Here is a 71659-nt window from a genome sequence, read left to right as displayed (position 1 = left end):
TCGTAATTTACCACAGGTACCGGCGGTGTGTGGAGGATCGCCGCCATCAACGAGGCTGGTGGTTGGAAGGATCGGACCACCGTCGAGGACATGGATCTTGCAGTCCGAGCCGGTCTCAAGGGGTGGAAATTCCTCTATCTCGGTGACCTTCAGGTAGTTTTAAAGTTCATCGTATAAACAAATTTTATATTTGAACAGATATCTATATCAAAGCTTGTTACTATTTTAGTGTTCCATATTGGTTGATATATTAACTTTTTGAATAATGTTACAGGTCAATAGTGAACTTCCTAGTACGTTTAAAGCGTTTCGTTTCCAACAACATAGGTGGTCTTGTGGTCCAGCCAATTTGTTCAGAAAAATGGTGCTTGAGATCATTAGGAACAAGGTACGTGCAAGAAGTGCAAGAAGGGAATGTTGTGTTTGTTACATAGGACATGAAATGTACAAAATAAGTTTTTTATGGCTATTTTTGATAAGGATGATGAGGCCATTAACATTTTTTGCAAATATGAGAGATTGATAGCTAGACCACATCCACCTTCTTTGAACTTTTTGTGTTGGACAAAAATTGTAATTTTTGTCCTATTCACATTATATATTTACATGTCACTATTGACATTATATGTCAGTCGTAAAGCATCCACGATATAAGGTTTAAAGGAACACTTAGATGAGTGGAATGTCTAGTTGATATTATCATACTTAGGATACCATTTTACGATTCGATTAATATTAAGTTCAATGATCATTAAATTTTTCAACAAATTAAAAGAAACTTTTTTAATATAAATGATTAAAAAAAATGGTTTACTTTTAAAATTATGTTTCATTGAACTTTTGTAAAGTTCAATTCATTATACCAAGAGAAAAAAAGTTAAAATTGTATGAAAAATGAAATGATTATGTGACAAACCATTAAACTCTATATAAATCAATACATTGTGGATGTCTTTAGTCTAATCCCATGTCAAATGCAATTCAACCTTTTGTGTGTTGTCCGGTATATTGTGTATGCATACCAAACGGTGTCTAATGATCATATATGTTTTCTTTATTTTGCAGAAAGTGACATTATGGAAGAAGGTGTATGTAATCTATAGTTTTTTCTTCGTGCGAAAAATCATCGCTCACATGGTCACATTTTTCTTCTTTTGCATTGTTCTCCCCGTCACCATTTTAGTCCCGGAAGTCAAAGTCCCCACATGGGGAGCCATCTACATTCCTTGCATAATTACCACATTGAATTCGGTGGGGACACCAAGGTACAAAAACACTTATATATATTAGGGTTTTTATATAGTTTTGTACTATTATATATATGGTTCTAGGTGAATTTAATTTGTAATTTTTCTTTAGATCGATCCATTTATTATTCTACTGGATTCTTTTTGAGAACGTGATGTCATTGCATCGGACTAAGGCAACCTTCATTGGTCTACTTGATGCAAAGAGATCTAACGAATGGGTTGTCACTGAAAAGCTCGGAGATTCTGTCAAGAACAAAAAATCAAATCTTAAACAAATCAAACCCGATCCCATATCCAAACCATTCAAATTTAACCTTAGTACCAGGTAAAGTTGATGCTTTTTAATGCTTTTCACGAGTTTTATTATACCAAAACTTACAAAATTAAGTGCATGTACTTATATAATCTTAATACTTATTCTTTGATGTTTTGAGTGATTCAGGATTCATCTTACAGAATTGGGATTCGCAGTGTTCTTGTTCTTCATTGGATGCTATGATTTTATGTATGGAAATCATCGATATTTCGTATACATTTTCCTCCAAGTGGTGACTTTCTTGATCGTTGGATTTGGTTATGTGGGCACTGTCGTCCCTTCTTAGAGTCTTTTCAACTTAAATTGTATCCCTTTTTTCTCCATCCCAATCTCTACCAATTCAAAGTACATACAACTTCCCTAATGGATATAGTGGGAAGAGAGAAATATGCCAAAACTTTTGAATTTAGTGTAGTTTAATCTGTTTGTGAAAGACAAACACTGGTAGCAGTTATCGAAGTATGTAGTTGAAGAAGAAGTATAACAGTGACAAGATCGTCTTGATGTCGATCTTTTCTTTGATCCGAGTTGCTTGTAATTTTTCTTTTTTGAATTTTGTATCATATATTTCTTTTTGTAGAGGGAAATATTTAGATGGCACTAGGATCATCAAATATGTTTAGCCATCTTTTGTGACTTTTTATTATTTGTTTGTGTGATGTATTTTGTTAGAACTGTATCCCATCAAATGAGTGAAAATTATGTCCCTTTCTAATCTAATCATCTCTTGCAAATTGGGGTTATGTGATAAAAAATTAAATTTACTAAATTACTTTTATTAGATTCATGTTAGCTGTCGGATACTGTATGGGAGAGTCACTGTCAACTTCCTTCCATTTTTCCATTCCAACCATCTCATTTTGAGAGTTACTGTCACTTTTATCTCAACTTTAATTTAAACTTGTATTTCTTATGAACCTCTCTAGCTTGGAAAAAATGAATTTTCATCGGCTTTGAAAACGTATAAATTTGAATATTTCTTATCCGTTTGTGTAATATTTACTTGGGTTACTTTTTTTTAGAATAAAAAAAAACATTTTTTCCACCAAAACAAATGTAATATATTATCATCCCAACTTGGGAAGTTTAATTAATTCTCGGTATCTAATGATAACATGTTGAATTTGTAGTACTGCAAATTATTTTGAGAAAATATGAATGTTGGTTATAAGGTATGATATTTAAACCGGATGGATAGCTGGGTAGGATATAGTTGGATAGATTTAATGGAGAGTTGGTCACGATCTTTTGAATATAGATAGCAAGATAGAAAGGGTTGGATAAGAGAGCTTGATAGCTTTCCTGAGTAAAATAATGCCCAACCTTTATTGTCAAAATCTTTAATACCCCTTCATGTTTTTCGGAGATTTGTATACGTTTTGTATTTAAATAATGATATTATGCTTAGCCGCTTAGGTGTAGAGTCACTTAGCATTTTAATAATAGCAAAGTTGGGCTATAATATATGAGTAGTTTTCAAGCTTTGTAATGTATCCAAATTGTAATCGGTTTTTTCATTTAGTAGAGTAAATACTTTAGTGAATTGTCTCAAGTTTTACCTAAATTTCCTTCCAGTATATATTTAAATCTTTATTGTTTATTTATATAGCTTTTAAACACAAGTTATGAGAAATTATTTCATTCTTCATTTTAGCATACAATATTTGCACCATTAAATTCCAACACGTGGGTTTAGAACTTGGTAATTTGTATGTCTTAAGTGTATGCCAAGAATGGCCGCTATTTCAAATGTTGGTGCTCAAAGAATCGGGAAGGATGGAAGTGTTACATTGCACTGTTCAATGCTTACAAAGATTACTCACCTACGTTCGTGTCAATAGGTGAGACAACATGGGCCATGGCTCATGGCTTCAAATTTCTAGGGGACCTATATATATATTATATTAATATATAAGAAAAACCAATATATCATATATACTTATATAGACGAACAGAAAAAATAAAGAAAATTGAGTCAAAACAAAATCAACAGTACATATCACTTAGGAACATACAATTCTTCTGGAATAATCATCACATTGAGCTTCTCACCACAATTGATCGAGGGACTCTATAAATTAATTCAAATTTTTACCAATGCCAACAAAAAAATGGATTCATAATAAATCGATTCCAGTTTTTTACTTTTGATTTCAATTTCGGTTTTATATTTTTTGATTTCAATCTTTTTTAATACATCGATTATGATAATCTGATTCCATGCATCATTCATAAAAATCGATTTTCTATTTGTGTTAATCTGATTTCAAGCAGCTCACTGATTTTGATTTCTGATTTTCTGATTCGTGTTAATATGATTTCTGATTCATGTAAATTATAAGACTTCGTTATTGTTTTTGTGACATTCCCATTTTTTCGCGGTCAGAAAAGACCTTTTATTTATTTATACTTATTAAAAAAAGTAAGTATTCTTTATTTTGCAGAATTGGTCCCGTAAAAGTATTTTCGAAGAGATATTTTCATCGATTATTAAAAACTTTGGATGTGATAACTGATACAAGAACCATAACCCTTACAACATCTAATGGCCTATATTTTCCTGAATCTCTCATCATTTCCAAACATCAATTGTCTTCATATTGATACATGTGATACAAAGAAACTGAATAGGTCAGGTTAGAAAACCTGGTGAGTACATAGAGTTTTCAGTTCACAATAATATAAATAATATGTTTAATTATCAAATCGTTAACCGGAATACCCATTCTTATTATATTTTTTATTCATCTATAGAGATCTACCTTAAGGACCATCGTTGTAATTATCGTAGTTGTCATCTATATACATTTAGATGACTACATCGTTAGTACAGTAATATTAGTTCCTACATCGTTAGTACAATAGTACTAGTTCCTACATCGTTAATACAATAGTACTAGTTCCTACATCATTAGTACAATATTACTAGTTCTTACATTGTTAGTACGATAGTACTATTAAAATCGTGATATCCTATCATCATTTTCATCTTTCATCGTACTGTGGCATCTTATCATATTTACCTTTAATTACCCAATGTATTATATTCATAAAAATACATATACGGTATAAATCATATAATTTTATCTTTATATCATTTCATCTAACACAGAACATCTTTGCACATAAGCACATATAGCATTCAATTATGTAAATACTTCATATCTATGTGTAAGATGAAAGTAACTATGCACTCACTTGTCTTAGGTGGATTGACTAGTGATTTGGGCAGAGCTTTGCCTAACACCTTAGCTTTCCTTTTGACGTGACCTAAGTATAATTAATATTGAGTTTTAGTCTAATATTCCTGGTAACTAATAATAGTCTAGATTCCTCACTAATCTCAATGTCTACATCAAGATCTATCAAGTAAGGAATAACCAGGTAGGATTATATCGGAGGTAGGGACCATTTGGTATATAGAGTATACTGTTTGAAAATCCCACTTTAAACACATCACTAAATCCAACCTAGACTTCACTCCCATAAGTAGATCAATCAGTATAACAACTTGGAATCACTGATAAATCTTATTTATAGATTGATAATAATAACTATGACTATAAATATAAGTAACACTTGAAATAAAATAAGTGTAGCTTAACTAACAGAGATTTCTAGCGAAAAGTCAGAAATTGCACTGGCAAAACTCCGACTTGAGAGCTTCTATTTGTCGGGCTCTTATTTCAGAGCCTAGCTGGAATACCCTAAATCCTAAGGAAATATCGAGATTTTGTAAAAGAAATCCATAGGAATTGCACTGGTGGTATGAGAGAACTAAATGGGGATTGCCTGTTATTTATAAGAAGATATTTCAATTTGTGCGTCGTGCAACAACTAGGTGTGTGTTGCGCACTTGATCTAGTCGGCCTCTCTCCTTACAACACGTGGCATGCTCATACTGGTTTGACGTGGACCCCTTCTAGAAGCACACACCGTGCAAAATGTAGATTTTTAAATTCCATAATTTCTTCATATGATATCCATTTTCGACGTTCTTTATATCCACAAGTAGTTATCGGTGATATCTACAACTTTTATTTAGACTCCGTCAAATAATTCCCACTTTGTTTTTAAAGTTATATTTTTAACAAGCTTAGGGGTTGTTTGATAATGAGTTGACCAGGTCTGGTCAGCAAGTTTCGGCTGACTCGGTCCGGTCAGGTTGTTTGGTAGAGCCCCAAATTTGCTGACTCAGTCAATAATAGCTGACTAATCTCCTGACTTGGTCCAAATGAAAATTGTTTCTGACCCAAAAATAAAAGTCATCGTTCCCTTTGTGCCCTTGCGTCCTAAAAGAAAACACACAAAAACGTACGCCTCTACTTAACAGCCGACATCGCTTCTTCCTTTCCACCACTCCTTATCCACACAACCTGAAATCATCAGCTTCCTCAGGCGACTTCAACGCCTTCTCGGCCTCTGGCAGTGTCAACCTCCACAACAATAGGTACGCATTTGGTTTTTTTTGTTTTTTGTTTTGTTTTTTTGTTTTGTTTTTTTTTTCTAAACTCGGTTGATGATATGATTTGTATCTATATGAAATCAGACCATGCATTTATATCAGATTATATGTATGAAATTAAGAATGGAGTTGAGATGAGATTTGATTATGATGTATTTACATAGTGTGTGGAGTATGCAAGTCCAGATAGCTATACAAGAGGATTTCAACAAAATTTCTCATCTGGTTATTCTTTTGGTTTAGATTTTTCCTTTCAAATGTATTTATATGTTTTGAGGGTTTCATTTATGTAATTTTGTTGTATGGATAGCAAGGATATCAAATTACTTGATTGTTAGATATCTTCTAAACCTTTACCATATGATATTTAAGCATGTTTCAAAATGGTTGTTCTTGATTATGTTTCCGAGTTCTTATGGTTGGCTAGCAAGTTGGATTATAGATTATTAAAACTATTAGTATGTTCTTTTAATTGAATTGCATTAAAAGACCATATGTTTGTTCTTTTAATTGAATTGCATTAAAAAACCATTATTAAGTATATGGATGAAGTCAAACAAATAGCGAACAAGCTAAGTGGTGGTTTCTAGAGTTTTCTTTCTTTTAAACGTCTTGATCTATGAATTAAGTTAAAGCCATGAGGTGCAGGTTGAAATCATTTTGGGTTCCACGGTGTCTCTTTTTAGGTAGTTGGGATTAAGATATTGTATGCCTTTTGAAAATATAATTTTGTTGCCTAATTAGACAAGAAACCAAAAAGATTGCATTCCTTTGATCAGTTAGTTTCAATTTCCTCTATTAGACATCTGTTAGTATTTATGTGTTTTTGTCATCTCAATTGGAGTTCTGATATGCCCCCCTAATATTAGAAATCTGTTAGTATTTGTGTGTTTTTGGTTCTTTTGCCATACCACTAAAAAATAGAACATAAGGGTAAAATTGTCATTTTCAACAGTCAGCACAGCCAGTCAGAACCATAATCAAACAACATGGTTTCAGTCAGATGTAGATTCGGTCAGACTTCAGACCCAGTCAGATCTTACTCAGTCAGCAACTATCAAACAACCCCTTAAATTGTTAAAGTTCGTATAAAAATCATGACTCTCTCATATGATATACGTTCTCGACTGTCTTTATATCGACGGATAGGTATTGACAAGATCTCCAACTCTCTTTTAGAGTGTTTTCGCTAACAATCAATCGATTCATATTTCGGTTTCTGTGTCGCACATTGTTGCGCTGAAACTTCGAAAAATCATAACTTCCTCATATGAAGTCAGATTTGGACATTCTCTATATGCATGCTCTCGATTTAACGATTACTACAACTTTTGTTTAGATTATTTATCATAAACAATTTTTTATCAAAAATATCTATTTATCACCGTGACGAATAATTATCTTGTTATTCTTAAATCACCTAGCCCTATCTTGTGAGCGTTACAATTATCTCCCCCTTAGGATGATTACATCCCGGAATCATCAACAATACAGGGCTTATAGAATGATCTCGTATGTCACATTTCCATCCTAGGTAAATGACCATAACTCCTATGTATTTCTATACGAGTATCAACTCTTGGACTTCTTATCTGTTGGTGGTGCTCAACCTCGCACCTGTTCTTCATTCTTTGTCGTACCTTCAGTCCTAACCTTCGAATTACAACTCAATCTTTATCAAATACCCTTGTTCCTTAAACGGAATCGATCCATGAAAAGGTCTTTACTTTGACTATTGTAACAGACCAAATGATCTTATTCTAATAACCTTTTATCGCCTAATGTAATGTTTAGACTCAGGTTTCTTTATGAGTCGTACTCTAGCATGAAAGATACCTTTCTTCATGTTCTAATGTGGTATAACCACATCATTCATACGTAGCATTTCTAGCTACTGGTCACTTAGCCTTAACGGCAACTGCGATACTCCTGTCAATTTCCCTGATTATCTTTTCCTTCGATTTCTTGACTAAATTCGAATACAACATCAAACATGGTTCTCTGAACCAAGTAACTTACTTTGCAGACATTAATCAGACTCAATGACCACTAAGGTCCAAACGAACAATCATCTTCGTAGTCATTACCAAAACAAAGGTAATGACGAAAACGAACAAAACAAACTCAACTACTAGTGTCTTAGTAACCTTATGACTTTCCCTGATCCAATTACAAGTTATGTGCTTCGGGTAGTATAGCCCTATACTACCTTTCACACCTACTCATACTCATCTCAAGAATTATCTCGTAGTTCCTAAGTCACCATCCAAGAAAAATCACATAGCAACTTAACACGTTGGATAACACAACATAATTAGGGATTTTTTATAACTTATAAAAATGATTCCAATCATATTCAAAGTCTATTATACTATATGCCTCTCATATAGGGCTACATAACATAATAATATTTATATGACGACTTCATATCTGGAGCTCTAGATACGCATCTTCATTCTATTGATTTCCTAGAGCGATATTTGCTTCATCTTTTATAACTCCAAGAGTCATTCAAAACGCATGTGCCTTGGTTTTGATGGCACATTTAGTGTTGCAGCTTCCTTCTTTCTTGGGCAGTCGTTATTGAAATGCCCTGGTTCTCCACACTTAAAGCACATATTTTGTTCGGATGTACATTGGTTGGAATAGTGACCGGTCTTGCTACACATGTAGAAGATCTCATCTTCTATTCATTGTTCAAAATGCTTATTTCTGCATTTTTCACACCATTTCGCCTCTTTGTTTCCCTTAGGCTTCTTGATGTTGGGGCTAGGTTTTGAAAACCTACTCTTTTTATTAGTTTTTAGGATCCTTCATTCTTCCTATTCCCTCTGGTTTCACCTTGGTCGACGAGTTTCACCTTGATTATGTCTTTAAGAGATTTGGCAACCAGGATGGATGCTTCCAAAGTAGTTGCTAATTTACCATTGGACCGAAATTTGTTGGTAATCCATTAGCAAATCTTTCTATATTAAAGATTTCAGTAGGAACCATGTAAGGAACTAATTTCATCTTCCTAGTAAAAGTTGCAACGTACTTGCACAAGGAATTCATCCCATTACATCTTCCTTGCTTCTCCTTTTGGCATGGTATTAGCCAACCGTTTCCACTAGCTCAATACTCTAGTCTTTAGTTGAAGATTGTTTTCCATTTGTTGCTACACTCACAACTTTCAAACAACATTTCCAATTCATAGATCCAATCCATAATTGTCATTGTTGTTGGTTCCCCGGAAAGACTTGGTGGTTGGGAAGCCATGAACTCCTCAAACATGCATACATTTATGTTAACATCTTCTTCAATGTTGTTTCTCCGAACCCTTCATGGTTTCGTTTGATTTATTGCTTTACTACAACTACCTTATTCTGGCTAAACTTCATTTAGCACGGGTTCAACAATCGGTGCCATGACTTTTCTCTTATTCTCTTGGAGCAGTTTTCTTGTCTCTTCCATTTTCTCGCTTAGCATTTCCCGTATCATGGCTTGAACTTCTGCCATCGTGATCGGTTCAGGTGCTGGCACAACTTCTAGTGCATTCTCGATCGTATGTTGAGGTTCAGGTTGTTGATCTCCGTTACCATTTCCTAGTCTGCTACATGTTCTCAGCATGATGTTCTGTACCCCCAGAACCATCAATCAGTGTACCGAAATATTGAGTATATTATGATAAGGAAGGTTTTAATTACGTTATAGGGCTATGTGATCCTTACTGATAGAAACCAGTCAGAAACCAATCGTGTACAAAACATTGTTCTCAAAAGTAGAAATCATACAGTATATCAAAGTGTCTCAAATCAGTATCATCAAAACCAAGAGGATGTGCACAATCACGCCTTTGCTTTCCGACGATCATCTAAAATACCTGAAACATAAAATTATAACTGTAAGCCAAAGCTTAGTGAATTTCCCCACAGTACCGCACACAACCAGAACATAAACAATAATGCATGCTAGGTTTAATCAATCATCGGACGGGTATACCATCGGGTCCATAGCCATCGTGTGGGTTTACCCCCGACCCAATAAGTCATCGAATTGGCATACCCTCGGGTCCACATCCAACGGGTTGGATTACCCCCGGTCTGTTGGCTCACACATATAGCAGTAAAGCCTCAGGTTGGATTACCCCCGGTCTGTTGGCTCACACATATAGCAGTAAAGCCTCAACCCAAAATTATATTATGCTAACATATGCAACAGATAAACACATAAATAGTTAACATGCAACAGGCAGATCTACAGATTACTACCATATAGCAATATCCTATATACTAGGATATATATCTAACAGATCACTACAACATAACGATATCCTATAAACCAGAATACATAACCTAGTGGGCCGACATTGGTGCCTACGACCCACAAGTACAGTGAGGAAAACTCACCTCTCAGTCTGAACAGATAGCTGAAAAGGTCAGTGCTCCGAATATCAACTCTACCACTCACCTACGCATCAAAATACCCAAAATACCTTTAGGTCAAATTTGGTCAAAATACTAGTAAGAGTCAAAAGTCAAAAATCCAACCGAGTCAACTCAGGTTAAGTACTCCCAAGGTACTCATCTTGTACGCTTAGCGTACTCTATTCTTGACAAGAAACGGGGTCGTTGACCTCGTACGTGCAGCGTACCTCGGGTACGCCCCGTGTACACATTTGCCTCATTTCCATTCTATTAAGAGCTTAATTCCTTAACCTCGTTTGTCCAAAATCCAGATCCAGTCCTCAAATGATGTCCTTAACCATAAAGTTTCTAATTTTATGGTCTTGCATGGCTATTAAGTGCTCAATACCAAAAACCTTAACTTCTTAACTTATTAAGACATCCTAGTTCATACATGGAAGGAAACTAAGGCCCAAGATTACATTTTTATGATTCTAAACACTCCAAAACATTTGAAAGGACAACTCATATGAATTAGAGTAACCCATACTCATATTCCCAAGCTTATGGGACTAAAACTCCTATGTCTTTCAATACGAGTATCAACTCTTGGACTTCTTATCTATTGGTGGTGCTCAACCTCGCACATGTTCTTCATTCTTTGTCGTACCTTCAGTCCTAACCTTCGAATTACAACTCAATCTTTATCAAAGACTCTTGTTCCTTAAACGGAATCGATCCATGAAAAGGTCTTTAATTTGACTATTGTAGCAGACCAAATGATCTTATTCTAATAACCTTTTATCGCCTGATGTAATGTTTAGACTCAGGTTTCTTTATGAGTCGTACTCTAGCATGAAAGATACCTTTCTTCATGTTCTAATGTGGTATAACCACATCATTCATACGTAGCATTTCTAGCTATTGGCCACTTAGCCTTAATAGCAGCTGCGATACTCCTGTCGATTTCCCTGATTATCTTTTCCTTCGATTTCTTGACTAAATTCGAATACAACATCAAACATGGTTCTCTGAACCAAGTAACTTACTTTGCAGACATTAATCAGACTCAATGACCACTAAGGTCCGAACGAACAATCATCTTCGTAGTCATTACCAAAACAAAGGTAATGACGAAAACGAACAAAACAAACTCAACTACTAGTGTCTTAGTAACCTTATGACTTTCCCTGATCCAATTACGAGTTATGTGCTTCGGGTAATATAGCCTTATACTACCTTTCACACCTACACATACTCATCTCAAGAATTATCTCGTAGTTCCTAAGTCACCATCCAAGAAAAATCACATAGCAACTTAACACGTTGGATAACACAACATAATTAGGGATTTTTTTATAACTTATAAAAATGATTCCAATCATATTCAAAGTCTATTATACTATATGCCTCTCATATAGGGCTACATAACATAATACTATTTATATGACGACCTCATATCTGGAGCTCCAGATACGCAGCTTCATTCTATTGATTTCCTGGAGCGATATTTGCTTCGTCTTTTATAATTCCAAGAGTCATTCAAAACGCATGTGCCTTGGTTTTGATGGCACATTTAGTGTTGCAGCTTCCTTCTTTCTTGGTCAGTCGTTATTGAAATGCCCTGGTTCTCCACACTTGAAGCACATATTTTGTTCGGATGTACATTGGTTGGAATAGTGACCGGTCTTGCTACACATGTAAAAGATCACATTTTCTATTCATTGTTCAAAATGCTTATTTCTGCATTTTTCACACAATTTCGCCTCTTTGTTTCCCTTAGGATTCTTGATGTTGGGGCTAGGTTTTGAAAACCTACTTTTTTTTATTGGTTTTCAGGATCCTTCATTCTTCATATTCCCTCTGGTTTCACCTTGGTCGACGAGTTTCACCTTGATTATGTCTTTAAGAGATTTGGCAGCCTGGATGGATGCTTCCAAAGTAGTTGCTATTTTACCATTGGACCGAAATTTGTTGGTAATCCATTAGAAAATCTTTCTATAGTAGAGATTTCAGTAAGAACCATGTAAGGAACTAATTTCATATTCCCAGTAAAAGTTGCAACGTACTTCCACAAGGAAGTCATCCCATTACATCTTCCTTGCTTCTCCTTTTGGCATGGTATTAGCCAACCGTTTCCACTAGCTCAATACTCTAGTCTTTAGCTGAAGATTGTTTTCCATTTGTTGCTACACTCACAACTTTCAAACAACATTTCCATTTCATAGATCCAATCCATAATTGTCATTGTTGTTGGTTCCCCGGAAAGACTTGGTGGTTGGGAAGCCATGAACTCCTCAAACATGCATACATTTATGTTAACATCTTCTTCAATGTTGTTTCTCCGAACCCTTCATGGTTTCGTTTTGATTTATAGCTTTACTATAACTACCTTATTCGGGCTAAACTTCATTTAGCACTGTTTCAACAATCGTGCCATGACTTTTCTCCTATTCTCTTGGAGCAATTTTCTGGTCTCTTCCATTTTCTCGCCTAGCATTTCCCGTATCATGGCTTGAAATCCTGCCATCGTGATCAATTCAGGTGCTGGCATAACTTCTAGTGCACTCTCGATCGTATGTTGAGGTTCAGGCTGTTAATCTCCGTTACCATTTCCTAGTCTGCTACATGTTCTCACCATGATGTTATGTACCTCAGGACCATCATTCAGTGTACCGAAATATTGAGTATATTATGATAAGGAAGGTTTTAATTACGTTATAGGGCTATGTGATCCTAACCGTCAGAAACCAATTGTGTACAAAACATTGTTCTCAAAAGTAGAAATCATACAGTATATCAAAGTGTCTCAAATAAGTATCATCAAAACCAAGAGGATGTGCACAATCACGCCTTTGCTTTCCAACGATCATCTAAAGTACCTGAAACATAAAATTGTAACTGTAAGCCAAAGCTTAGTGAGTTTCCCCACAGTAGCACACACAACCAAAACATAAACAATCATGCATGCTAGGTCCAATCAATCATCGGACTGGTATACCCCCAGGTTCATAGCCATCGTGCTGGTTTACCCCCAACCCAATAAGTCATCGAACTGGCATACCCTCGTGTCTACAGCCATCGGGTTGGATTACCCTCGTTCTGTTGGCTCACACATATAGCAGTAAAGCCTCAACCCAAAATTATACTATGCTGACATATGCAACAGATAAACACATCAATAGTCAACATGCAACAGCCAGATCTACAGATTACTACCATATAGCAATATCCTATATACTAGGCTATAGATCTAACATATCACTACAACATAACGATATCCTATAAAGCAGAATACATAACCTAGTGGGCTGACATTGGTGCCTTCGACCCACAAGTACAATGAGGAAAACTCACCTCTTAGTTTGAACAGATAGCTGAAAAGGTTAGTGCTCCGAATATCAACTCTACCTGTCACCTATGCATCAAAATACCCAAAATACCTTTAGGTCAAACTTGGTCAAAATACCAGTAAAAGTCAAAAGTCAAAAATTCAACCGAGTCAACTCAGGTTGAGTACTCCCAGGGTACTCATCTTGTACGCTTAGCGTACTCTAGTCTTTACAAGAAATGGGGTTGTTAACCTCGTACGTGCAGCGTACCCCGGGTACGCCCAATGTACGCATTTGCCTCCTTTCCATTCTATTAAGAGCTTAATTCCTTAAGCTCTTTTGTCCAAAATCCAGATCCGGTCCTCAAATGATGTCCTTAACAATAAAGTTTCCAACTTTATGGTCTTGCATGGATATTAAGTGCTCAATACTAAAAACCTTAACTTCTTAACTTATTAAGACATCCTAGTTCATGCATGGAAGGAAACTAATGCCCAAGGTTACATTTTTATGATTCTAAACACTCCAAAACATTTGAAAGGACAACTCATATGAATTAGAGTAACCCATACTCATAATACCAAGCTTATGGGACCAAAAGAACATAAATACATGGCTAATCAAGATCTAAACAAAACTTCATTAAGATCAAAGCTTTTTACCTCCAAGTGGTGTCAAATGATGATGTGATTATGGATCCAAAGTGTTTCACTCTTATAATATGGTCTATTCTTCCTTCTTCCTCCTTCAAGATCACCAAAATACACATTGCAGGCTCAAAGATGCTCTAGAAATGAATTAGGGTTTGCAAGTGTCGAATATGAGGTTGGAGGCTGATGAATGAAGAGGTCTAAGGAGATAAGGATGTTTAAACAGGATCCAAACCCTAAAAATTAGAGTTTGCATCCTAGCCACATACGCCCAACGTACGGATGCAATCTTCAAAAATTACAGAAATGCCACCCGGGTCCAAATTTGCAAACAATACTCTAACCAAGGGTAAAAATGTAAAATACCTGAAAATCGAGATGTTACAAATTAGTGGTAACTTACTATAAGGTATGACCGTATATGATAATATGTTATTAGCAATATCATTCTAAAATGACTCTTGGGCATACTAGATCTTTCAAGAGCAACCAATGTGTTTTTTTATCAACCCGTGACGATCTCAGTTATTTGTGGAATGTAAGATTCGACATGTTAAATTTTATGGCTTGAAATATTTTGGTTGTTTGGCACATTTCAAAAAATTTAGGTTCACACATAAAGAAGTTAGATGATTGAAATGAGCAAATTAATTATCTTAGGTTCGAAGACCCATGCAAAAGGAATATGCGGATAAGCTAAGATGTATCATAAAAGGAGGAAGAAATGTCACTTCAGCAAAAGGTTTTTGCTAAGAAAATTTTGCAGGAGTTTGGTATTAAAGTTTTCATACCAACAGTTTGTCCTATTAATCTAAAACTAAAACTTGAGAAAGATGAAGATAGAGTATTTGCTGTTTGGTCAGATAGTGAGTTAGTCAGGATGTCATGGTGTGTAAAACATTAGTGGAATGTTTTTTTTTTATCTTGGGGAAAACTTTATCACATGGCAAGCACAAAGGACCGTGATGTTGTTATCTTGTGAATTGGAGTTTATGGCGGCAAAGGCGGTAATCCATGGAAGAAAGAAATACATTAGTACGAAGTTCCATTTCAAGGTACCAAGGACCGGTTAAAACCCTTTATTGACGACAATGTGACAATCCTATTTATGAAGCTAGTAGTAATCCACAAAAGAAAGGAGTACATCATTATGGAGTTCCATTTCATGGAATGCATAGACGAGTAGCAAATTACTATAAAGTTTTTTGAAGGAGAAAAAGGCATATATATATATATATATATATATATATATATATATATATATATATATATATATATATATATATATATATATCACAATAGATTTTACGCATGCAAAGAATGGAGATGTGAAATGTACTCGACGTAACGGATACCTACTTTGGTCCGGTTTTAAGATGGAATGTGATATTTAAACTAAATGGATAGTTGGGCAATATATAAGGATAGTTGGATAGCTAGACGGAATATCAGAATAATCGGATAGCTGGAAGATATTGGATAAAAAGAATTAGAGTAGCTTTCTCGAATAAAATAATGTCCAACCCTTGTCAAAATATTTTTGGTTGACAACCAAAATCCATCCATGTTTTTTGGATATTTGTCTAGATATGTTTTGTATTTAAATAATGGTAGTATGCTTTGGTGTAAAGTCCCTTGCCATTTTAGTTAATAGTAAAGTTAGACTATTAATATGAGTACGTCTCAAGATTATAAAATATCCAAATTGTAAACGTTTCTTTCATTTAGTAGAGTAATATTTTAGTAAATTGTCTCCAGTTTTACATTTTCTTTTGGTATATCTTTAAGTCTTTGCAATCCCTTTTCTTTATGACTTTTTATATTTGGTTTTTTTCTAGCTTCTTACTAGTTGTGCTTTATAATATGATTATTCACAAAAAAATATTTAAGTCCTCGTTTATTTATAGCTTCTAAACACAAGTTACGAGCATTTAATTCACTCTTTATTATAGTATACAATATTTGATCCTATAAATTCCAAGATAAGCACATGGATTAGTTATGCACAAATAAGAAAGTTTGAGCTTTGTAGAAAGGAATACAAGAAGTGAAGCTGTAAAGTACCAAAGTTAATCAATGACAGCATCTTTTTCAACCATTTGTTCAAGTACAATGTTTCACATAGAAAAATGTTGGAAATGAATGACCTTTCCTTCCGATATACTATCTTTAAGTTTTTGTTTTTTATTTATAGATAAACACAGTTCATGAGCACGTATTTCACTCTTCATTTTAACATATAACATTCGATCCTATAAATTCCAAAGACAAAGCATATAGATTAGTTGTGTAGAAATAAGAAAGTTAGAGCTTTGTAGAAAGGAGTACACGAAGTGAAGTTGTTAAATACCTAAGTTAATCAATGTCATCATCTTTTTCAACCATTCTAACAAATACAATTTTTTACATACATCTTTTTCAACTATTCAAATACAATTTTTTACATACAGAATGCTAGAATCGAGTTACATTTTGTATAGAAGAAAAAAAAAATCAGACATCAAAATCCAAAGATAAAGCAAATGGATTAGTTATGTAGAAATAAAAATTACTTAAATATCAAAGTTAATCAATATCATCATCTTTTTCGACCATTCAATCATTCATACACATACAATTTTTTACATACGTCATTTTCAGTGTTATTTTATAGAAGAAATAAAAAAAAATCAGGCAAGGCGCCAATAGATTTGGTGGCTGTGGGGTTCGAACCCACGCGCACTTATGTGCAGAAGATCTTAAGTCTTCCCCCTTAACCACTCGGGCAAACCACCTTCTTGTCTATTTTCTTCTTGATAATTTATTAATTCGACAGAAGTTAAAATAGAAGCATCCAGAACTCCAAGTGTCATCTTCTCACGTCTATAAACTCTTTTGCTCCGTTCTCATGGCTCTCCTCTTTCTGCACATAAAACCGAAACCCTAGTGCGAGCTAGGAAAAACGAAGAAGATCCTGTTCCTGATTTGCTCATCCATGGCGGAGCATTTAGCGTCGATCTTCGGGACGGAGAAGGACAGAGTCAATTGTCCATTTTACTTCAAGATTGGAGCCTGTAGGCATGGCGATCGATGTTCCAGGCTCCACACAAAACCTAGCATTAGTCCTACATTGTTACTGTCTAACATGTACCAGCGCCCTGATATGATCACTCCTGGCGTCGATGCTCAAGGACATCCAATCGATCCTCGAAAAATCCAAGATCACTTCGAGGTACTTTAACTTTTCCCGCGTTTTTATCTGTTTCAATCGAAACATTTTGTATTTAATCTGAAATTTGTTACTGGATTCTCACATGTCACATCGTGTTATTATATTACCAATTGCACGGTGTACTATTATTTTATTTCTGGCATTGTTGCTCAATTGATTTCCCAACGATTTTAATCTGATTAGCAAGTTTTGCTACATGCCTTTTAAGATCAATAGTAATTATGAAGGTCGAAAGTAAACCAATAGACATCAAAAGTCGATCTATTGCAGGTTTTGAGTTTGTTGCAGTGCATATGTTCATGTGCAGGATGTTGATCTTCCTATAGTCAAATTAACCTGTTTATTTTAGTTTTCAACATGATTGAGTTATCAATTAAACTTATTTCAGGATTTCTATGAAGATCTCTTCGAGGAGCTGAACAAGTATGGGGAAATCGAAAGCTTGAATGTTTGTGACAACCTTGCTGACCACATGGTAAATCTCTCACCCTACCCAATACACACCTTACATCTCCTTAAACATCTTCTAATAATCCTTTGATTCCTTTCTCTTATCAGGTGGGAAATGTATATGTTCAGTTTAGGGAAGAAGAATACGCTGCAAAAGCCCTCAAGAATCTCACTGGAAGATACTACGCAGGTATGCTCGTCTTTTTCATTTCTCACATCAAAATCTTTCAACCATAACACCTCTTATGTCATACAAACACCTCTAAAAGACTTAAAACCACTCTTCAGGTCGACCCATCATTGTTGACTTCTCACCTGTGACTGATTTCCGGGAAGCAACCTGCAGACAATATGAAGAAAACACCTGCAATCGTGGTGGATACTGCAACTTCATGCATCTAAAAAGAATTGGCAGGTTATTCATATGATCATATGATTCATAATTTCATATCCTCTCTCTCAAACAGTCTTTCATTCTTCTGAGTTCTGACATTTTGCTTTTCTTAGGGAATTGAGGAGAGAACTGTTTGGTAGGTATAGAAGAAGGCATAGTCGGAGTAGAAGTAGGAGTAGAAGCCCATACAGACATCGAAGCTATGAAGAGCGAGGGCATTCTGGTCATTCTCATAGCAGAAGATATGATGACAGGGATAGAGACAGGGATTACTACCATGAGAGAGGGTCAAGAAGGCATAGGAGCACAAGCCCTCTTCATAGGAGACAACTTAGTCCTGTTAGGGAAGGTAGTGAAGAAAGGCGTGCAAAAATTGAGGAATGGAATAGGAAAAGGGAAGAAGCAGCAAAAGTCAACATGGTCAATGATGATGATAACCATGGGTACTATAATCACCAGTTGGAGGATTATGAGCATTGAATTACTTCTGTTTGTTTTTCTGGTTAGTTTTTTTTTTCCTTCCTTTTAACTGTCATTTTTGTATGCATACATGTTTGTGATTTTGCAGTTAGGTTCAGTGTGATAGGAACTCTTCAAAGCTAGGTGATATGTTTTTACATATTCTTGAGATTTGCATCTAAGAAATAAATCTCTTACTATTAAATTTTGTTACAGGGATTTGCATATGAATGGAGTCTACACCCAACATGTAATGAGGTTAGGGATGATTGAGTATTAGTTAAGTTGGTGAAGATTTCTGCCCAATTTGAAAGCAGTGATTTGGTTTTATTTGGTGTTATTGAATCTTGTAGTTTGATGCAAAAATGTATTATGATATTAAGCAGGGTTAATGATTTCTTCTGAAACAAGTGCTTTATGAGTAAAGATTATTTTTAATTACTTGCAAGTTTGTGTTTGTAACAAGGGTGCTTAATGAGTAAAGTCTTTTTTTTTACTTGTTTGAATGAGATTAAGAATAAATTATCATTTTATATTTGTACATAAAAGTGGGTTTTTGACATATAGCATTGAAAATACCTTACGGGTAGTCTTTTATCGGATACGAAATTCAATGGCTTTTTATCTTTATATGAGTGTACGTTTTCCTCTTAAATTGTATCTCAATATTGAGGCAATTAGTTAGGAGGAGGGATTCATTTTTTTTTCTTTCTTTTTTCTTCTATCTTTTTCAACTTAAAACACATGGAAACTCATCTTTTCAGCTCATTCAATTTTTAATTTTAAAATAAACACAAACTAATAAAATCATACAACAAAAATTAAAAACATATAAAACTAATTTACAAACTATTTCAAAAACATATAAAGCTATTTTAATACAAGTCTCAAGGCAAAATGTATAAATGGTCATTGCATCAGAGTCTAGAGAGAGGAAGCAGCCGGCTACGATTCCCTTCTCCCTTACATGTCACCAGCCCTTACCTGCTGATGAGGGATTCGCATCTTGGAGGTATGGACGGTACCTCCCCCAACCCACATACGATTCCCTTCTCCCTTACATGTCAATCTGCAACTGCCAACACTGCAAGCGATTACAAGGGTGAGCATGGATAGCGGGTACCCGCTTTAGAAACCGGAACCGAGGTTACTGTTCCCCTTTCTAAAAGTGAGAACCGCCAAGGACCGGTTCCGGTATCCATTTTTTAGGAACCGTCAACTGTCGAGTAACCGTCAAAACCGGATCCAAAATATTAAAATTTAAAAATAGTTAATACTTAAACGAATTTGCCGTAACAATGTTGATGATTAAGATGAGACTATCTAATTGGATCTTTGAGGTAACATGCTAATAAGTTATATTTGTAAAAAAAGAATTTCAAAACAAATGCTCTAACGTGAATGTGAATGCATGACAGTAAAACAATTATGAACATAGATGATGGTAATATCTTTTGAAAATATATGATGTTAAATAACATTAACAATTTAATGGTAAGAACATGAATTTTGGTTTATGACTTATATTTAGCAACTTGGATTATCTTTTAAAATGATTTTTTTTTTCCGTTTGTAACTTGTATCGTAATGAACTAGTTATAATATTTACTTTTGTTTCAATGGCTAAGAATTATTTTGTACTAACGAAACTAAAAAATGGCATAACCGGGTTTACCTGGTCCTGGAACTAGAACCGGTTTCCGAGACTGGTTCCAAAAATTTAAGAACCACCTACACCGGTTCCGATTCCGATTCTAACTTCACAGGAATCACCGATTCCGGTTCTGGTTCTAGTTCCGGTTCCGTCGAAATGAGGCGGATACAGGGTACCCGCCTATGCTTGGTGGACACCTCTGTCCATCTCCGTTCCTAGTCGGTCATATTAAGACAAAATCATCGAGTAGGAGTAAGTCTAATAAGTCGACAACAATATCATACGTTGGATTAAAGAACCTTTAGGATTTTATGTTTATCTGTTTGCATATTTATTTGACTTTCACAAACTTAACATGAATATGTATCATACTTTAACGATCATACAAAAAATTTTAGTTAAGAAATTATACAGTAAAGTAATACTAGTCGCGCTTAATTAGTAAAGTTTTATTTATGCAAATGCACCATCTGAGATGTTGGGTTAAGTCCCACAATAAGCACAACCCCGTGTTAAGTTGCCATTATTGAGTTTGGAACCATGAACATGTAACCTATATATTTGTCTCGTAGTTCTTGAGCATGGGCACCAAGGTAAATCAGGAAAATTGAAACAATCACAGTAACATGACGACTTATTCCGTACATATATTGATTTTTTCAGATTCCTTGCACTTTAATTGACTTGTATTAAAAAAATCTGCAATAAGTACAAAATCCAAAAGAACATTTCAAGAATAAACCGAATCATTTGTCTTTGTTTTCTTGTTATGAAGTCGAGATCAATGACAACACAAGCCTATTCTTGAACATGTCACACAAACCGTATTCATATTCAAGACATATATCAATGCGGAGTTTTGTTTACAAGTCTAAAGAGGCATTACGTGTTTTATGAATTAATTTCAAGAAATAACTTTAAATCTTTAATCATTTAACCATAAGCAAACTCTCTGGACAATTTTAAACTACAATGGTTTTTTTAAAATTCAAACAAAGCTACTTATATTCCTCATTGTTTAATAACAAAAGCCTCGAAAACAAACCAAACCCATAATAATATAAAAACTATAATCTATGATCTATTCCCATTTTTCTTTCCTTTCTTGAAACTTTGTTTTGATGATGGATATGGGGTTGCTGTATGTCCACTTTTCTTCCCATCTGCAAATATCATTCACCCATTGTATTAAAATAAAAAGGTATTTAATTGACTCAAAGAAATAAAATAAAAATAAAAAAACTAAACCTGTTTTTTGTGGAGTGTTGGATTTTGCTTTCTTTTCAGAAACTGGTGTCTTGGGTGCACTTTCAGCAGGTCTTTTTCCAGCTTGAACAGGTTTCTTCACAGGCTTCACTTCTTCTTCTTCTTCTTCTTCTTCTTCTGAGTCATCTGAGTCATCCATATCATCATCTGAGTCATCACCACCTTCTGATTCCGAGTCATCTTCTTCAGTTACATCCTTCAAAGATGCTTTTGGCTTACCTTGAGCTGCACCTGAAGGTTAAAACACAGACTTCAATTCTTCAATTCTTCATATTCTAAAATGTTACAAATTCTAAAATCATGATGGGAGTTTTACTTACCATTAGCAGTAAGCTTGATTGCTTCTTCTTCATCATCATCAGAAGAAGGACCTAAAGAAATCCAAATTCATTCAGATATTATTAGAATGATCAGAATGTAAAACAATAGACGATATAAAATCAGTTGCAGTGAAGACTTACCAAAATTATAGTCCGTGATACCAAAAGAACACAGAAGGGTTAAGGAAAAAACGATTAGTATAAACTTAAATGATTAAAAAGTAACAAAGATTAAATTAATCATCAACAAAGGATATTCGTCTGGGTTTCTTGCAAAGTATCCACAGAAGTAAACGCTTCCATCCTTCCAGCCATGAGAAAGCTCCACATCTTTCTCAAATAGCAAATCGAACAAAAGTTGTGGTATACGTTCGGAAGATAAAGTTGCTAGAACGAATTTTTGACCATTGAAGTTAACACGAACTTGGACATTCTCGACTTTTTTCCCATTCTTCACCTCTCCCAAAGCAACCTGAATGAGATAATAGTCCGATTAATAAGCATGTTGTGTTTGAGTTAACTAAATCTGAACTTACAAAGAAACATCAACCTTATTGCTAGAAATTTCTGAATTCGTAAATCAAAAAAAAGTTTATGTGAGTTAATCCAGAGATTAATTTATGAAAAAGTAACAATTTGATGAGTCGAATGTTCCTACCTGAGAGATGTGAAGGAGCTTGAAATCCTCGACTGCGACTTTAAGGGTTTCATTAGGTTTAACCTCAACACCTAGCAAAAACAACAAACTTCGAATTGATTATTTTGCACGCAATAAAAACAAGAAACTAAAACAAGGTTTACAGTAATTGCTACAACACATTGATCGAAGAACACCTAAAAAATTACAACGCTTTTGTAATCAAATACAGACATAAGATGCGTAAAACAAAATGTATTACCCCAAAATTCCATTGCTGCTCGGATGCGATTGGGGGAATGAAAGAATGTTTGTTTGAAAGAGTTGAGGGGAAAAGGCGGATGAAGAGGAGACGTTTGAAAGAAGTATAAATAGGTGAAGTTGCCGTTGAAGGTTTAGGGTTTATCAGAGAGTTTTTGGGAACCTTCTATTCTATTGATTCTAAACCGAATCAATGGCAGGGTGTTCTAAAAAATCGAAACCCAATAAAATTATTATTTAATTATTAAAGATTATAAATTTATAATTGTTTATATTTTGTATTAAAAAGCAAAACTAATTACTTAAATACTAAGGAATGATCATTTTTTTTCCTGTTCGTATACTATGTTTTATGTAGGGCTGTATATCATAAGATAAAACCAAATTATCCGATTGGAAAATATAGATTGGACTATTTGATTCGGATATTTGGATTTTTGATTGGTTTTCAACAAAAACCAAATTATTATTTTGGATTTCGGATTGGTTTTGGTTTATAAAATAAGAACGAAATAGTCCAAAAAACCGAATAACATTTTATTATTTATTTACTTTTTATATATTTGTAATTAATTATTAATTTTATAATTTATTTTTCAAAATGGTTCAAAAAGTTTCACCTAATAACAAACATAAATTTGCATTTTCTCTCAAAAGTTTTTTTTCTATAAAATATTAAACTATAATATATTTTCTTAGTAGTTGTTTACAAATTTCAAATCACAACTAAATAATTTGTTTTTGTTTGTAGTGTAAAATTGGGTAATATTATAATTATTTTTCGTTTTAAAATGTTTTGGTTGTTGAAAACTAAATTATTAAAACCGATCCAACCGAATTGTAATTGTATCGGATCCAATCAGATTTGAATTTATTTTAGACTATTCAGATTAATGTTTGGAAAACTGAAATCAATTTGGATTCACTTGATTGGATCGAATCAAACCGATTCATCCAAACGAACACCCCTAGTTTTATGAACGGTTAATTTCAACAATTACTTCAAGTAGTTGAAATCGAACAATTGTTAAACTACAATAGTTTTTTCTATAATTCAAATACTAGAAAAACTATGAGGATCGTTGTTATACCCTTTTTTTTTTCTTTCCGTCTACAAATATCATTCATGTAGCCTAATGGTTTAGATCTTCAAACCATATCTGACACCAAGAACAATGACCCCATTCTATGTCTCATTTTGTTTGAGCTGTTCATACTATTTTTTTTTTGTTTGAGCTGTTCATAATAAGGTTATACCACCGGTATATATATGGTTGCCTGTTAAAAAACTAAGGGTCATGAAAAGGTTCAAATCTAAAACCCCAAATGAAGAAACTATTAGATGCTATGAAGGAGTTATGCATCCTCAAAAATGAGGACAAGTCTACAAACCCAATCAAAGGATAGTTAGCAAATTCAAAATCGAAAATTCATAAGCAACAAGTCAATTTGATAACAAGAAGTTCAAACTACAAGTTATATTTTGCATAAACATTGATCTCAATTTCATCTTTTGACCAAATTTCTTATGATTTGATTTCTCTTTGATGTTAGTGTTTTTAATTTTGGATTTCTTAAACAACCGTGGTAGCCAGAAACAATCATTAACGAGCATTTAAGTTCAAAACTATCATTCAGCAAACACTTTTTAAAAATATCACACCTTGATACATAACTTCATTAAAACATAGTAACAACATTTTAAATTGAAAAAATGACCAAAATAATTTATAAATACCAATCCAATGAAAGTCAACATAACACTCTCAGTACAAAATTGGGTCAACACCAAGTTTCTTGAATCTCTCAGTGTGTAATATCAAGAGCCCACAAACACACAAAAAACATCATAAAATAACAACGATAATCTATGATCTATTGCCATTTTTCTTTCCTTTCTTGAAACTTTGCTTTGATGATGGATGTGGGGTTGCTGTTTGTCCACCTTTCTTCCCATCTACAAATATCATTTATATCATTCAATAAGTACACATTATTATAAAACAAAAAAAAACGTATTTAATAGATTTCAAGAATTTAAAAAAAAAACTAAACCTGATTTTTGAGGAGTGTTGGATTTTGCTTTCTTTGCAGGAACTGGTGTCTTGGGTGCACTTTCAGCAGGTCTTTTTGCAGCTGGAACAGGTTTCTTCACAGGCTTCACTTCCTCCTTCAATTATATGAAAACATAAATTCAGTAAAATTAACAAAATGTATAGCGAATTTTTTATATTGAAAGAAGTAATTAAATTATGTTACTTTTTTTTCTTCTTCTTCTTCCTCCGAGTCATCTGAGTCAACCATATCATCATCTTCAGAGTCATCATCTTCTTCAGAGTCATCTTCTTCAGTCACATCCTTCAAAGATGCTTTTGGCTTACCTTGAGGTGCACCTGAACATTAAAACAGACTTCAATTCTTCAATACTTCATATTCTAAAATGTTACATATTCTAAAATCATGATTGGAATTTTACTTACCGTTAGCAAGAAAGTTCATTGCTTCGTCTTCATCAGAAGAATCTAAAGACAATGAAATTTAATCAAAGTTTAGTATGAGGGGATTGTTAAACAATTTAGGTCATATAAAATCAGTTTCAATGAATACTTACCACATTCATAGTCTTCATCCGTGAATCCAAAAGAACAATCATGGTTAAGGAATAAACGATTTGTATAAACTTAAGTGATTTAAAGGTAACAAAGATGAAACTATTCATCAACAAAGGATATTCGATTGGGTTATCTGCGATGTATCCGCAGAAATAAACGCTGCCATCTTTCCAGCCATGAGAAAGCTCGAGATCTTGCTCAAATAGCAAATCAAACATAACTTGTGGTGCACGTTCAGAAGATAAAGTTGCTAGAACGTACTTTTGATCATTGAAGTGAGCACGAACAGCGACATTCTCAACCTTTTTCCCATTCTTCACCTCTCCCAACGCAACCTGAAAGATATAATAGTCCGATTAGGAAGCATGTTGTGTTAAGCGTTGAGCTCGTATTTCATATTGAATAAGATTCAGATGTGAAATTTCTGAATTCGCAAATCAAAAACAGTTTATTTGAGTCAATCCAGAGATTAATTTACGAAAAAGGGAACAACTTGATGAGTCGAATGTTCATACCTGAGAGATGTGAAGGAGCTTGAAATCCTCGACTGGGACTTTAAGGGTTTCATTAGGTTTAACCTCAACACCTAGCAATAACAATAAACTTCGAATTTGAATATATTTACACAACAAAAAATCAGAAACAAAAGCACGGTTTACAGTAACTGCTACAACAGATAGATTGAAGAACGCCGAAAAATTAATTCATTTGTAAGCAAATACAGACATAAGATGCATAAAACAAGACGAATATTACCCCAAAATTCCATTGCTGCTCGGATGCGATTGGGAGAATGAAAGAATGTGTGTTTGGAAGAGTTGACAGAAAAAGGCGGATGAAGAGTAAACGTTTGAAAGAAGTATAAATAGGTGAAGTTGCCGTTGAAGGTTTAGGGTTTATCGAAAGGTTTTGAGATCCTTCTGATTTTCGAATTGATTTTGGGCCGTAATTTTTTGGCCTTTTTGTATTGGGCCTGAATGGTAAATAAATATGAGCGTTCATATATTTTCCTTCTAGCCATATTCTAGTGTGCCTTGTGCCATGGTCCATAATCCCCCATTCACTTTCAAACAATGTCACGGGCTGGCTGTTACTTTAAAAGACCTATTTGTAACTACTAAAAAACTATTTGTGTAACTAGGATTTTACCCGCCGCGCGTTGCGGCGACAGTAATGGATTTAAAAAATGAAATCCTTTAGTAGAAAAATAGAAATTTCGGAGGACTTAAGTTGCAAAAATCACTAAAATCAGGGAACAAAACCATGCATAAAAACTTAGAAAGACGTAAGTTGCCAAAACATAAAAGTCAGGAAACAAATCCATGTTAAGCAAAATGCTTAAAAGTAAGCATGAGAACGTAAAAAATATTTACATCAAAACGTAAATAAACTCGAAGCACCAAAACATAAAAAACAATTACGTCGAAACGAAGCTAAACTGAAATTTATACCAATATGTATATAAAAAAAGCAAGTAATTTAAAAAAAAAATTAGCAGGCGAAATTTCTAAATCTACGTCAAAACGTGGTCCACCTCGAATTTATACCGATACATATATAAAGTAACGCATATTAAATTAGTTTTTTTTATAAATAAATTAACAAATTTTACAAACTTAAAATTTGTAGGGTTTAAAATGACATTTAGGGGGATGAAAGCGACATTTTAAAAAGTAGCGGGTGGAAAATAAAAGGGATGAAAGTAATATTTTAAAAAGTCAAGTTAAGGGAGTAAAAACATTTGAATAACCTAGCAGAAGTACATTACAATCAAACAGTATAGCATGCGTACGACATATGTTTGATAATAGGTTTACCTTGGTTATGCTATACAGGTACTTTAATTATGGTTAAAAGTATTATATAAACTATGTTTCTGGTTAAGTTTGCAGGTTCATTTGGCTATGGAATACTTAGAAGTTTGAGAGATTGTGGAGATGTTGGTCTTGAAAGTGCTACGTAGAGTTGACCATGGCCAAAAACAGGTTGTGGAAGATAGATGCCTATTTTCTTTAGCGATTGCCATTGACTTTTGTTTAATTATGGTTAAAAGTATTATCTATTTCTGATAAAAAGTCCGAATAAACTATGTTTCTGGTTAAGTTTGGAGGTTCATTTGGTTGTGAAATAGTTAGAAGTTTGAGGGATTGTGGAGATGTTGCTCTTGAAAGTGCTACGTAGAGTTGACCATGGCCAAAAACAGGTTGTGGAAGATAGATGCCTATTTTTTAGCGATTGGCCTTGACTTTTGTTTATTGTCATTGCATAACAGAGTTTCAACGGGAATTGTTTCCTTTTCAAAGTAAACGGAAGCTCGTTATATGTATGCGTCAAAGTGATGTGGGGTATATAAACTCTATAGCCAATTGCTGTTCCATTCATTATCTGTGCCTCAATGACTCTTGATAAAAGTTGTGTAATTATCAATCTTGTTCTGTTGCATAGGCCATAAATTGGACTAATGTTACGCATAAGTATAACGGGAGCATTGATCTTCAATTCGAGTTGATGTGGTGGTATACCGTTGAAGTTTAAATTACCTGCTGGTGATGGTGAGGGAAAGCAATTTCATGTGAAAGACCCTTGCTATAATATCGGGACGATCTTCAGCTTTTAACGCTGGAAATCTATCCATGTGTCTACAAATTTCTGGCCATTTGACATTACATGTAAATGTAATGAAGTATTGTGGATTTCCATGAACTCTGCATATCGCCAATGCATCTTGATAATGTTTATACATATAGCGAGGACCGCCAGTAAATGTCGATGGCAAAAAAATTCGTTTGCCGATGTCTTTCCCCTTACTATCACCACGCATAACCGCATTATGTATACCCTGAAGGAATTCATTCCGAAGGGCATTTTGATTATATCGAAAATAATTAAGTCTATCTTGTTCTATGCAAGCATACGCATCAACCATGTATTGTTGAAAAAGGCGACCGCCTCTTAGGATCAAAGTATACAGATTAAGTCGGTCGTGTAATTGGTAGCTATAGAACATGTTCATTGTTATTTTCTTATCTTTCGCTTGCTCGTCACCAGTTAGGCGTAGTTTATGAGACCAACCGCTTTCACCATGTATAAACAATAGAGGATATTGCAAAGGCATGTACAAAGGATGTAGAGTGTTTATTCTTTGAGGTCCGTTGACCCTGTGACGTATAACAATGTCGTAACCGTCAGACTCGGGATCTAAGTCACTCAAAATTGCACCTATACAGCCTGGAGTAGGATTACCATAACGCGAAGAGTTATAGGAATTGTATAGCCGAATTGAAAAAGTCGGTATATCAGAAGAACGACAAAGGTCACGTGCGTTCCTAAAAAGTCTAACCAGTTTATTAGTATTGTCAAGAATTTGAATAAGTAGAGTGACAATGCCAGAGTTTAAGGGTGTTCGGTTTTCATTAGCAAAGAAGCTCATCCTATTAGATATCTCGTTTTCAGTGTCGTATATATACATTTGCAAGAACCGGGGGCGTTCATTAGGTGGAGGACAATACGAACCAAGCCGATGGTAAACCCGACCTTCAATTTTGAAAACGTATGGACCAGAGCCAATGTTTATAGACTCGTCAACTTTTGCACCAAAAGATGTCATCGCAAACATACTGTTGTAAGCACGTATATCGGCAAGAAATTCAGGTTGATCGAATAAAGTCACCAACGACGGAGGAGGAATCATAGAAAATGGAAGTTTGACCTGACCGTTTTTGCAACAATGATTATACCGTGCTCGATTGGATGACACTGCACTAACACGCTCATCGTACCAAAATAAGGCATAGCAATGTTCACACACATAGGTACAGTCACCATTGTCTATGTATAAAGAATCAGTAGGATGGTTGCTAGACGATGCAATATGTTCACCGACTGTATAACGTCTCTTTCGTGATGGAGGCATAGATAAGATAGTTATGAAAAGAAAGTGTTTGCTGGACTGAAATTAGATCAAGGCACTAATACATGATAAAGCAAATCATAAACGGTTAAATAACTGAAAATACAAAAAATAAACCTTTAAACGAATAGTTTACTACACCATACAACAACAGGGTACCTGCGGAAAATAGAATAGCAAAAGCAAAAAAATAAGAAGCATATTATGGGTGTTTACATTAACGAAGAAAAAAAGTTTGTTAGATGGTCTGTAAAGGAAATTGTCCATGCCAATTTGTTACTTCCCTGACTGTATCATAACAGTTTTTTATCAACTTTTTCCATATAAGTTTTATAAACAAAGGACATCAGATGAAATTTAGTAGATAGTATTTTACCTGTAACTTTTACCATAGTAAAAACTAAGATTTGGTGCACACACTTTCAAAAGCTATATTTCAGAGGTAAAAAGTGTTTACTTTTTTAATCAGAATTGGTGCCCCTTTATGAATAGTAGAACCTGAAAACCTTAGGGCTCTTATAGAGGAAGAAACCTTTTTTTGGACGAAAGACAAAAATATCATAATAGTGGGATATGGACAACAATATATGTATTAATTTTGAGAACAGGAGGATGACAACGATAGTCAACTTTTTTATACATTTAGAATCAATCCAAAAGGGATATTTTTTTCAGTGATAAATACGGTATGAACCAAAGAGAAAACTAATAAGCCGAGTAAAATCAAACAAAACAACATCATAATAGGAGGATGCGGACAACAATCTGTCTATTAATTTTCACAACAGAACGATGACGAAAGAAGAAAGTGATAAATAGGGTATTAAGTAAAAGTCAAGTTTTTTTTTTTACTTTTAGAATCAATCCAAAAAAGAATTCTTTTTGTCAGCGATAAATAGGGTATGAACGAAAGAAGAAAGTGATAAGCCAATAATACAAATGGGAAAGCATACTAAATAAGCCAATAATACAAATGGGAAAGCATACATGTGCAGTAAATAAGCCAATAATACAAATGGGAAAGCATACATATGCAGTAAAATCCAGAAAAGGTAAACGGATTGGTGTTGGATAGCTTCATAAATAGGGCATAAAAAAGACATTATAAGTAAAATTATGAAATAGATACATAAAAAAGGGACATTACCTCGTCAAACAGTTGGAATGGTAAAGGAAAAGTGCAGGTAGAAAGCGCCGATGATTGAAAAAAGGAAGGAAGAAATTTTTACTTATGGAGACAAAGATAAGAAGTAAGAGCGGTCCAATAGGAAGAAGATTTAGGTGGTGTTTGTTTTTTGTCTGCAGATCTGCATGGCCTCTTCTGTCTGCGCCGCGCAGACATTAGCTTTCGCAGACTGTTTGTTTTTTTGAAGACTGCAGACCTAAAAATGTATGCGCGCCCTCTTCTTGGCGCAGATGTGGACCAGAGTCTTCTAACATCTTCAGACATCTTCTAGCCTAAAAAAACACATATATCTATATTTTTTTAAAGTTTTTTTTCTAATTTATATTTTTTCCAAGTTTATTAATGATAAACAATTTGAAAAAAAATTACAAAACTTAAAAAAAGAAAAAAAAACGTTCGACGATACAAACATGATATTTTTGACAAATTTATAAATAAAGATTTATTACAATAATAGTCGTTGAAGTTGTTTATATAAATACGAAAAAAAATCATAATATATTCTTATATTTTTTTGCTAAATTTTTCTAAAACATTATTTAATACACTATCGTCAATTTCTCGAGAAAATATTTATGCTACGTTTTTAATGGATTTAACTGAAAAAATCGAGGTTTATTTCCATCCATTTATGTATCAATTTCTTTGATCCTTAATTATAATATTTAGTTATAACTTTGCAACCAAAGTTGTTGGTTTTTATCAAATATATACGTTAATTCATACCATTTTTATTTTTATTTTTTATACAATAATGCATAAAAGTTGATATAGATTTGTTAATTATTTATAACAAAGTCATAAAAAAATTAAAAAAACACTTTGAAGTTTAAATAAATCAGTTTATTTAGATTTCAGTTTATTTTAGTAGCCCGCAGATGTTAAAAAAACAAACAGTCTTTTTTTTCAGACTGCAGACGTTTGGTCCACATCTTCTACTGCAGAGGTCTACAGATGTGGTTCGCAGACTGCAGACATTTTGCCTAAAAAAAACAAACAGCACCATAAGGTCGGCTATATTAGTATTAGAAGGAAAGGATTGAAAATGAAAATTAAGAAAAGTAAAAGGTAGAGAAAAGAAAAAAGAAGGCAACCGACATTTGTATTTAATATAGATATAATGTAGTTTTGGACCCTCATCTTCACACAATTTCTCACCTTATTTTAAGTTATATTATTCAACATAAAATTATTTTAATTTTTGAATGTGTTTATTATTTTAATAATAAATAATATTATGAAAGTTATTATAAACAATTCAAATATATTTTATATAATTTCAAAACTATTTGGTAAATTTCAAATAAATATTATTTTGTGTTACATTGTTTATAACCAAATATTAATAAATTATAAAGCTAATCATTAAAATTAACAAATCTATTAAAACTAACTAAAGAAATAACAATCGTCTTGGAAAATTTAACAAAATGAATATTTTGTTCGCTAAATTAAAATTTTTATTTATTTTTATTTAGTAATTATTATGTTTTTATATAAACATCTTTAAAAATCATATCATCGTAATGATCTTTATATTCGATTTCCATATGATTAAAACTAAATGTTTGATTTAGAATTAATTTACTATTGTATGGTTAATTTCAGTTTATCTCAGCAACCTGTAGACGTAAAAAACAAAAGGACTTCTTATTGCTTCCAAATGATTATATTCACTTAATTCGTTAATTCAAGGCTCCACTCCTCAAATCTGGACCTTAAAAATACAATAATGGATAAAGTTGGACATTCCAAAGATGTAAGATTTAAACTTTATTAATCCATATAACCTAAAAGACCAAGATAACTTGCATGTCTTAATGCGGAGGCAAAAGATCCCAACTTTATCAATCCAAAAGGTCCAAGGGACATTCCTAAGTGTTAAAAAGGTGTTAGAGTTCCTTCAACTCCAAGATCATCAACAAAATGGACCAAAATGTGCAAAATACAACAAATAACAAGATCTAGCAATCCAAATAGCATGTTACGAACTTTATACTCACAATGTTCCAGAAATGAAGTAACTTTGATGGATCTATACTTGCTATTTCCTTCAATGACACCATGAGAACTTCAAAATCTTCATACTTCACTTAAAAATGGGGAAATATGCTCATAAACCCACCACAAGCTCAATAATGAGAGAGAAAAAGTTAGGATTTCTATAAAATCACCGAAAGGGTTATGGAGGCTAAGATTTGTCGAATCTTAGGGGTTAATGACCTTTAAATACTCCTAAATCCCTAATAAAGAGATCAGCCCACTGGATCGGAAGCATCACACTTTTTAAGAGGCGCTCTACGTTTCTTACGATTAATTATAGATTTTCAGATTTTTCAGCAAATGCAATAAATAACTCTCTGATTTTCCCTATCCTTCTACTTCCTTATGGACTACAAACCCTCAATTAAAGAGTGGAAAAACATAATTGAAACTCGGGTGTTTCATGAAGCATTTCAGTTGAATAGTGTATCATTAAAGGGATGTTATGTAGATATACAGAGGATACTACATGTACGATCTCAATAAGTTACAGGAAAATATGATATAGGGTTAGGGGTGTGTATGGGGTGGTTTGGTTCGGTTATTATCCAAAATTGAACCGTAACCATTATAAGTGGTAAATGCATTTTAGTAGCCATTAGGTATCGGTGAATTTTGATTTTGGTTAATAGGTTTAGTCAATTAATGGTTAGTATATGTTATCCATAATAGTCGCAAATGACATAAAAATAAAAAACAATTTGCTATAAAAAGTGAAAAACATAAAGTACATTGCTATAAAAAGTGAAAGATTTATTGTATAACTACATTAATATGATATATCACGTATCCCATCTAATTCCAAATAATTACCCTTTAAAAATTCAATTTCTAATATAATTACATATCATATGTTTACTATGTTATTATATTAAAAGCATTTATTAATATTATTGGTTCCGTTTATAATGGTTTGGTTTTAGATGAAAACCATAACCAAACCATATGTATTTGGTTAATAAAAATTATAAACCGCACCACCTCTTTTAGTAATGGTTCGGTTATATCATTTAATTTGGTTTTAGTTTGGTTTTTTGGTTAATATATTCACCCCTAGATAGGGTAAAATCATTTAGGGTTTAATACTAAATAAGGATAACCAACCAAAACGTTGTTCAACCAACTTCTTCATAATATCGTTTGGATGGTAAAATTCTTGAAATTTTTTACTTTTCTTGATTACAAGTTATGATTGTTAATCACCAAGGATTTTCATCTACATAATTAAGACTTTTAAAGGTAGGGAATATACATATGAAGTGACTTAAAAGAGGAAAGTGAAATTGCAATCAGGGTCGGCCCAAGGGTAGGGCAACCTGGGCCACTACTCAAGGCAGTAATATGGTATGGAATAGCATATCAAGTCCAATTATTATAGATAAGCATGCTTAAATGTGTACGGCAAATGAACGATTATCTTTATAGGGAAGACAAATTTTTGAGCAACAAAAAAAGATGACACACTTATAAAAAAGCAACTTGCATGTCAGTTACGCCTAATTTGAGGAGTCGTGATGTGACATCCCCATTTTCACGGCCAGAAAACACCAGTTTGTGCTTATTTTAAAATAAGAGTTTTTAATTTACAAATGCAGAATTTGTCCCATAAAATATTCCCGAAAGAAAGTTTTTCATTGATTTATTAAAAACTCAGGATGTCATAAATGATACAAGAAACATAAGTATAAACGAAGACTTACAACATCTTAATATAGTCTAAAGTTCCTTAAATCTCTCAGCCATCATCATTATTGTTTCCTGTGATACAAAGACGTTGAGTGGGTCAGATTGGGAATCCCGGTGAGATACATATGGTCATTTTCAACCCACGATATTATAAGTTTTAGTTATATAACCATCAACATTCAAGAAAACCAACTACCCCATTTCCCATCACTCTCACTTACTAATCCTATTATAATGATCTTGAGGGAACTTTCCTAAAGGATCTTTATTAGTAGGCAACTATAATTCCTAGGTGATTAGGCACGACAGTATGATAATAACCGCGACAAGACGACAATACGTTAGTACTTTTTATATAATCACGACAGGCACGACAGTACAAAGTACTTGGGTTTAGCACGGCAATACAAAAGTGCTTGGGTTTAGCACGACAATACAAACGTACTTGGGTTTAGCACGACAATACAAAAGTACTTGGGCTAGCATTGTTGCACGATTGATTTGTTACTGGATTCTCCCATCGTGTTATTATATTATCAATTGCACGGTGTACTATTATTTTATTTCTGGCACTGTTGCTCGATTGATTTCCCAACGATTTTAATCTGATTAGCAAGTTTTGTTACATGCCTTTTAAGACTAATAATAATTATGAAGTTCGAAAGCAACCCAATTGACATCAAAAGTCGATCTGTTGTAGGGTTTGTGTTTGTTGCAGTGCACATGTTCATGTGCAGGATGTTGATCTTCCTATAGTCAAATTAGTCTGTTTATTTTAGTTTTCAACATGAATGAGTTATCAATTAAACTTATTTCTGATATCACCATGCTCTACATTGGTCCTTTTACGGTTTTGGTTATATTGATGTTCATAAACAACTTCTTGGTTCCATTAAAATGGATTTAACTCTTGCTTGTAATGTAGTTACTAAATTCTCAGGTTATACAAAGCAAGTTTACTCGACTGTTAGTGATAATACTCGACTCTCTCTGATAAATTTTTAGGATTTCTATGATGATCTCTTCGAGGAGTTGAACAAGTATGGGGAAATCGAAAGCTTGAATGTTTGTAACAACCTTGCTGACCATATGGTAAATCTCTTACCCTACCCAATACCTACCTTACATCTCCTTAAACCTCCTCTAATAATCCTTTCCCTTATCAGGTAGGAAATGTATACGTTCAGTTTAGGGAAGAAGAATACACTGCAAAAGCCCTCAAGAATCTCACTGGAAGATACTACGCAGGTATGCTCTTCTTTTTCATTTCTCATATCAAAATCTTCTTATTTCATATAAACACCTCTAAAAGACTAAAAACACTCTTCAGGTCGACCGATCATTGTTGACTTCTCACCTGTGACTGATTTCCGGGAAGCAACTTGCAGAAAATATGAATAAAACACCTGCAATCGTGGTGGATACTGCAACTTCATGCATCTAAAAAGAATTGGAAGGTTATATGATCATATCCCCTCTCTCTCTCTCTCTCTCTCTCTCTTTTTCTCTCTCTCATTCTTCTGTCTTTTTTGTTTATTTTTTTAGGGAATTACGGAGAGGCCTATGTGGTAGGTATTGAAGAAGGCATAGTCGGAGTAGAAGTAGGAGTAGAAGTCCAAACATACATTGAAGCTATGAAGAGCGAGGGCATTCTGGGCCACTACTCAAGGCAGTAATATGGTATGGGGTAGCATATCAAGTCCAATTGTTATAGATAAGCATGCTTAAATGTGTAAGGCGAATGAAAGATGATCTTTATAGGGAAGACAAATTTCTTAGCAACAAAAAAAGATGACACACTTATAAAAAAGCGACTTGCATGTCAGTTACGCCTAATTTGAGGAGTCGTGATGTGACATCCCCATTTTCACGTCCAGAAAAGACCAATTTATGCTTATTTTAAAATCAGAGTTCTTAATTTACAAATGCAGAATTTGACCCATAAAATATTCCCGAAAGAAAGTTTTTCATTGATTAATTAAAAACTCGGGATGTCATAATTGATACAAGAAACATAAGTATAAACAAAGACTTACAACATCTTAATATAGTCTAAAGTTCCTCAAATCACTCAGCCATCATCACTATTGTTTCCTGTGATACAAAGATGTTAAGTGAGTCAGATTGGGAAACGTGGTGAGATACATATGATCATTTTCAACCCACGATATTATAAGTTTTAGTTATATAACCATCAACATTTAAATAACCCAATTACCCCATTTCCCATCACTCTCACTTACTAATCCTATTATAATGATCTTGAGGGATCTTTCCTAAAAGATCTTTATCAGTGGGCAACTATAATTCCTAGGTGATTAGGCACGGCAGTATGATAATACCCGCGACAACACGACAATACATTAGTACTTTTTGTATAATCACGACAGACACGGCAGTACAAAGTACTTGGGTTTAGCACGACAGTACAAAAGTACTTGGGTTTAGCACGGAAGTACAAAAGTACTTGGGTTTAGCACAGCAGTACAAAAGTACTTGGGTTTTGCACGACAGTAAAAAAGTACTTGGGTTTAGTATGACAGTACAAAAGTACTTGGGTCTAGCACGACAGTATAAATGTACTTGAAATAGACACGACAGACACGAGTTATTATCTTACACGACTCTCTCTCTCTAACCTATCGCAACCACTATTTTACACAATCCTATCACAACCTCTCATTTATTATTTTACATAGCCCCTCACTACCCAATCATATTATTAAGTATGTTAAACATACCAATAAATCAAGTAGTAAACATATTTGTACAACTACATTAAACAAAACAAAGATAGCGCACATAACAGTTAATCATTTAGAATACTTAGATTTATGCGTAAGCTTGAAAGTAACTATGCTCTCACTTCTTAAAGTGATGACTCGAAATTCGGGCAGAGCTTCACTTCTAGCAACTGACATTTCCTTTGACGTGACCTAGTATCATTATCACTTAGTCTTAGTCTAATATTCTACACGGCTAGATAGAATCTAGACTTATCAATCATTCTAATGAATACTGATAGTTCTATCAAATAAGGATCAGCCATGCAGGACAGTCAGGAGGCAAGAGCATTTCGGCATAATAGTTTTTCTGAAATCCAACAACCAAGCCAACATGACCATTCTAAACACCTCTCCCATAAGTAGATCAATCAATATAACGACATGTAATAACAAATAAATCTTATTTATAGGTTCATAATGATGACTTATGACTATAAATATAAGTTACACAGAAAAGACTAGAGTGTAGCTTAACTTACAGAGGTTCTTTCTGACAGAAGTTAGAAAATTGAACTGGCAGAGCTTCTACTCACCAAATTCTACTTCTTCAGGGATCGCATGGCTTCGTCGAAGGCTAAAACTAAGGGAAATGGGCTAAAATCGAGAGAATTTAGAGAGGGGGAGAGAGAGAAGGATGGGGAGTGAGGAAGCAAATAAGCAATCAGAGTCTATTTATAGAACAACTGCACGCCGCGCCTAGTGTGCGCACCGTACACAACTGAGACGTTGCTCCTCCCATTTTCTACCATGTGTCGCAAATATGGCGGTACATGCCCCAACTTCTAGAAGGCGTGTGCCGTGCAACTCACCTGCGCGTGGCGCTTCTCGTAAAAATTCAGAATATCGTATCTTCTTCATATGAGCTCCGTTTTGATGTTCTTTTTATCCCTGGAAAGTTCTTGATGAGATCTACAACTTTCGTTTAGACTCTGTCGGCTAATTTTGACTTTATTTTTAAAGTTATATTTTTAACAGGCTTAGACTGTTAAAGTCCATTAAAAATTCATAACTACCTCATATGATATCCGTTCTCGACTGTCTTTGTATCGACGAAACCATATGGACGAGATCTTCAACCCTCGTTTAGATTGCTTTTCCTAACAATCAACCGAGTTTTACTTTGGTTTCTGAGTCGTATACTGCTACGCTGAAACTTCTAAAAATCATAACTTCCTCTCACGAAGTCAGATTTAGATGATATCTATATGCACGAATTCGCTTTTATGATATCTACGACTTTTATTTAGATTACTAAGGCTAATAAGTAACATATCTCCAACTCACTGTTTACGACATATACTATAACTCGGTTAAGATTATTTATCCTAAACAATCTCTTATTTAAAAGTCATTATTATGGCTTATAATAACTTTATTGCATAGCCCGAATTTACGGGTGTTACAATTATCTCCCACTTAGGATGATTACGTCCCAAAATCATCAACAAAACATGGCTTGTATACTGACGCCGCATGTTACCTTTCCATCCTAGGTGGTAATTGTAACTCCCATGTCCTCCTATTGATAGATTCTTGTCTCTAAGAGTCCAATGCCTACTCCTGAAGGTACCTTCCTTCATGTTCTAACATGGTACTACCACATCTTTGTAGGTAGCTTTCCTAGTTATCGGCTACTTAGTCTTGATGATTGCGATCTGTCTATCGATTGCATCGATCCTTTACTAATTCAATCTTTGACTAAAGTCGGATATTATGTCGAAAATTCCTCGTAGATTAGTCGGACTTGATTTAATATGACCACTAGGGTCGGAACATGAATCATCACCGAAACAAAGGTGATGATGGAAATGAACAAAACAGCTCAACTACCAGATTTAGCAACTTTGTGACTTTCCTTGATTCAAGTGTGAGTCATGTGCTTCCGGTAGTATAGGCCTCTACTGCCTTTCACACCTACTCATACTCGTCCCAAGTATTGTCTCGCAGTTCACTAAGTTATTGTAAAAGAAAAACACATAGAAACTCAATGTATAACATAAATTAGGAAATTATATTTATACTTGAATAATTATTCATGCCTATTACATCGGGCTACTCGATCTTATACTATCTAAGATACGACTTTCTCCCTTGCCTTCTTCAGGCGTCATCGACTTCACCTTTTTCTGCATCCAAGATCATATGATATGCCCTTGTCTTTGGCTTAGGCGGGATATTTGCAACTTCTTTCTTCTTTGGGTAGTCCTTCATGACATGCCCTTCTTCCTTACATTCGAAGCATACTCTTCCTTCATACCGACACTCAGCAGAATAGTATTGGCACTCATCAGAATAGTGACCAGGTCTTCCACACCTGTAACAGGTCACTTATCTCTTGAATTGGCCAACATGTTTCCTCCTGCATTTATTGCACCATTCGCCTTCATCACTACCTCCATAATTTTTTTCGCTAGGGTCAGACCTTGTGATTTTATTTTTCTTATCGGACTTAGAGAGTCCTTCTCCTTTCTTTTTCTCACCAACTTCAGTCGTGTCAATGGTTCTCTGCTTGATCATATCCTCCACAAACCTTGTGGCCCATACTGCTGCTTCGAAGGTAGGTGCCTGCTTAACCGGCACAGTGTACTCCCAAGGTAGCGCTTTGGCATAACAATCAATCTTGGCTAGTTCGTCCGGAACAATTCGTAGAGCAAACTTCATCTTGTCGGTGAAGGCATTGGTGTATTTCTCCACAGTCAAACTTCCATTCTTTAAGTTCAGGAATTGGTTCTCTAGTTCCAGTATGTTCTTAGCAGAACAATACTTCCGCTTTAAATGCACCAGGAACTCTGTCCATGTCAGTTACAATGGCTCATTTGGGCTTATTATCTTTCCTAATATGTTCCACCAACGAACAGCCGAGCCCTTAAACTGTCTCACCTCATAGGTAGTTTGCTACCTTCCTGTGCAATCACAGGTGATGAAAGTCTGCTCCATCTTCAAAATCCAGTCCATAACTCCCACCAGGTCTTCTTTTCCGGTGAAGGATGAGGGCTTGCAAGTCATGAAGTCCTTATACTTGCATTTGTTCCTAGCAGCTCCTTCATCCAGGTTGTTCGTCCTAAATATTTGAGGTTCTACTTGACTAATGGTTATGCTATAGTTCCCTTCCTCTGACTGACCTTCATTCAATTTGGGATGCTCAATAGGCACCGTGGGTTCTTTTCCATTTTCCCGGATCAGCTGCCTCATTTCCTCTTTTTGCTCGGCTAACATAGCTCTAAGCATTTCCATTGTCACAGGCTCAACTATCGGCACTGCTTCAGGCGCATGCTCAACTACTCGGGGCTCAGGTTGACGATTCTCGTTATCATTTCCTATTCCACTACGTGTCCTCGCCATGACGTTCTATACACCGAAGCAGGCATTCAGTGTATAGTGACGATAATATAGATAGGGAAGATAGATGTATAAATCTCCTTATCACTCCAAAAAGTTATATGTCAATTCTAATACCGTAATTAAACGTTTAGAAATCTGAACACATAAAATTTCCAGATCCGGTCGACAATAGACCATAGATTCGAACATCCTAAAGCATCTAAAGGCATACTATAGCATCCTAAGGCAGATTATAGCTATAACATGTATAAATCATTTAGCACATAGAAGCAAATTAGGCATCTATCCTAAAGTAAGCTAGTGTTTGTATCTATTCAGGTGTACTACCTAAAATATACTAGACACCCATCTCATGATCATTGCTTAACATTCTAATTTAAGTCTAGAAATAAATCATTACTCCTAAGTCGTTTGAACTAATGCTCTGATACTAACTGTGACATCTCTATTTTCACAGCCAGAAAAGACCAGTTTATGCTTATTTTAAAATCAGAGTTTTTAATTTACAAATGCGGAATTTGTCCCATAAAATATTCCCGAAGGAATGTTTTTCATTGATTTATTAAAAACTCGGGATGTCATAACTGGTACAAGAAACATAAGTATAAACGAAGACTTACAACATCTTAATATAGTCTAAAGTTCCTCAAATCTCTCAGGCATCATCACTATTGTTTATTGTGATACAAAGACGCTTAGTGGGTCAGGTTGGGAAACTTGGTGAGATACATAGGGTTTTCAACCCACAATATTATAAATTTTAGTTATATAACGATCAACATTCAAATAACCCAATTACCCCATTTCCCATCACTCTTACTTACTAATCCTATTATGATGATCTTGAGGGATCTTTCCTAAAGGATCTTTATCAGTGTACAACTATAATTCCTATGTGATTAGGCACGACAATATGATAATACTCGGGACATCACGACAATATATTAGTACTTTTTGTATAATCACGGCAGGCACGTCAGTACAAAGTACTTGGGTTTAGCACGGTCGTACAAAAGTACTTGAGTTTAACACGACAGTACAAAAGTACTTGGTTCTAGCATGGCAGACACGGCTTATTATCTCACACGACTCTCTCTAACCTATCACAACCACTATTTCACACAACACTATCACAACCTCTCATTTATTATTTTACACAACCCCTCACTACTCACTCATATTACTATGTATGTTAAACATACCAATAAATCAAGTAGTAATCATATTTGTACAACTACATTAAACACAACAAAGATAGCACACATAGTAGTTAATCATTTAGAATACTTATATTTATGTGTAAGCTTGAAAGTAACTATGCACTCACTTGTTAAAGTGATGACTCGAAATTCGGGCAGAGCTTCGCTTCTAGCTACTGACCTTTCCTTTGACGTGAACTAATATCATTATCACCAAGTCTTAGTCTAATATTCTACATGACTAGAGAGAATCTAGAATTATAAATCATTTTAATGAATACTGATAGTTCTATCACATAAGGATCAGCCAGGCAGGGTAGTCGGGAGGTAGGATCATTTCAGCATAATAGCTTTTCTGAAATCCAACAACCAAGCCAACATGACCATTCTAGACATCTCTCCCGTAATTAGATCAATCAGTATATCGACATGGAATAACTGATAAATCTTATTTATAAGTTCATAATGACGACTTATGACTATAAATATAAGTTACACAAAAAAGACTAGAGTGTAGCTTAACTTACAGAGGTTCTTCCTGACATAAGTTAGGAAATTGAACTGGAAGAGCTTCTACTTGCTAGCTACTACTTCTTCAGGGATCGCAGGGCTTCGTCGAAGGCTAAAACTAAGGGAAATGGGCTAAAATCGAGATAATTTCGAGAGAGAGAGATAGAGAGAGAGAGGGGGATGGGAAATGAGGAAGAAAATGAGCAGCCAGAGTCTATTTATAGCACAATTGCGCGCCACGCCTAGTGTGCGCGCTGTGCACACCTGATACGTCGCTCCTCCCATTTTTTTTTGCGACGCGTCACAAATATGGAGGTACACGTCCCACCTTTTAAAAGGTGTGCGTCGTGCAACCCACCTGCGTGTGGTGCTTCTCAGAAAATTTCAGAAAATTATATATTCTTCATACCAACTCCTTTTTTGACGTTCTTTATATCCCCGGAAACCTCTCGGCGGGATCTACAACTTTCATTTAGACTCCGTCGGCTAATTTGGATTTTATTTTTAAATCTATATTTTTAACAGGATTAGGCTGTTAAATTACGTTAAAAATTCATAACCTCCTCATATGATATCCGTTCTCGACTGTATTTATATTGACGAAACCATATAGACGAGATCTTCGACCCTCGTTTAGATTGCTTTTCCTAACAATCAATCGAGTTCTACTTCAGTTTTTGAGTCGTATACTGCTACGCTAAAACTTCTAAAAATACTAACTTCCTCTTACGAAGTCAGCTTTAGACGATATCTATATGCACGAATTCGATTTTAGGATATCTACGACTTTTGTTTAGATTATTAAGGCTAATAAGTAACATATCTCCAACTCACTATTTACGACATATACTATAACTCAGTTAAGATTATTTATCCTAAACAATTTCTTATTAAAAAGTCATTATTATGGCTTATAATAAATTTATTGCCTAGCCCGAATTTACGGGTGTTACACGTGAAGAACGAAGAATACAAGGAGACAAAGAGCAATTTTTTAGCAACATCTCTTCTCATTTCTTATTTCAAAATTTTAATTCTGCTTCTCCCTTATCCAGTTACAGCGTGACCCTACCGAAATTTATATTTGTTTTCCCCCAATTGCCCCTTTTGAATTGATTGCTTGAACATTAAACCTACTTGCCTTCTTCTACGTTGACCATAAAATCAATCTACAATCTCTCTAAGACTTTGACCGATAGTTTGATATTTTTTTATCACGAATTACTAATTTGCAATTTTTTTTGTGATCAATTTAATGTTTTTGTTATTACTAATTTGCAGTTTTACTTTTCCTTTTTCAGTTTTAGATTAGTGATGACTAAATGACTTTGTATCAAAAGTCAAAAGTGAAATAGTTTATATTGTCAAAAATATATTCTTAAAATGTATGACTTGGTGTGTGTTATTAGTGTGATTTGGGGTCTCATTTCGTGTCATGTAAAATGTGAAAACTAGTGGATAAAGTTAAGTGATTTATATCTCAAACTCTCAATCATGCATTATTTTCTTACTATATATTTCCATATTTCATGAAGTTGTTTTCAGTAAGGGAGTGGGTTCGATACACCTTAGGGATATATTTCTTCTTCATGTGTGTTTCTTTGTGTATATATTCATGTGGTGTAAGTATGTTATTTGGTGTGTGCATCTTGGCATGTACTTCTTATAAATTCTCATTTGACTATTTGAGTTAAAGTTTGTTGCTACTTTTTTTCGCGGTTTTCTATTCAAAGTTGCTAGACAAGTCTCATCTTTGCTAAAGTTATGGTATGGTGCTCCTCTATTTCAAGTCCTTTATCCAAAGCTTTTTTTTTCTAGAAAACATTAATGTGGTGTTGTTGTTTCTTCTAAATTATTTGTTGACTTTATTGTTAATCAGTGTTTTATGTCATTGGTGATTATAGGTGCATTTTGTCTGGATAATTAGTTGTGTTGTAGTTTGGTGTTGTTATCTATTCTCATTGTGATGTTATGTACTTTACCAACTTTCCATTAGTTATTTTAAGGTATAAAAAGCAAATAGGAACGGGAAAGTTGGAATGAAAGTTTTTATTTCTTGTTTTCTCCTTCTTTTCTTGAGTATTACTTGTAATTCTTTGCTTGAAAGTTGAAATGGAAACTTATATCATGCTTTAATTTCACACCCCCGAACCGAGTAAAACGGGAGAAACGTCCAAGGGTCGATGACGTCATGTACAATATCATAACAATTGAATAATAGAGATCAAAGCATTACAAAAATTATATTGATAATTTATAATATTTACATTGAGTTCGAATCATTGTTTGTTTGACTCCAAAACGTACGACAAAATATAAGACGCAACAATGTTAAGCTTCGTCTTCACAAAAACTGTGTGTGTACCTGTCTACTGACTTCCTGAGAATACAAGTGGTTTTAAAAAGTGTCAACATTTAAGTTGGTGAGTTCATAAGTATTTTGTATGAGAAAGGTATGCCATTGTTCCTTGAAAATGATAGTGTGTTCTTCCAGAAAATCCAATATTTTCTTTTTAAATGTAATATAGTCTTAAGTACTCTAAGACTGAAAATGTAATAGTATTGTTGTACTCTGAAGTAGTGTAATGTAATTTTATATCTTTATAAAACCATTTGAATGCATGTTTCCAGAATGTAAACTGTATTGTACTGGAAAATAGTGTAATGTAGTTTTATATAAATAAAACCATTTGAAGACATGTAAGTATTCATAAACCAAACATATTGTTAATACCCCTTGTGAGTTATTATAACCATACTTAGCGACTGTTGGCCTGTTACGACGTTCTTCAGGTGTTGGAATGTTACGACATTTGTCACCCCAGACATGCCGGTCCAACTGTAGCTAACAGTTTAGGTGCGGGATTGTCAGTCCTGTATAGCTATGTACACAAGTGTCACGCTCTCCCTCCAGGAGACTTTGGCTATAATACAAGACTTTTGTTGGTACTTAGATAAGTACCTTGAAGACGTGTCTCACAAAGCCATATTGACTGTTTACGTGTAGTATGATGAAAATTCCTTTTTTTGTAATTGTATGTATCATCCTTTTATAGTGGTTACATGGTATAAAATAATTATGCTTTGTAATAATTATTTTTGTATTGTATCTTGAAATGGTAAAATAGAGTGTATGTCTCATAAACTATACCTATTATAGTTTATAAAAATGTTTCCCTGAAATGACGAATCCTTTGTATATACATTATCATTTTTACTATGATAATAAAATGAATTGAAATAATAATTATATATATGTTTATATAATTATACCCTTTTTGCTCAACATGTTACAAAAGGGTTAAAGTTTTATTGTAATCAAATTTGTACCCATAAGTATATTTATATTTTGTAAACATATAAATGTAACGGTTTGTATATCAACACAATTTTTCTCATGTTATACTTGTATTCCCCCCCCCCCCCAAAAAAAAGATAGAAAAATCGTGAAAACTGTAGGGGTATGAACTCACCTCGCGTGTGTTCTTGGCTGGATATCGAGGTATAAACGATGATCTTCAAGTTAGAATACGTGACAATATTCGTATCTTAAGAGTTTTAAACACACAATAATGTGTGTAAATTAGTTGAAATAATAATGAAAGTGTTGTAAAACACTAGATTTTATAGGAACTTATAAGGATTCTTAAGAACTTAATCTTAAAGAATGATTTCCTGGAAAAGGTTTGAAGGAGTTTCCTGGGAATTGTTCTTGATATTTATGGGTAAATATATGAGGATTTGAAGATGTTCTTGGGGAAAATATGAAGATATGATGATACGCTTATGAGTTTTGAGAGAAAAAAGTGAAGGATTTTGAGACGTAAATGAAAATTGTCAATGGTGTTTTCGGCCTAATATTTATATATGGTGATAAAATTGATGTGACATATGCATTGAGATGTGTAATTTATCTCATTGGAAGGTGTGCCACCGTTTAAAACTTGAGATTTTGGCCTATCCTCACCGAAATCTCCATGATTGCGGTCTAAAGACTAACCGAGAACCAAGGTCTTCGGTCTAGAGGGGTTCTCGGTATCACATGTTCTCGGCTAAGGGATTCCGGTCTAGCTCCATGATTTCGGTCCAAGAATGATTTCGGTCTAGGCTAGTGATTTGATTCCCAAGACCGAAATCCTCAAAATCAATTTGAATTTTCATGCATTAAGTCTTATTTATTTGATTATTTGATTTAATTTTTAACTATTGATTTTTGTTTGACTTTCTTTGTCTTTTATTGACCCGAAATAACCGGTTGTTACATTTAATAAGTGATTGATTTTCCTTAATGTTGTAACACCCCATTTCGAGTCATTTCATACTTCAGGACCGTGACTCGAATATCAATTATCATAAGGCCTCAATCCTTGGGGAAAGAGAGGTTTAGGCCCATTTGGATGTGGGTAATGTATGTTATGGGATCCAAGAGCTCGATGTGCTTTGGAGCCCAAGGGTATAATGGTAAAAAGGCGATGGTTCGGACATTTCATGAATTAAGGATTTAAATTCGGAAGGTTTTAAGGCGGAGGATATTTGATGGGTGTGTAGTGCTTCTCATTACCTTTCCGAGCATATAAAGAACTCCATAACGGATTAGGGACGCAGAAGTTATGACCGTTTGAAGTTATGGGGGTTTTGGGCTAAGCCGAGTACGTTGGACGTACATGGCATATGTAAAAACAATAATGAAGATCAATAGATTTTATATTAACGACATAAATTAAAGATAAGAGACAATGATCAAAAGTATGCCGGATGATTAGATTTAAACAGCTCTAGAAGAGTTCTCAAAGATGAAACTTCTCTGTTAGAGCTTACAAACAGCGTTTAGGGTTTTCAAAGCATAACCCTAAAATGTTACATGCATGCTATATTTATAGACTACAACTCTAGGCAATTCCGAACCTGGACAAGCCCATTTCGGAATAAACAAAACTATACACACACATTTGACACAACACACTATAGACCAAACAATCTCCCATTTTGTGTCAAATTCATAAGGAGTGTCTTCATTATCTTCGTTGCACGTCGACAGTTTAGGAATTAAGTTCAAAAGTGTGTTTTGGACACACAAGTACCATCTGATCATAGCCGAGAGGCATTTGAGGTCGGCAGAAGTGTTCGCTTTGTATGCTTGAGCCATGGAAAGAATGGTCTTTAGAGCAGGTGTAGAATACTAATGTTTGTCTCGTAGAAAGAACATACTCTTCATAACAACATCTCCTTCCTTTTTGTTGTAAACAATGCTCCAATGTTCTTTTCGGATAATTCCAACTTTCAGCTTCTGAATGTCCTTTGGTTTCTCTTCTGGCTTCAAGATCGGCCTCTTTTTCAGAACAAATGCAATCTCAACATCCATCTTCGCGATTTCAAGGATGTAACATATGAGCATCCTTTTCAAATGTGCTACGATAGGCTCATATTTTGTTTCGTCTTTCATAACAATTTTGAACAATGAGATCCAGTCATATGGGTTCATACAAGGAAGGTCTGCCAAGGTGAACTCATCCACAATGTGATTAGCTTCTATGAATCCCTTGAACTATATGTTCAGAAAGTCTTCGGTCTGAATAGACGGTTTAACCCTTACCATACATAGACGGAAATTGTATTGATGTTTTCTACATATTGACGATGATTATTTTGGCTCAAAAGTAATGTATTTCTACTTTGTATTTCATAATAGCTACTTACTATTACAATCTACAGAAGTAGTAAAAATGGGGTGTTACAACTCTCCCCCACTTACAAGGATCTCGTCCCCGAAATCTAACTGAATAACTCTGGATAGTTGCTTCTCATCTCTTCTTCTGGCTCCCAAGTCCACCCCGATCCTTTCCGGTGTTGCCGTTGAACTTTTACCAAGCTGATCACCTTGTTGCGTAAGGTCTTTGTCTTCATATATAGGATTTCTACTGGTTTCTCCACGTAGTTCAGATGCGTGTCTACGCAAATGTTTTCCAAAGGCATAATTACAGATTCATCCTTAATGCACTTTCTCAATTGGGAGACATAAAAAGTGTTGTGGATTTGACTGAGCTCTTCTGGTAGATCCAAACAGTAGGAAACCTTTCCCATTCGAGCAATAACTCGAAAGGGTTCGATGTACTTAGGTCCTAACTTTCCCCTCTTCCGGAACCAAATGACACCCTTCCATGGTGAAACCTTGAGTAGTACGAGATCTCCGACTAGGAACTCAAGATCCAACATTCGTCGATCTGCATAACTCTTCTGCCGACTCTGAGCAGTGTGCAGTCTTTATCTTACTTGTTGCATAAGTTCTGTAGTCTTGATCACCACATCAGTATGTCCCATGACTCGCTGGCCAACTTCTCCCCAGCATATCGTGTCCGACACTTTCTCCCATAAAGCATCTCGAAGGGAGGTCTACCAATATTAGAATGGTAGATGTTGTTGTACGAGAATTCGGTTAATGGTAGGTATGTATCTCAACTTCCATCAAAATCTAGCACACATGCTCGCAACATGTCTTCAGGGGTTTGTATTGTTATTTCACTCTATCCGTCAGTTTGAGGGTGATAAGTTGTGTTGATATGCAATCACGTCCCCATCGCAACATGGAACTTCCTCCAAAATCGAGAAGTGAAATGGACATCTCTGTCAAAGATTATTGAGACTAGTACTTCATGCTGAGAGACTACTTCCTTGACGTATATCTCCGCAAGCTTTTCAGCCGATGAGCTTTCCTAAATAGGCACGAAGTGAGCACTCTTGGTTAATCTATCCACTATCACCCATATAATGTCTACTCCCCGAGGAGTCTTTGGTAGCTTGATGATGAAGTCCATCGTTATCTGTTCCCACTTCCACATCGGGATATCAGTGTTGGAAATATGCCCATTGCCAGAAAAAAATTAAATGCATACTTCCTAATGGGTTGCATGCAAAATCCAAATAAAAGATGCAAGAAAATCATCTAGTTTATTAACATAAAAGTTGAGGGTTAATTTTAAACTAGATAACATGAGAGGGACTAAATGGTCATAAGTGGTTGGTGGAAGATGCAACTTGCAACTATTTAACTCAAGGGACATTTTATGTAATTATGCATGGAAGAGTCAAAGATGCTTACTTCTACTTCCAGGAGAATATCTTGAAAGGAAAAAAAGATGCATGCTGAGTGAGGAACACAAGAAGGAATAAACTAGCTCACTTGGCATTCACTTCTTTGTTCTGAACTCAAAAAATTCGGATTTCTTACCCCCTTCTCTCTCTCTCTCTCTAGAAACATGAAGTGACACAAAACACCCACATAGTGTATGTTCTTGGTGTTCTTGAAGAACTTGAAGCTTCTTGATCTTTCACTTGGAGCTTTATGTGTGCAACCATTTGAGGGATTCTCCTTTGAATCCTCCATCATAAGAAGGTCCATCTCTTTCTTTTCTTATGTTCTTTTTAGTTGTTAAAACTCTTGTGCATGGATCAACTAGTGGAAGAAGGTGACATGCATGTATGTTTTTTGTGTTTTGCTTCCGTTGCATGTTAAGTTTTTTGTAAGTCATCCTCTTCCAACAGTGGTATCAGAGTCACTTGCACATGATTTTAGCACTAACATCATCTTCTTCATCTTTAAAATTGATTATGAACAAGTCTTTGAAGACACATTTGAGAAGATGTGTCTAGAACACTTGTGGGTTGATTTTAAAGGTTTTTTTTAGATATTTTAGCTTCATATTCCCTATTAACATTTAGGAATTCTTGAACAACATATTGTGGGTGTTTAAGAGTCTTGAACATGTTAATTTTACTAAAAATCAAAGCTTAAAATAATTTTTTTTTTCGGGCAGCACTATTTTTATTTTCTTAACAGCTTTGTCTATGATTTTAGGTGAAGTTTGGGGGTTGTTTTGAATAAGCTTTTGAAATAGAATAATTAAGACGTTTTAAGGATGTTTTGAGACATATAAATACTAAGTTTTAAACATAAAAACACTGAACAAAAACTGTTTTAAACATATATTATTTACATCAAAACAGTGCAGTTTTTTTGTTGTATAAAACCTCAAAAACCCACTGTTTTGGGCTGTTTTGAAACACTTTTTAAAACAGAAAAACTAAGGTCTTTTAAGGTTGGTTTTAGACATGAAAATGCTAGGTTTTAAGCATAAGAATAGTGCATAAAAGGCTGCCTTAATACATTTTTTAAAACGTCAAAACCGGAGATGTTTTGGTGCCGTCATGGTCTCGATTTTATGTTGTTTTTGGGGCTGTTTTGGAAGTGATTTTTAGGATGTATTATTGGAAGTTAAAAACCATGAAAACTTGTTTTTTACAATGCCTAAGTTCATATTTTACGAATAGGGAACTTGGAGCTTGCAAAAACAAAGAGATGATATATTATGTTAAGTTATTATTCTATGGGAATTCTTAAGTATTTTGATACATTTGCAAGTTGTTTGCATGGATGGCTTTGACATGGAAACCATACATGCAAAGAATTGAAATGAGTTTAGATGTTAGTTTCATAAAATTAAATTTTGATGAATTTTAGTCATATAAACTAAGATTGATTTATAAGTGCCAAAATTGTATGTTTAATCAATCTTTATCAAAATATGCACTAACTTGGACTTGGCACTCCATGACTTGATATACATATTTGTGGTTGTATGGATCCGGTATCATTTGCCTCTAAAGACCGTTGATTGTGATGTATGGTTGTATAATTCATTTGTTAATGGTTTGTAATAATAAATACAACTTGCATGTCGTTCGTTTTGTTCCTATGTATTTGTAAATTATAATAGGAATAGATTATTATTATTATTATTATTATTATTATTTGTAAACATCTAAATGAAGATTTATACAACCTAAAGGGGAGTCATGAAGGAGTCAAGAAGGTCGACCATACGGGCATCAAGCGGAGATGACGAGTTTAGTGGGAGCCGGCACGTTTCTTGTGTATTGTCCCTAGATTGACCAAGTTTTTTTCGTGTGTTGGCTCATCGGAAAAACGCATAGGAAATGAGGCATTGATACCGTTATTTGCATGTTGTGGTTGCTTTAATTGTTTTATATATTTGTCTAGGCTTGCATGCTAGAAAATAGTTTAAAAAAATTAAAGAACCACAAAATTTAGTTATTAAATTAACAAACAAAAACTTGCAAATAAATTTTGGCAAAATATAAAATTGTTTTACATTGTTTTAAAATTATTTAAAATGATTTTGCTAAAAATAAAGTTAAAGTGTTTTTTAAAAGAAAGCAAAAACTTATTTTTTTTATAAAGTATATCAAACGCTATCTATAATAAGTACACACACTTGAACTAATTGTCTTCCGTGAGTGAAGAGCCTAAGTCTGTGCATCAGACGGGAAGAAGGAATAGTGATGTGGAATTCGCGGTACCCGAGAGTCTTGGGCAGGATGACACATGTTTTATTGATAGATGATTTGCAATCTAGACTTGTGATCCGTGACATACCCGTCACAAAGAAGGATAAGCATTTTAGGGATTAAACATGCCAAATGACTTTATAGATGTCACAAAATCCCACAAGATCTAAGAGTTTCATTTAAAATGAAATTGGTGAAAATGATCACCTACCTAAATAACTCTTCATTACGATTATCGGCATACCTCTTCATGATTAGGAGTGAAATGTGGATCTTAGCCTTGTTAAGTATAATTGTTTAAATCATTAAACACTAGGGTAATTATTTTATCAAGTATCAACTCTAATAACTAAAGTTCCCTTTTTATATTGATAGATGTCAAACAACACGAACTCATCGATCTCAAACCTCTGTTTGAAAATACAGTTCGAAAAGGACAAGCTCAATAGCTTAAACTATACTGACTAGATCCGAAACTTGAGGATAGTTCTCAAGATGGAGCGTCTAGGCTTTCCATTTAGTGGGGAGATTACTACGGATATTATCCTAAACTTGCTGCCTAGTTCATATGACCGGTTTAATTTAAACTATAATATGAACAACTTGGAAAAAAGCATCATGGACCTCCACGGCATGCTGAATACCACATAGTCTAACATGGCCAAAGCTAAACCTGCTACATCAGTCCTAGCCATCAGGGAAGGAGGAATGAAGAAGAAGAAGAAGACAAGCCACCCTAAGGGTAAGGGGAAATGCAAAGTTGGTAACCCCAACTCTAACCCCAAGTCCGAAGGGAAATGTAAGACTAAATCTTTCACTCCTCAGTCAAAGACTCCTTAGGATACAACTTGCTTCCGTTGCGGAGAGAAAGGACACTGGAGGTGTAAATGTCCATCATTTCTAAAGAAACTCAATGAGCTCAAGGCCAAAGGTTGTGGTCCTTCAGGTATGTATATAATTGACCTCCATAATGCTTTTACTTCTAATTCCTAGGTGCTAGACACTGGGTGTGGGAATCATATTTGTATAAATGTGCAGGGACTAAAAAAAAGTAGCAAGCTGAGACGCGGGGAGCTCAACCTAATTATGGGAAATAAGCAGATTGATTCTGTTGATAGGATTGGATCTTATGAGCTTACTTTTGATTTCGGTCTGTCTGTGGTATTGCTGAATGTTTGTTATTCGGCCGATATGGCGAGAAACATTATCTCTTTTAAAGCCTTGTATGATGATGGATTTAATTTTTCTTTTGGAAAAGGTATGATATTGGTACTTCAAAATGGAATTCTTTATTTCAGGGCTAGTCCTTGTAATGACATCTATGAAACCACCATCAGCTTAAGAAACAACAATAGTTCAATCCTCAATGTTGATTTAGTATCATCCAAAATTACTTTGGATATAACGTATATGTGGCATTGTTGTCTTGGACACATAAACGAGAAACGCATCGCCAAACTCCAAGCGGATGGGATTTTGGAATCATTCGATCATACATCTTATGATGAATGCGAGTCTTGTTTATTGGGCAAGATGAAAAAAACATCATTCATAGGAAATTGTGAAAGGGGTAAAGATCCATTGGATATCGTACACACTAATGTGTGTGGGCCATTTAGATCAGCCACAACACACGGTGAAAGATACTTTGTTACATTTATTGATGACTTCAGTAGATATGGTTATGTTTATCTAATTAAACATAAATATGAAACATTTGATGTGTTAAGAACATACCAAAACGAAGTAGAAAATCAACTTGGGAAAAAAATTAAGATTATCAGATCCGATATAGGCGGTGAGTATCTTAATGATGTATTTAGCGATCATCTTAGAAATTGTGGGATAATCTCACAACTGACTCCACCCAGAACACCACAACATAATGGTGTTGCTGAGAGGAGAAACCGAACATTAATTGATCTGGTTCAGTGTATGATGAGTCGCACTACACTTCCAATAAGTTTTTGGCGATATGCCTTAGAGGCTACTGCAAAGGTCCTAAATCTCTTACCAACAAAGAAAGTCTCCAAAACACCTTCTGAAATATGGAATGGAAGTGTCCCTTCATTTTCATATTTGAAAATCTAGGGTTGTGAGGCTTACGTTCAGTGTAAGACTCAAGACAAATTAGAACCTATATCAGAGAAGTGTTATTTTGTTGGATATCGTACTGGATCTTTTGGATATTTCTTTTATAGACCTTCAAAGAACCAGGTATTTGTTGCTCAAAGGGTAGTATTCCTTGAAAGGGATCTGATGTCTAAAGGAACTAGTGGGAACCGAATTGATTTGGAAGAAATTCCAGAATCAACTAACATGGAATATGATATTGAACACACAACCACCACCTTTACGTAGGTCTGATACAATACGTCATGAACCAAAACAATATAATTTACTCATTTCTTAGCTTGACGAATGCGTGGTAGACCTTAATGAACCTACCACCTATCAGGAAGCCATGGCAGGCCCAGAGTCTGCTAAATGGAAGGAGGCTATGGAAAGAGAGATCAAATCCATGTATGACAAGCAAGCTTGGGAATTGGTTGAGCAAACACCTAATAACAAGATCGTTAGGTTTAAATGGGTCTTCAAGAAGAAGACTGGCATGGATTGAAAAGTACACACTTACAAAGCTAGACTGGTAGCGAAGGGTTATACTTAAACTCATGGTATAGACTACGATGAAATTTTTTCACTAGTAGCAATGTTGGAATCCATTAGGATAATAATTGTCATAACAACATTCTATGATTATGAGATATGGCAAATGGATGTAAAAACTGCTTTCCTACATGGAAAACTAACATAGGATGTGTATATGACACAACCAAAGGGTTTTTTCATCCTATTCATCCCAACAAAGTGTGTAAGCTTCATAAGACCATTTATGGTCTCAAAAAAGCTCCTCGCTGTTGGAATTTTTTATTTAATGAAAAAATAAAGCAATTTGGTTCTATAAGAAGTGAATATGAACCTTGTGTTTATGTCCGAAGCAGTGGGAGTGTTGTAGTATTTCTCGTATTGTATGCTGATGACATACTATTAATGGGAAACGATGTCCCGACACTTCAAAGTGTCAAAGTTTGGCCAGGGAATTGTTTTTCTATGAAAGACATGGGTGATGCAACCTACATAGCGGGGATCAAGATCTATAGAGACAGATCTAGGACGCTTATTGGGCTAAGCCAAAGTACATACATAGATAAGGTCTTGAAGAAATTCAAGATGCAGGACTCCAAGAAGGGGTTCGTGCCTATACAACATGGTGTGGAACTGAGTAAAGCTCAGTGTCCTAGCTCCTTAGAGGAACTAGAAAACATGAAACATACCCCATATGCATCAGCTGTGGGATCGATCATGTATTCCATGATTTGTACTAGACTTGATGTAACTTATGATTTAAGTGTGACTAGTAGACACCAGACTAATTATGGTGAAGCTCATTGGATAGCAGTCAAGAACATCCTAAAGTACCTGAAAAGGACAAAAGATATGTTCTTGATTGTGACATCCCCATTTTCACGGCCAGAAAAGACCGATTTTGTTTATGCTTTATAAAAATCAGAGTACTTCTTTTAATAAAAATCATATATAATCAGGTATGTTCTTTAACACGTATTTCAAGCAACATCAATTAACTCGCACATAAACATATAATTAATACTTCAATAAATACTTGTATTAAAATCATGTTCATGAAAGGGACTATGCACTCACCTGAGTAGGTGGTGACTCTGCACTCGGACAACACTTCGTTACTCTTAAAACAATTTCCTCGACAAAAACCTAGTATCAATACCACTAGGGTTCAGTCTAACGATAACCGTGACTAATTAATAGTCTGGCTATTATTACTATTATATAAGCGTGACACAATACTTTTCACCCACTATATACAGACAAGGCCAGACATGGAACACCGGTGGGCATGGTCATTTTGGCATTAAAAGCACTTCTGAAATCCAGAAACCCAAGCGGCCCTCCAAACCGGAACCCCTGTACCGCGAGTGGTTAAAAATATATTATAACGACACTTATATAACCCATAATAATAGCCTAAATACGTATTATAAGGTCCTAATAACATTACTATATTAAAACATGAGCTATACTAAAGATAGGTTGGGCGCAACTCACTTACAACGGGTTTTTCTTAAAATCGGGCTTCACTGGAGCAGCATTCCCGAGCCGAAAGGCTCTTCTTCTCGGAGCCGTCGGGCGCTCCGGGGCTTCCACCTCGTGCTAGGGAGGTTCCCTAGGCTTTTCGGGGGGTTTCGGGGCTAGAGAGAAGTTCTAGAGAGAGAGGGAAGTGAAGGGAGGTGTGAGAATGAATGGAGGGGGGCATCTCTATTTATAGGAGGCTGGAGGATCACTCATGTCGTGAGTTTCTTGATTCTCACGTCGTGAGCCAGCTGTATACAGCCAGGCACAGCCTGGTGCTGACACGTGGCATCGCACACAGGGTGGAAATCAGCCGATTTTCAAAAATTCATAACTTTCGCATACGAGCTCCATTTTCGACGTTCTTTTTTTCAACGCGTAGGTAAAATCAAGATCTACAACTTTCATTTAGACTCTGTCGGCTAATTCTCGACCGATCTTAAATTTAACAGTAGGAGGCGTTTAGACTGTTAAATGACCGCGAAGAATTCATAACTCCTTCATACGGACTCCGTTTCCGTCTGTCTTTTTACCGTTGAGTACCTATTAATGAGATATTCAACTCTCATTTAGGTCGCATAAGCCAAAAACCGCTCGAACTAAAATTCGAGTTTCGGGCTGTGCACTGCTAAGCCAAATCTTAGAAAATTCATAACTTCCTCATACGAAGTCAGATTTGGGCGTTCTTTTTATGGATGTTCTCGGTTTAACGTACACTACAACTTTTGTTTAGATATCTAAGGCTAAAAGTCGCTCCATCATAAATTTACTATTTACGCTTCCCGGTGTCGTGCCGGTTTTGCCGCGAAACTTCGACGGGCCATAACTTCTTCGTTATAACTCGGATTTCGGCGTTCTTTATATGTACGGAAACCTTGAGAAATATTCTACAACTTGGTTAAGATTATTTATTCTAAATAATCTTTTGCCGAAAAGTCGTTTTTGACGCTTATTGCCTCTAAATTGACTAGCCCGGATCTACGGGCGTTACATTGATCTATGGTGGCCGAAAGGATTTATGTGTAAAAGGCTACTTAGATTCCAATTTTCAAACAGATAGGGATGAATCATTTTCACAATCTGGATTTGTGTTCTTGTTGAACGAAGAAGTTGCTTGGAAAAGCTCAAAGCAGAGCAATGTTGTCGATTCGATGACTAAAGCTGAGTATATTGCAGTTAATGAAGCTGCAAAGTAGGCCATATGGATGGAGAAATTCATCGAGGACCTCGACATTGTCTCCACTATAAAGGATCCTATAGAGATCTTTTGTGACAACGAAAGTGCAATTGCCTTGGCTAAATATGCATGGTCATAAAAGCGTACAAGGCATATACTCAGAAAATTCAACTATATACGAAAAATCATTAAAGAAGGTGACATTGTTGTCAGCAAAGTAAACTCAGCAGAGAACTTTACCGACACATTCACCAAGCCATTACCTCAGACCAAGCATGATGCTCATAGTAGGTCTATAGGCATCAGAATAACTACTGATTTGGTTTGACAATATATATTTTTAGTTGAGTTGAAATATCAGAACCTATGCAGTTTACATTCAGATGACTTGATTATTATTATGTGATGTCATTAATATTCTTAGAGCAATCATTTCATTGATGTATTCATGTGTTCTGTTTTGCATGTTTATACTTCCTTTGAATACATGTCTATTCAAAAATACTCCACAGTCGGTCATTCTCTATAGGAAGTGAGAAACGAATTAAGACTGGTGGTGTGGTGTAGTTATCCATAAAGAGGGGCAAAGCCATGAAGATGGATGTATCATTGGGTGTAGTTATACTCATGTGAGTTGATGACAATCAAGGTATGGAGCGACCAATACTTAGATATTACTTCGTGGTATATGTCAAAAGTAATTCTAGGAAGGTAATATCACTTATACTATAGTGGATGAGGCATGAGACTCCTGACACAAAGTCTGTTATGTCTTGATTATATTCCAACGTTATTCATAACTGGAAGCCATAAAGGGTATAATTAGATATGACTTGATTAGTGGAGAGGTCTATGTAGTCAAACCGATTTGTTCCCTTTTATCTTCATGGTGAAAGGATATATCCTAGGTCCCCTCGATGATTTGGCGCCGAGGTTATATGACCGTACTAAGACTGAACTGATTGGTTCAATTCTATGGTCTATCTTTGCTCACTACAAATCTTGATCGAGGAATATAATTATGAACGATATGAGCTTGACAATATAACATATACCATGTCTCATGTTCATAGGAATATCTAGAAAAAGAAGATAATAGTGGATCGCTTACCTAAAGGACGATATCATACCATTGGGTGATAATTACTAAAGGTATGTCTTGGATGACACCCATGCCATATATGTGCTGGTGTATCTTGGAGTTTACAACCAAGCAATATATGTACATATGTTGTGTCAATGTGCAAGTGGGAATTTGTTGGAAATATGCCAATTGACACAACAAAATTAAATGCATACTTCCAAATGGGTCGCATGCAAAGTCCAAATAAAAGATGCAAGAAAATAATCTACTTTATTAACATCAAAGTTGAGGGTTAATTTTAAATTAGATAACATGAGGGGGACTAAATGGTCGTAAGTGACTTGAAGATGCAACTTACAACTAATTAACTCAAGGGACCATTTATGTAATTATGCATGGAAGAGTCAAACATGCTTACTTCTACTTCCAAGAGAATATCTTAAAAGAAAAAAAGATGCATGTTGAGTGAGGAACATAAACAGGAATAAACTAGCTTACTTGACATTCACTTCTTTATTCTTAACTCAAAAAATTCAGATTTCTTACCCCCCCCCTCTCTAGAAACACGAAGTGACACAAAACACACACATATAGTGTGTTCTTGAAGAACTTGAAGCTTCTTGATCTTTCACTTAGAGCTTTATGTGTGCAACCATTAGTGGGATTCTCCTTTAAATCCTCCATCATAAGAAGGTCCATCTCTTTCTTTTCTTATGTTCTTTTTAGTTGTTAAAACTCTTGTGCATGGATCAACTAGTTGAAGAAGGTGACATGCATGTATGTTTTTTGTGTTTTGCTTCCGTTCCATGTTAAGTTTTTTGTAAGTCATCCTCTTCCAACAATCAAGAGGCTGCAATATGCCATGAGGCATCTGGTGTTTGGCCTTGAACTTCCGAAAAGTTAAACACATCTCGACGTACCATGCTACATCTCTCTTCATACATGGCCACCAATAAATGTGTCTGAGGCCCCTGTACATTTTCGTAGCTCCTGGATGAATTGAGAACTTGGAATTGTGCTCTTCATCCATCAGTATTTATCGAGTTCCACCTGAGTATGGGACTCAAAATCTTCCATGAAGAGTCAATAACCTGCGACTATCTATGTAAAAAGCTGAGATTTGCCTAACGATTCTCTCTCTTTTTCGGTTCTCTTCCTTGACGACTTCACTATGAGGTTTCTTGATCATCTCTAACACTGAAGTGATCAATGTCATCCTTAAGAAAACACCCTTCATTGGCGTACTGGTCATTTTTCGAATTAATGCATCAGCTAATACGTTGGCCTTACTCGGGTGGTAAATGATTTTGCAGTCGTAGTATTTCACTACATCCAACCATCGACGCTGTCTCATGTTCAAGTTGGGCTGATCCATTAGGTATCTCAAGCTTTTATGGTCTGTGTAGATGGTGCATCGTACTCCATACAAGTAATGCCTCCAAATCTTGAGAGAAAAGACCACCACTCCTAGCTCCAGATCATGTTTCAGGTAATCACTCGACCTCGCTGCATGAGGAAGGCTCCGAAACCTAGGTTGGATGCATCGTAGTAAACTACCATGTCATCGACACCTTCTAGAAGGGTTAATATTGGAGCCTCTCATAGTTTTTGCCTCAATGTTTCAAACGCCACTTGTTGCTCAGGACCCCAACAAAAATCAACTCCCTTTTTCGTTAAACGGGTCATTGGTACCAAAATCTTGGAAAAGTCTTGAATAAATCTTCTATAATACCCTACTAATCCCAAAAAGCTTCGAATTTCTGAGTGGATAGTGGGGACCGGCCATCACATTACTGCCTCAATCTTGGCTGGGTCTACTAAAATACCATCTTGGTTGACAAGATGCCCGAGGAACTGGACCTCTCTTAACCAAAACTGGCTTTTGCAGAACTTTGCATACAACTTCTCCCTTCTTATAACCTCGAGTACTTCTCTTAGATGCTCCTTATGCAGCTCTTAAGTATTTGAAAAGACTATGATATCGTCAATAAACATGGTTACCGACCGATCAAGCATAGGTCTACATACTTGGTTCATTAAGTCCATGAATGCGACTGGTGCATTAGTGAGCCCGGAAGGCATCACTACAAACTCATAGTGGCCATACCGAGTTCTAAAGTCTGTCTTTGGTATATCTTCTTCTCTTAATCTCATCTGGTGGTATCCGGAACGTAGATCTATCTTGTAAAACTACAATGCTCCTTGGATATGATCGAACAAGTCGTCAATCCTTGGCAATGGGTAATGATTCTTTAATGTGAGTTTGTCAAGTTCTCCGTAGTCGATGCACATTTTGTGTAACCCATCCTTCTTTTAACAAACAAAATCGGTGCTCCGTACAAAGAACTACTAGGTTGAATGAATCCCTTGTCCATCAACTCTTGAAGCTGATTAGACAATTCTTGCATCTCTAGGGGTGTGAGACGATAAGTTGCCTTGGCTACAAGTGTCGTATCAAGAACTAATTCGATCCTAAATTCTACATGACGTTCTGGAGGCACACCAAGTAAGTCTTCAGGAAACACATCAGGGAATTCATAAACTACTGGTACTTCCAAAATGGTTTCCTTCTTCTCCTCTCGAGTTTCGATCACGTATGCCAAAAATCCCTCACAATCATGTTGTAGGTATTTACTGATCCTTTCAGCGGAACAAAACGTTGAACCACTCTTTGAGCCCTCGCTCCGGATGGTTAGTTCTCCCCCACTTGGAGTCTGAACGCTTACCACTTTTCGCCTACAATCTATTAGGGCTTCGAATTGGTCCAACCAGTCCATTCCTACTATTACACTCATTTCGCGCATCAGGATGGGGATAAGATTTATCGGGAAACTATCATTATATATTCTTAAGGTACAACTACGGTAAACCTTTGATGCCTTAATGGTTCGATCATCATCTATTTCTACTCTTAGAGGATGACCTAAATCTCCTATGGTATTATCAAAGCTTTTTCCAAATTTAAGCGATACAAAAGAATGACTTGCTCATGAATCGAATAATACTAAAGCAGACATGGAGTTTACTAGAAACTTACCGACTATGATGTCAGGTGCCTCCTTAGCTTCTTATGCCGTGAGCTGAAGGGCTCGCCCCTTAGCCTTTGGGGCTTTAACTCTGTCGTGGCCTTCCATCGATTATCCTCAGAGTTGCAGGTGTTGGAGCTTGCATTGCACCTGTCTGCTTCATAAGGGGGTACTCGGCCTTGAAGTGAACTAACTGGTTGCAATTGAAAAAGTCATGCATGTTTTGTTTGTAGTCCTTGGCATAATGCCCTTCCTTGCCACACTTGTGGCGTCCTGGTCCTGTTTGACAAGAGCCGTCGTGGAACTTTCCTTACTTTTTGGAAGTGCATCCCTTCTGACCTCCAAACCTTTAACCAATGGATTTGAACTTCTTATTTGGGGTCTGTGATGGATCCAAACTCTACCTTTTCTCCTTCGTCTGAGTTTCCAACTCAATCTCTCTCCTCCTAGCATGATCTTGCATCTCTGTCAGAGTCTTGTATCGGTTGTTCGACACAAACTCCCTAATATCAGCCTTAAGCATACTCAGGTATCTAGACATATTCACTTGTTCTAAGGATTCATACTTGGGTCAGAACAATGCTCTTTCCATGAACATTTTGGTGATCTTCGTCACTGTTTCAATTGTTTGCTTGAGCGACAAGAATTCCTTAGCTAGTCGTTCTCTTTCCACCAGTGGAACATATTCCTCCTTAAACTGCTCCACAAACTGATCCTAGGTCACTGCAATCCTCTGCAGGTGAGTAATCCTTTGTGACAAAGTTCCACCACTCTTTTGCTCCATGACGGAGGAGATTCTGCGCATACCTAAACTTTAGGTTAGCCGGGCAAGCACAAGTATAGAAGCATATTTGTTTGTCTGAGACCCATCTCATTGCAACGATTGGATCTCTAACACCATCAAACTCTGGGGGTTTGGTGTTATTGAACTCTCGATAAGGCATTTCCTTGTCTCTAGGCGAGGCTATAGCAGCAACAGTAGTAGTGGCGGCGGCGGTAGCAATACTAGCAACGACAACATACTTTTCTTCAAACAAATCGATTAGTTTGGTTTTGATAGTTCCAAATAATTTTGGGATTATTTCTCTTACAGTTGCTGCTACTACTGTCTCAATCCAATCACGTATGTCAGACTCGCTCGGACCCGACCCGTCCGATCCAGAACCGGAACCGCTTGCTCGAGTGATCATTACAATGCTAAAGATGGAAATGGGAATAGTTTAATATGAATTTATTGAGTTATCTAGAGATAACATTTAATTCTTTCCAGTTCCTTAGTAACTTTGTGACTAAGGAACCGCTTACCCATACTACCTTCCACACCTATCCATACAAGATCCAATAATTGTTCCCAGGTTCCTAAGTCACCACACTCTTCTATCGATTGGTCTTTTCACACACCTAGTGATACAAAGACCTAACTACTCATTTTCCTATACTTTTCTCTAGGTTTTCTTATATCCGAGTTCTTGTACTATAGGAAGTCGTCCCTAATATCAGATAGTCACCTCGTGTATTCAAGTCATACGTAATCCAGGATTGGATAGACATTCGAATAATTAATTCTACCCTAAGCCCACAACCTAACGAGGAACAAGAAGTAAGGCTGAACTAATGGATATTTTGTAAATCACGTTCCTTTCTGAGGTCCGTCTGACTGTACGCAACACATCTTTTTCCTTTTCGTACCATTTCTTTTATAAAAATATTTCTTAAGATATTCAGATCCTTAGTTTGAGTCTGGAATCACACGAGTGCTCATCCAATTCTCTCTAACCAAGGCTTTAACACTAACTTGTTACGTCTTGATTTTCGATGCATTTTGTTCATTTTTATTTATTCAAAATATAAGTCTTAAACATGTTATATTACATATTTAATTATATAAGAGAGTCTTAGCAAAAGTCTTAAATATTATTTATTGCCTTCGATGCAAGTACAGTCATGCGGGAGCCTTTCCTCGATCCGAAGAACAACCTGAAAAGAAGTTATTCAACAATTGTAAGTCGGTGCTTAGTGAATTCCCTCAAAATACCACATACCACAACATATATACAATGCATACACATATTAGCCTTCAACTTATAGCTGGTCCGCACCTTGGCCTTCAACATATAGCTGGTCCGCCCTATATAGCCTTCTGCATGTGGCTGATTCACTTTCCCTTGGCCTTTGACATAAAGCTAGTCCGCCCGAGTCTATTGGCCTTCAACATACAACAACAATCCACATAACAGGAAACTAACCTAGTCTAATTGCCTAAGTGTATAATATAAGGTAACTATATCCTAACATATAGAGGTGTAATGCCCGAGTTTCTAGGCTAGGCATTAATAATGACCTGATAGTCTAGGTTAACCTTTGTGACTCATTTTGGAGAAATGAAAAGGAATTATGTGAATATTATGTGTTTTATGTGTTTTATGCTTAATTATTAGGATTTAATTAATTAAGAATAAAAAATGAGCGTCGAAAATAAATATTAGATAAAGCCGATATTTATTAAGAAAGTTGTAGTGGTCGTGACAAGGATTACAGATATATAAAGAATGTCGAAATCCGAGTTATAACGAAGAAGTTATGACCTGTCGAAGTTTCGCGACAAACCGGCACGGTGCCGAATGTCGTAAAAAGTGAGTTTTTGATAAACTAATTTTTAGCCTTAGTGATCTAAACGAAACTCGTAGTGTTCATTAAACCTAGAGTAGGTATAAAAAGAACGCTCAAATTTGACTTCGTATGAGGAAGTTATGATTTTTCGAAGTTTCAGCTTTGCAGCAGACAGCTAAAAACTCGAATTTTAGATCGAGTGATTTTTAGCCGAAACGACCTAAACGAGAATCGAAGGTCTCGTAAATAGTAGCACAACGGTAAAAAGTCTGACGAAAACGGACGTCGGATGAAGAAGTTATGAAATTTTAACGGATTTCCTGTCCCGGTCTGTTAAAAATACTAATATAAAAATTAAAGTCAAAATTAGCCGACGAAGTCTAAACGAAAGTTGTAGAGCGTAATCTTACCTACGCGTGCATATAAAGAACGTCAAAAACGGAGCTCGTATGCGAAAGTTATGAATTTTAGAAGATTTTGGCACAAAATTCGAGAAATTTCGCATGGATGAGCTTCACCCGGAAATGCCACGTCACCATAGTCACATGGAACGCGGAACGCGCTGGAACGAGGAACGAAAACGGGAACGAGGATCGTATTTTTTTGTTTTCGGTACGAGGAGGGGTAGTTTCATTCGGAACGCGAATCGGGTACGCGAAACGTTGTACCAGTTACTCCGGTACAAAATACCATATATAAATAAAAAAAATACACTATGATTTAGTAATCAACATAAAAGTAAAAATGATATTAAATAACACATAATTATTCCAAATTCCATAAATCATAAGTCATAACTTCAAAAAAAACATTGTTCTTTCACTGAAAAATAAAAAACTGGAACATAAAATGAAATTAATTAACCCTTTGTTTTTTCCCGTTTCCACCCACATTAGCTTCATCTTCGTCTAAATTCTCCCATTGCATTTCCTCAAATCTTGTACTTGGCCCTTCTAAATATGCATTTTCCGGATTTATATCCCATTTTTTGTGTGGTCCCGTTTTGTAACTTTCAGAAAAGCGTGACTGTAGACGAATGTTTGAATGGATAAACACAAGTTTGTCAGCTCTTTTGGTATTTAAGCGGTTTCTCTTCACATTGTGTATGTAAGAGTAGGTGCTCCAGTTTCTTTCTGCCGACGAGCTACTAATCGGCTGTGACAAAACTTTCTTTGCAATATCAGCCAAATCTGGAGTTTCTGACCCATAACTTGACCACCAATCGATCGCGTCCATGGTTACTGCATCCATTTGAGCTGCCGCCATTGAGTAGAGCCCCTTCTTCATTTGGAATTTCGCAAACTGCTCACGCAACATGCGGTCTTCTTCTGGGCTTTCAGCTATTCTTTTAAAAGCTTCCATACAACCGAGTATCACTTCTTTGTCGAGATTAGGAGCTTTTCTGGGTATTCCACATGGTGCTAACATGCTAAGATAATGTGTATCATAAAATCGAGGCGATAAAGCAAATGCCAAGCAATGCAACATAATCGTCATCTTCTCCCATCTCGATAGCACAATTTTCTCCACTTGCGGGTAATAAGAAGCATATTTATTATCTAACATAACATCCTTAATTTCTCCCAACATATTATCCATTTTTTCGTATATTTCTCCAATTTTTGATCCCTCACCATCACAAAACTTTATCAATAAGAAAATTGGTTTTGTAATTGCTAAAATACTTTCAACATATTCCCAGAACTCTTCACTTCTTATGGTGTCAACAACTGTGGCTCCAGTAACTCTAGTGTTTTCATCTACATTTTTTACCCAATCTCTCCAAGAATTTAAGGCAATGGTTGTAGCAAGAGCCTATCTACAATCCATTAACCTTTTCAATAAAATGTAATGGGACGCAAATCTTGTCTTGGCCACATGTAACAATTCTAACTGTGAATTGTCTCTAAAAATGGTCAAAGCTTGATTGTGGTTTAGGAAATAGTTAACAATCACTTTTCCTCTCCTATATGTGTTGAACAACCAATAAAACTCTTTGGCAAGGTCTTTAAAAATCAAGTTTAATGTATGAACACAGCAAGGAGACCAAAAGATGTGCTTGTGTACCTTTTCAATTTCCCTTCCAGCAGCTTTGCAATTCGCTGCATTATCTGTAACAACTTGAAGGACATTGTTTGGTCCTACTTTTTCAATAGCACCAAGCAAGTATTCTGCTATCGCCACACCTGTTTTTTCCAGACCAGAGAAATCCTCTGCATACATGAACATTGCCCTACGATTGTTCACCGCAAGAACATTAATATGAGGTTTGTGTTTCACATTTGTCCACCCATCGGATACAATGGAAACACCTTGGGAATACCATGTGTCCTTGATTGGAGTTAAATCTTTTTCAACATCTCTGAGGCATTCATCAAGCAAAACAGTCCTTGCTTTTTCACTTGATGGTGGTTTGTAACCAGCGGGTGCTTTGCTGATTGCTCTAACCATCTCGAGAAATTGCGGATTTCTCAAAACATTGAAAGGAATGCCATTAGCACATAATCCTATCATAATCTTCAGGTCCACCATGTTTCTTTCCATTTTGCCAAATGATTCTTCAATGGGTTTCTTAGACAAAGAAGAAGATGCAGTTTTGTTACTGAATACAGAACTTTTCAAAGCACGAGAAACACCTACCTTTTCAGCAGCTTTCACTTTATTCATCAACCTTTGATACTTCTCCCGGTCTTTTAATATTGCACTGCACCTTTTAATCTGTGCTTTTTTCCCATCAGTAGCACCAAAAAAGTGAACATAAATTATGGTGTAAGAACTTGTAAACGTTTGCTTGCAATGCTTACATTCCCAAACCTTTGAACCCCCTGCGTTTTTGCTATCTACAGATTTAATTATGGTGACTTCTTGCATAAGTGGTTTGTCATCCTTCATTTCTTTGCTCTGAACTTCATTATTATCCTCTGCAACTGTGTCTTCTTCGATGCTATCTTCATTCTCAGACAACACAATGTGGTCTGTTGTAGCCTCTGCATTGTTTTGAGCAGAAGTAGACCCCCTTTTACCAAAAGCCATTAGTACAATAATAGAGTATTATGTTACTGTGAAGAGAGAATGAAGAAAATTGTGTATTGGTGTTACTGTGAAAGTGAAGAGTGAATTGTGAAGTTCATCGTGGGTGTAATGATGTATATATAAGTATAGGAATTCACACAATTATGATTTATGAAATCAATTAAATCAAAGGAAATCAATGTGAAATCATATAATTGATCCACCGATAGCAATTAAATCAATTAAAGAACGTGAGAATAGCTACTTAAACCAAAAACGTAATCAATTGAAAATCCATCGTATCGTATAGAGAGAAAAAAACGGGATGCCAATTATACGAGTCGGCGACCCAATTGATTTCCCGCTCGTACCAGCGATCGATCCCAATACACCAATTCGTGTTCCCAATTTCATCGTGTTCCATCGACGATTTATTCGCGATCCTATTCAAGCAGATACGAAATCGGGAGCGACCAATATGACGATCCAGGTCGCGATCCAATTGCGTTCGGTACGAAAGTGTACCACGAACCGTAACGCACGACCCAGAACAAAAATCGAAGGCAATTTGACGTTCCTGGTAACTATGCACGTCACCCTCACTGCATGTGTGCCACGTGTCTGAACTGCTGAGTCACTAGAGGCCAGCTGGCGAGGCGTGTCGCACCCTCCTCGCACTGAAGGCTCGGCCAATCAGAAGCTGCCCCGCGTCTCCTACGTGTTCGAGCTCGGTGAGTCATCCGAAGCAGGTGAGTCATCCGGAGCTGGACCAATCCGAAGACAACACCTGTCCGAGCCTCGCACCTCCTTAAGCCTCCGAACCTTGCAGACTGCGACGCGTGTCTTCTTCTCGCTGCTTCGGGTCCGAACCTCGGGCCTATATATAGAAGGCATGCGAGCCTTCCCGGGTAATTTTGGGAAATTGCCCAATTTTACCCCTTTTTCAATATTCTAGCTATTTTGACTTCCCCCGATGCCCCGAGATCATTTCCAACGCCCGGAACACGTCCCGGAGTGCCCGAGAAGCCCGATAAATTTATTTTTTCGGTTTCGAAGCCCGACCCTCGCAGAGCCCGGTTTCTGAATAAAACTCCCGGTTTTATTAGAAACGATCGTTTTAGGAAACGAATTGCTGCCCGATTTTCATTAAATCAGGTGAGTGTGTAGTCACTTTCATCTTACACATAGATATGAAGTATTTTATATAAAATACGTGCTATGTGTATATATGTTGTTTGTTTATTTGAGATGGATGTTGAATGAATGTTTTATACATGTTTAAAATGATTTAAAATGTATAAATATTTTATCTTCAAATATGTTGGGTAAAACATGGGTAGATAAAGTATGAGGGATAAAAGTACAGTATAGATGTACGTGGTAGCTATGAATTTAGTACAGTATAGATGTACGTTGGTAGCTATGGATTTAGTACGTTGACAGCTATGGACTTAGTGCCTGTTGTGTAAATCTTGGCGACGATGTGACTTCGTGCCTATTTGACATAAATTGTTGAGGGAAAGCAATGTTGTCACCCCGATGTTTGTTTTATTCGACATAAATTGCTAAGGAAAGCAGTGTTGTCACCACGTTGGTTGTTTTATTTGACATAAATTGCTGAGGAAAGCAATGTTGTCACCTTATTGGTTGTTTTATGTTAGGTTGTCTTGTTTGGCATAAATTGATGAGGAAAGCAGTGTTGTCACCCCATTGGTTGCCTTATTGACATAAATTGCTGAGGAACCCCCAAAGCAATGTTGTCACCCCTAATGAAAATCCTTAGGCTAGGTCCCTTGTGATAGTTGTTTTAGGGACGTAAGGTAAGGATAACGGGAATGGGTAATTAGGGTTGTTTTTGGTTGATGAAATTAATAAATTATTTGTTGATTGATAAACTTAAAGAGTTTATTATTTATTGTGGGTTGAAAACCCTATATGCTCACCAGGCTTCCAAGCCTGACCCACTCAGCTTTTTATATTACAGGCAGTGGACCCCGAGCATAGTCGGATGATGATGATGAGTGATTTTTGGATTATAGGCCAGTAGTTATAAATAACTGTTGTAAGGCTTATAATGTCTTGTTTATGCTTTTGATCTGTATCGGAACATGACATCCCGAGGTTTTGATATAAAAGGAAATTATATATTTCTTAAAGAAATGTTTTGACAAACTTTTATCATGTTTTGTTTTGGGGACCAATTCCGCAACATCTTTTAAAAAGATTTCTCTGATTTTATTTTAAAAAGCATAAACGAAATCGGTCTTTTCTGGCCGTGAAATTGGGGATGTCACAGTTGGTATCAGAGCATTAGTTTAAGCGAACTAGGAATTTGTAGGATTTCTAGACTTAAACTTAGAATGCTAAGTGATGATTGTGAGATGAGTGTCTACCATATTTTAGACACGAGCACTAGTCTATTTTAGGAAAGATGCCTAAAATGCTTTTATGTGCTAAATGTTATATATTTGCCATATATGATATTATTTGTTCGGATCTATGGTCTGTTGCCGACCGGATCTGGAAACTTTATGTGTTTAGGATTCTAAGCGTATGACTACGATATTAGAACTAGCATGTAAATGTTTCAAAGTGATGAGGAGATTTATACGTCTATCGTAAATAAAGCTTTCCTATCTTAAATTCTCGCCCAGTACACCGAACGTCTGCTTGGGTGTACAAAACATTATGGTGAAGACTTGTAGAGAATTGAATAGATGGAGGAAATGAAAAGTTTATGATAGTGAATGATACCTATCAAAAGATATCGTAAGAGTGGTGTCTTGCCTTTAGAATATGTTTGATAAAATAACGGAACGTTTAGAGGGGTACGGTACGTCTGAAGTACACCTTCGATTGGCAGGATGATGGAATGGTTGGTGTAATTCTTGAAGTTGTCCCATCGTCTAGAATTTCCATCACCAACCAAGTTGAAGTAGAATTGATGATTGAAGATACGCATGGAAGAAGTCCTAATAGAGTCTAGGAAAATTTTATGATTAATTGGACACATTCGTATCTGTTAAATTGTTTTGTGATTTTAGGACTTGGGGACTGCGAGACAGTACTTGGGACGAGTATGAGTAGGTGTGAATAGTAGTAGAGATCTATACTACTGGAAGCATAGGACTCACACTTGGATCAGGGAAAGTCACAAGGTTACCAAGGAACTAGTAATTGATTCCATCTTATTCTAGTTTGTCGTTACCATCGTTTCGGTAATGACTAAGAAGATGATTGTTATTCCGACCCTAGTGGTCATATCAAATTGAGTCCGACTACGATGAGTTTGTTACGCGGTTCAGAGAACCAAGTTCGAGGTAGTATTTGCCTTAAAGATATGGAGGCACTATCTTTACGGTACTAAGTGCAAACTTTTCACTGATCATAAGAGTCTTCAATATCTCTTTAATCAGAAAGAATTGAACATGAGGCAACGGCGCTGGCTAGAGTTACTCAAGGACTATGACTGTGAGATACTTTACCACCCTGGTAAAGCAAATGTTGTTGCTAATGCTCTCAGTCGGAAGGTAAATCTTGAGAAGAAAAGGCCAAGAGCGTTGAGAATTGAAGTTGTCTCGACGATTGTGGAAAGTATAAAGAAAGCTCAGGAGGAAGCTTTAGAGAAAAATGACCGAAAGGAAGAACGTTTGGGTAAAACGTTGGTGCTTGATACAAACGGTCAAGGACTGAAGGTATTCAAAGAGAGGAATTGGGTACCAAGTTATGTTTAAATACAGCTTGCCATCCGCAAACTGATGGTCAAAGCAAACGAACAATTCAAACATTGGAGGATATGCTGAGAGCATGTACCCTAAAATTCCAAGGTAACTAGGGTGAACACTTACCTTTAGTAGAATTTTCCTATAATAATAGTTTCCACTCAAGCATCAAGATGGCACCTTATCACGCTTTGTACGGGGAAAAGTGTCGAATGCCGTCATGTTGGCTGGAAGCTGGGGAAAAGCAGTTTATGGGACTTGAAATAGTCCATCAGACTGCTGAAAAGTTGAAAGTGATTAGGGAAAGGATGTTAGCTGCTCAAGAGAGCTATGCTGACAATAAAAGACAACCGATATCATTCGAAGTTGGAGATTCGGTTTTACTTAAGGTCTCGTCGTGGAAGGGACTTATAAGATTTGGTAGAAGGGGAAAGTTGAGTCCAAGGTTTATTAGACCATTTAAAGTTCTTCTGAGGATCGGGAATCAAGCTTACAAGCTAGAATTACCGGAAGAACTAGAGGGTATTCATAACACCTTTCGTGTGTGTTATTTGAGAAAGTTCATGGGAGGAGTGCCTGACATAATTCCCATTTCTGAATTAAGGTTGGATGAGAACAAGAGGTTAATTGAAGAACCTGAGGCAACCGTTGACCGTATGACTAAAAAGTTGTGACGCAAGATGGTCGATTTAGTGCTTGTGCGTTGGAAACATACGAATAGGCCAAATCTCACCTGGGGCAAAACGGAGAGTGAAATGATGAGTCGCTACCCGTATTTGTTTGCTGATGTGTGATTCCGGGGACGAAATCATTCTAAGGGGGAGAGAATTGTAATGCCCGTGTTTCTAGGCTAGGCATTAATAATGACATGATAGTCTAGGTTAACCTTTGTGACTCATTTTGGAGAAATGAAAAGGAATTATGTGAATATTATGTGTTTTATGTGTTTAATGCTTAATTATTAGGATTTAATTAATTAAGAATAAAAAATGAGCGTCGAAAATAAATATTAGATAAAGCCGATATTTATTAAGAAAGTTGTAGTGGTCGTGACCAGGATTACGGATATATAAAGAATGCCGAAATCCAAGTTATAACGAAGAAGTTATGACCTGTCGAAGTTTCGCGACAAACCGGCACGGTGCCGAATGTCGTAAAAAGTGAGTTTTTGATA

General features: G+C 35.6%; 7 protein-coding genes, 1 non-coding gene and 1 pseudogene across 14 annotated transcripts in view; 3 read left to right on the top strand and 6 right to left on the bottom strand.

The window, feature by feature from the left end:
* LOC145119287 (glucomannan 4-beta-mannosyltransferase 2-like) overlaps positions 1-2180 on the top strand; it is a 24761-nt gene extending 22581 nt beyond the window's left edge. For all 4 annotated transcript variants that reach the window (XM_079054920.1, XM_079054923.1, XM_079054922.1 and 1 more), the window contains 5 exons: positions 17-153; positions 275-388; positions 1066-1265; positions 1360-1575; positions 1693-2180. In XM_079054920.1, the coding sequence (XP_078911046.1) occupies positions 17-153; positions 275-388; positions 1066-1265; positions 1360-1575; positions 1693-1852 (827 nt within the window). In that variant the 3' untranslated portion in view covers positions 1853-2180. The remainder of the gene's footprint in view (positions 1-16; positions 154-274; positions 389-1065; positions 1266-1359; positions 1576-1692) is intronic.
* Positions 2181-17089: 14909 nt separating this feature from the next.
* On the bottom strand, positions 17090-17172 carry TRNAL-UAA (transfer RNA leucine (anticodon UAA)). Its single transcript has one exon. It is a non-coding gene; the product is annotated as a tRNA-Leu (tRNA).
* A 104-nt stretch (positions 17173-17276) lies between these two features.
* On the top strand, positions 17277-19353 carry LOC145120100 (splicing factor U2af small subunit B-like). Of its 4 annotated transcripts, none has more exons than XR_013714129.1 (7): positions 17277-17609; positions 17998-18084; positions 18168-18249; positions 18348-18474; positions 18567-18955; positions 19022-19056; positions 19129-19353. XR_013714129.1 is itself a non-coding variant. In XM_079055889.1 (7 exons), exons 1-6 carry the CDS (start codon positions 17373-17375, stop codon positions 19023-19025), a joined length of 867 nt encoding a protein of 288 aa, XP_078912015.1. In that variant the 5' UTR covers positions 17277-17372; the 3' UTR covers positions 19026-19056; positions 19129-19353. The 4 variants fall into 4 exon arrangements, 2 of the variants coding, with proteins under 2 accessions (XP_078912015.1, XP_078912014.1); XM_079055889.1 differs by having other exon boundaries at positions 18567-18896; XR_013714128.1 differs by having other exon boundaries at positions 18567-19056.
* Positions 19354-21478: 2125 nt separating this feature from the next.
* Positions 21479-23241, bottom strand: LOC145120030 (histone deacetylase HDT1-like). Its single transcript, XM_079055817.1, has 7 exons — positions 23052-23241; positions 22811-22881; positions 22410-22624; positions 22294-22307; positions 22153-22203; positions 21815-22063; positions 21479-21729 (listed from the first exon to the last, which is right to left on the bottom strand). The coding sequence occupies exons 1-7, from the start codon at positions 23062-23064 to the stop codon at positions 21641-21643; spliced, it is 702 nt and encodes a 233-aa protein (XP_078911943.1). The 5' UTR covers positions 23065-23241; the 3' UTR covers positions 21479-21640.
* A 1508-nt stretch (positions 23242-24749) lies between these two features.
* Positions 24750-26531, bottom strand: LOC145120031 (histone deacetylase HDT1-like). The gene is made up of 8 exons (XM_079055818.1): positions 26419-26531; positions 26178-26248; positions 25783-25997; positions 25662-25681; positions 25531-25572; positions 25310-25443; positions 25106-25220; positions 24750-25007 (listed from the first exon to the last, which is right to left on the bottom strand). Exons 1-8 carry the CDS (start codon positions 26429-26431, stop codon positions 24919-24921), a joined length of 699 nt encoding a protein of 232 aa, XP_078911944.1. The 5' UTR covers positions 26432-26531; the 3' UTR covers positions 24750-24918.
* Positions 26532-28198: 1667 nt separating this feature from the next.
* On the bottom strand, positions 28199-29575 carry LOC145121685 (uncharacterized). Its single transcript, XM_079057396.1, has one exon. It carries the CDS (start codon positions 29573-29575, stop codon positions 28199-28201), a length of 1377 nt encoding a protein of 458 aa, XP_078913522.1.
* Positions 29576-30545: 970 nt separating this feature from the next.
* LOC145121684 (splicing factor U2af small subunit B-like) lies at positions 30546-36117 on the top strand (annotated as a pseudogene).
* Positions 36118-60367: 24250 nt separating this feature from the next.
* LOC145121683 (uncharacterized) lies at positions 60368-60910 on the bottom strand. The gene has a single exon (XM_079057395.1). The coding sequence runs from the start codon at positions 60908-60910 to the stop codon at positions 60368-60370; it is 543 nt and encodes a 180-aa protein (XP_078913521.1).
* A 3696-nt stretch (positions 60911-64606) lies between these two features.
* Positions 64607-66784, bottom strand: LOC145121682 (uncharacterized). Its single transcript, XM_079057394.1, has 2 exons — positions 65819-66784; positions 64607-65566 (listed from the first exon to the last, which is right to left on the bottom strand). Exons 1-2 carry the CDS (start codon positions 66782-66784, stop codon positions 64607-64609), a joined length of 1926 nt encoding a protein of 641 aa, XP_078913520.1.
* Positions 66785-71659: the final 4875 nt, after the last annotated feature.

The sequence above is a fragment of the Lactuca virosa genome, chromosome 6 (genome assembly GCF_052849685.1).
Source record: "Lactuca virosa cultivar CGN04683 chromosome 6, Lactuca_virosa_CGN04683_v6, whole genome shotgun sequence".
In the NCBI taxonomy this organism is placed as follows: domain Eukaryota; kingdom Viridiplantae; phylum Streptophyta; class Magnoliopsida; order Asterales; family Asteraceae; genus Lactuca; species Lactuca virosa.
This window is presented reverse-complemented; position numbering and strand designations above follow the sequence as displayed.

Excerpts from the sequence above, each read along its gene's own strand:
- LOC145120100 (XM_079055888.1), top strand. The coding sequence starts at position 17,373 with ATGGCGGAGCATTTAGCGTCGATCTTCGGGACGGAGAAGGACAGAGTC. Across the intron at positions 17,610-17,997 it reads AAATCCAAGATCACTTCGAG|GATTTCTATGAAGATCTCTT; the intron begins GTACTTTAACTT and ends AACTTATTTCAG. Across the intron at positions 18,250-18,347 it reads CACTGGAAGATACTACGCAG|GTCGACCCATCATTGTTGAC; the intron begins GTATGCTCGTCT and ends ACCACTCTTCAG.
- LOC145120030 (XM_079055817.1), bottom strand. Across the intron at positions 22,625-22,810 it reads AGCTCCTTCACATCTCTCAG|GTTGCTTTGGGAGAGGTGAA; the intron begins GTAGGAACATTC and ends TATCTCATTCAG. Across the intron at positions 22,064-22,152 it reads AATCAAGCTTACTGCTAATG|GTGCAGCTCAAGGTAAGCCA; the intron begins GTAAGTAAAACT and ends TTTAACCTTCAG.
- LOC145120031 (XM_079055818.1), bottom strand. Across the intron at positions 25,998-26,177 it reads AGCTCCTTCACATCTCTCAG|GTTGCGTTGGGAGAGGTGAA; the intron begins GTATGAACATTC and ends TATATCTTTCAG. Across the intron at positions 25,444-25,530 it reads AATGAACTTTCTTGCTAACG|GTGCACCTCAAGGTAAGCCA; the intron begins GTAAGTAAAATT and ends TTTAATGTTCAG.
- LOC145121685 (XM_079057396.1), bottom strand. The coding sequence starts at position 29,575 with ATGCCTCCATCACGAAAGAGACGTTATACAGTCGGTGAACATATTGCA.
- LOC145121683 (XM_079057395.1), bottom strand. The coding sequence starts at position 60,910 with ATGAGTGTAATAGTAGGAATGGACTGGTTGGACCAATTCGAAGCCCTA.
- LOC145121682 (XM_079057394.1), bottom strand. The coding sequence starts at position 66,784 with ATGGCTTTTGGTAAAAGGGGGTCTACTTCTGCTCAAAACAATGCAGAG. Across the intron at positions 65,567-65,818 it reads CTGGAAGGGAAATTGAAAAG|GCTCTTGCTACAACCATTGC; the intron begins GTACACAAGCAC and ends GATTGTAGATAG.